At 41.7% G+C, this 72,089-nt stretch overlaps 2 protein-coding genes and 1 long non-coding RNA gene across 4 annotated transcripts; 1 reads left to right on the top strand and 2 right to left on the bottom strand.

Annotated features, from left to right (window-relative positions):
- Nucleotides 1-16,477: 16,477 nt before the first annotated feature.
- On the bottom strand, nucleotides 16,478-16,933 carry LOC147434391 (uncharacterized). Its single transcript, XM_086489623.1, has one exon. It carries the CDS (start codon nucleotides 16,931-16,933, stop codon nucleotides 16,478-16,480), a length of 456 nt encoding a protein of 151 aa, XP_086345749.1.
- Nucleotides 16,934-32,272: 15,339 nt separating this feature from the next.
- LOC147434390 (uncharacterized) lies at nucleotides 32,273-33,642 on the top strand. 2 transcript variants are annotated; one of them, XR_015185244.1, is made up of 4 exons: nucleotides 32,273-32,409; nucleotides 32,805-32,875; nucleotides 32,976-33,187; nucleotides 33,332-33,642. It is a non-coding gene; the product is annotated as an uncharacterized LOC147434390 (long non-coding RNA). The 2 variants fall into 2 exon arrangements; XR_015185243.1 differs by lacking the exon at nucleotides 33,332-33,642 and having other exon boundaries at nucleotides 32,976-33,321.
- Nucleotides 33,643-44,248: 10,606 nt separating this feature from the next.
- Nucleotides 44,249-45,199, bottom strand: LOC147434389 (uncharacterized). The gene is made up of 3 exons (XM_086489931.1): nucleotides 45,053-45,199; nucleotides 44,899-44,954; nucleotides 44,249-44,553 (listed from the first exon to the last, which is right to left on the bottom strand). Exons 1-3 carry the CDS (start codon nucleotides 45,144-45,146, stop codon nucleotides 44,497-44,499), a joined length of 207 nt encoding a protein of 68 aa, XP_086346057.1. The 5' UTR covers nucleotides 45,147-45,199; the 3' UTR covers nucleotides 44,249-44,496.
- Nucleotides 45,200-72,089: the final 26,890 nt, after the last annotated feature.

Genomic DNA, 72,089 nt, shown 5'->3' with positions numbered 1-72,089 from the left:
GTCCTGTGTTGGCACATAAGCCAAGCTGATCTCTCCTGCTCCCTGACATAGTGGTAATGCACCTCAATGTGCTTTGTGCGAGCATGAAAAACTAGGTTCCTCGCAACTGCCAATGCACTCTGACTGTCAGTGTAGATAGTGTTGGCAGTGTCCTGTCCAACACCCAAATCAGCCATAAGGCATCTAAGCCATACACACTCAACCGTAGCTGTGAAGACTGCCCTGTACTCAGCCTCACAACTCGAAGTGGCCACAGTAGGTTGCTTCTTGCTCAACCATGATATACATGAACTTCCAAGCATGAAACAAAAACCTGATGTGGACACTCGCGTGTCAAAACAACCAGCCCGGTAGCGGAAAATCCTCTTGACAGCCTACCAATGCTTAGACCCTGGGCTATGCATAAATCTGCTGACCTGTGAGACTGCAAACTGAATATCCGGCCTTGTGTTGCGTACATAAATGAGGCAGCCAACAGCAGTTTGGTAAAGAGTGACATCAGCAGGATCGCCAACATCATGTAGACTCAACTTCAAACCTGTTTCCATGGGAGTGGCAATAGGTTTGCAATCCTCAAGTCCAAACTTACATAGCAATGTCTCTATGTAACTTTTCTGACACAAAGCAATACCACCATCACACTGCTTAAACTATATACCCAAGTAATGATGCAACAGCCCCAAATCTTTCATCTTGAAAGTAGCATTCAAATCAGCCTTAAATTAAGCAATATGTCTCTCATTTGGTCCAGCGATCAACAAATCATCAACATAAAGAACCACGATGAGAAATACATCACCCTCACGCTTTACATACAATGTGCTTTCTGTTGGACTGTTACAAAAGCCTTGTTTGACCAAATGAGTGTCAACTTTCTCATACCAAGCACGAGGAGATTGCTTCAACCCATACAAAGCCTTGTTACATTTGCACACTTTGTCCTCTTGTCCTTTTATGACAAAACCGCGAGGCTGCGTTACATAAACTTCCTCAAATATGTCACCATTCTAGAAAGCAGTAACAATGTCTGATTGATGTACATCCCAACCAAAATGAGCTGCCAATGCACATAGAAAACACACAGTAGTCATACGACAAGTGGGAGCAAAAGTCTCTTCATAATCTATGCCTTTTTGCTGTGCATAACCCTTTGCAACAAGTCGAGCCTTATGGCGATCGATCTCACCATCCGGCTTGCGTTTCAACTTGTAAACCCACTTCGTACCAATGGCCTTTTTGCCAAGAGGCAAATCACATAAAGTCCATGTGTTATTTTCTATAAGTGCATCATATTCTGATTGCATGGCAGCCATCCAATTTTCTGAATTCTGTGCTTCATCAAAAGTCAGAGGCTCCTCAACATCATGTAAGCTAGACATAGCCAAAGCATAACAATCTGATGCATAGGATGCATGGCGAGAGCCTGAACGAGTATGACTAGACAAAGGTGCATCCAATTTACTGTCACGCAAAGTGTACACCAGCCATTTTGGCATAACTCTAGCCTGCTCATTTTCAGCCTTTTCCTCATCAAGTACATCATGTACATCTGCATCAGTTATAGGCTGATCTAAAACATTTTCAGAAACCCCCATAGGCTGTACATTTGCCTCATTGGAACTTACATTCGTATTTCCACCACTGAAAAGAGGCAACAAAGTGTCATAAGTGTCCTATGAGCTTACATTATTGTCTCTAGTACATAGCAAGGGCTGAACAGAATCTTCCACAAACACTACATCCCGAGAAACCAGAATACATTTTGTTTGCGGATGATACAATCTGTAACCTTTGCTTTCAGCACTATAACCAACAAAAATACATTTTACAGCCTTATCATCCAATTTTCTGCGCTGCACTTGTGGCACCAAAGCATATGCCAAACAGCCAAAAACACGCATGTGATTAATAGAAGGTTTTCTATCATGGCATGCTTCATATGGAGTAATAGACTGCAAAGCTTTTGTAGGACACCTGTTAAGTACATAAGTGGCACACATGATGGCCTCAAGCCAAAAAGAATGCGGTAAAGCTTGACTTTTGACCATACATCGTGCCATTTCCGTCTATGACCTGTTTTTCCTCTCAGCAACACCATTTTGTTGAGGCGTATAAGGCACTGTACATTGGTGTTTTATCCCACGACTAGCCAGAAATGCATTAAATTCATGAGACATATACTCCCCCCCTCGATCGGAACGGAGGGTGCCCATAGTACATTTCGAGACATTTTCAGCCATAGCCAGAAATTGTTTGAAGCACATAAAAACTTCGGACTTCGCTTTAAGCGGAAATACCCATGCATGCCTGGAGTAATCATCAATGAAAGTCATGAAGTACAGGTAATTGCCCAAGGACGGAGTTTGCATGGGCCCACAAACATCACTATGCACAAGTTGCAACCTGCATGTGGCCCGAACTGAACCATCCTTTGGAAACTTAGAACGCTGCATCCTACCCAAAATACAGCCTTCACAAACATGTTTGACAGGTGCTTCAAGAGGCGGCAAAGAAGCAACCATATCAGATTTCTGCAAACGCAGCAAACTGGCAAAATTCAGATGACCAAAACGTGCATGCCAAAGTTTTTCATCTGAAATAGCCCTTGAATCTGCAACAGCATTTGCAAAATTTTGTCCACACTTGTCATACAAAGTGAGCTTATACAGCCCACGGCACAAAAGGCCAGATGCAACAATTTCATCACCAAAGCTGAGATCATGAACTGTACATCTGTTATCCACAAATTTGCAGGTGCGGATACAGACAAGAGATTCTTCTTGATCCCAGGTACATAAAGTGCATCAACAAGTGTGAAAGAACTGCCATTAGCAGCAGTAAGCACAATCTTTCCAACTCCCTGAATTGGATAAGAGGCGTTGTTGGCACAAGTGACTGAATTCCCATGAGGGACAGACTCGAGAGAGGTAAACAATTCACGATGTGAGGTAATGTGCTTTGTAGCACCACTATCGAAATACCACACATGTGAATCTGCAGCAACTGACAAGCATGCATCATGGATAGTAGGATTGTAAGTGTACTCTGCGCTAAAAGCCCATTCTGCATCAACATCAGCAACACAGTCTCCTTTCACAGAAGACTCAACAATGGCTGCATTTGTAGTGGAACCAGCATTTGCAGTGGAACCACCCTCTTTCTTCTTAGCCTCTTTGGCCTTCAACTTAGGACATGACTTGATCAAGTGCTCATTGGCTTTACAATAATGGCAACGCATCTTCTTTTTGCCCTTATCACCAGAATTACCAGACGAAGTACTGCCAGTAGAAACATTAGGAACATAATTTTTGCCACTCGCAGCAGAACCATAAGAAGTGGCTGCATTACTGTTACCACCCTTTCTTTGAGAAGCAATAAAAGCCTGTTTAACTGCACGTGTTTTTTCTAGAAAGTGACTCTTGCAACAGCAATGTGCATAATGCATCAAACTTGACAACTTTAGGATTTCCTTGGGTCATCAGTCTCCAAGTACTAGCAAAAGTCTGGTAGGAATCTGGTAAGGCATCAAGAACAGTCTACACAAGGGAACTGTCTGAAATGACTTCACCTGCAGAAATAAGCTGCTCATTGATATCCTTGACACTAGCAAGGAAAGTGTCCATATCATCTTCCTCATGCATAATATTCGACTCCAGCTCTTTACGCAGCAAAGCAATTTTAGCCTCATTGCGGCTTGCATAAAGACCTGCTAGAATATCCCAAGCCTGTTTTGCAGATTTTGTTGAACGGATGTGAGGAACAATGGTGCGCTTCACAGACAACGCAATCAATGCATGAGCCTGCGCATCCTTAACATCCCAACGAGCTTGTTCTACCGTAGGCAAAACAACTCTAACAGCTGCAATCCTTGCAGGAAGACCTGCAACATCCTCAACATCGCCTACATCCTCAGAACCAGGGCGTACATCAATGCCCTGCACAATGTTCCAGACACCCTTTGACACAAGAACATGTTGCATCATATAAGCCCACATAGGGTAGTTGTCCCCATCCAACTTGTCCTCAGCAGCAAACATCTTGAACACATCTATGTTGTTGTTGTCAGCCATGGTAAATGTTGCACCTGATGTGAAAACTGCCCGAAAATAGGAGAAACGGAGCGGGAACAACCTGTGCTATATAGCACAAACCGTAGAAGACTGTAAGGCACCTGTTATGCAGAAAACGGCACTGACAGAAATTCTGCACAAAATGACGAAATAGCCTGTGCAGTACTGCCTGTAGTGGAAACGGAGGCCGAAATGAGCCCTAATCAGAATTCTGAGCAGAACAAGCTCTTCGAGCTTTCCAAAATTTTTGTCGCCTTGCGAACGCTTTCCAAAGCTCACTAAAATCGGAGAAAGTGAGCAGGCGTGTGCTGGAGCAGCTGGTGACTAAGCCCGGGAGGACGTGACCTGCTCTGATATCAATTGTTGGAATTAGGGTTGCAGAGAAACACACACAGCTTGGAGAAGACAAAGGAAGCTCAAGGCACACAATAGAGAGTGTTTTTCTTAGTGTGCAATGGAAAGATAGATAGCCCTAGAGTGATGGGCATATATACAATGCACGGGGGAAAAAACCTCCTAAAAAGGGAAAAAATGCCCCGGCGGTCCTAGTGTGTTCACACACATCACTACCACGTGTATATGGTAACACAAGCATAGTCTTACGGACGACCTTATTGATGGAATAAAGAATAGTCATCCTCTAATGTTCTCATGGCTCATAAACATACTCAATGGTTTCATTGAACAAACATTAGTGGCGACTCCAAGCATGGTTGTGGCATTTCTTGTTAATACAAAACAAACATGAAAAAGGAGTGTGGCAAAGTTTCTTTACAAGAATATCATGACCAGGTTTGGATGTCCAATTGAGCTAGTTTCTGATGAGGGAGGTCATTTCATTAACAAAGTGATTAGTAAACTGACTGAACTGCATATGATTTTGCACAAGAAATCAACTGTGTATTACCCTCAGGCAAATGGACAGGCAGAGAGTACCAATAAGATTTTGGTCAGGATAATTAGGAAGTTGGTAAATGAAAACAGGACAGACTGGGATGAGAAATTAGACTCTGCACTTTGGGCTTTTAGGACTGCATTCAAAGTCACAACAAGAATGACACCTTTTAAGTTGGTTTATGGACTGGAAGCAGTGGTACCCATGGAGTTTTTGGTGCCCAGTCTCAGGGTGGCAGTGCATTAGAAGTTGTCCCCTGAGGAGTCAATAAATTACAGAAAAGAAGAACTGCTCAAGCTGGAGGAGGATAGGATTCAAAGCATGTACACTGCAGAAATAATTCAACAGAGAAGACAAGCATGGATAAACAGGAACATTAAGTTTAAAATTTTCTCTCCAGGTGATTGGGTAATGGTTTATAACAGTAAACTGGGGCACAGACCTGGTAAATTGAAGCTCAGGTATGTGGGGCCATTTAAAATTCTCAAGGCAGTTGGTCCAAACACTTTTATTTTAACTGATGAAGCAGGCAAAGTCATAGTCAAACCAATAAATGGTTTCCGACTTAAACCTTTCTTTGGACAAAACCTGGAGGACAAAAAAGAGAATAAAAACTCATGAAGTGAATTTGATCGTGGTTCCTCGCACATGTGGAAAAGAGAGTGGAGCCATCATTTTTCAAACATTTGAGTTGATACGCGACCAGCGTTTGCAGCCTTTGCGTTTCTTTCTTGCGCGCGTAGCCATGTCTACTCCACGCAGAGCATCCATAGCCTCCAAGTATGATTTTCATGGTGAGGAGGAGGAGGTTTACCTATCACAGCGACCGGTACGTAAAACACGTTTGCAGAAAATGGTAGTGGAGATGTCCAGTGAGGATGACGATGACGTAGAAGAGTATAACCCTGTTCAGACCTCATCCATCTCCAAGGAAGAAGCTTCATCAGACTACACCTTTGTAGACTTGAGGTATGAAATTGTTCTCAATGAACAGAATATTTCTTGGTTGAGAAATATTGGTCTCTTGAACTTTGCAAGGCTTCCTTGGATGTCCTAGAGGCAAAACAATATGGCCAAGGTGTACTTGTCTCAGTTACAGGCTAATGATGGGAAAATCTTTGCTGAAAACTATCTGACTGAAGAGTTGGTGGCAGAGGTATTTGAAATACCTACATAGGAGGATACTGACTTTGTCAAAGCTATAGATAAAGAGATGACTAAGGCTTTTGGACAATCACAGGGCAATAGGCACTACTATCAATTGTCTGGGATGAAGAATCAAGTCAGATTGCAGCAGGTCAGATGGTTGATTGAGAGGGTGTTTCTTTTAGTTAAATCAGAATATATGAGCAGGGAGAACTATGGCATACTAATGGCTGCAGAAAATGGAAGACAAGTGGGATGGGCAAACATTCTGTTTGATAGAATGAAGTTTGAGTTGTATACCAAGCAGAAAAGGAAAGACAAAACAACAAAGGTAGGCCCATATCTTGCAGCAGTTTTCCAGCATGTTACCAACAAAAGTATACTTCAGGGGAAGATTTTGCCAGAGCAGGGACAGTTACCTGTAGATTCAGGGTTGACTCAGAGAAAGGAGAAAAGACAAAAGCTGAATGAAGATCAAAGTTTTTTACACTTTACCAAAGATGTTCAAGGTTTGATGGGTGCAGGATATACCAGTAAGGAATCTTTGGAGACAGTTAAGGTCAATTTGGATAGGGAATTTGGTGATTTATTCACTGAAACTGCTTTGGAGACAGGTACTAAAATTGTAACCCCTATGTCAGTAAAAACAGTCTTTAAATTGAAGAAAGTCAAGGCTAAGGGAGTGGCAGGGGTGTCTGCCATACAAGTTCCTGATTGTGCTATTCAAGAACCAAAAGTTAGCAAAGTTAGTTTTGCTAATGTATCTTTGGATGAAGTCCAGAATGCAATTGGAGTAATGAAGGAGTATGTGGAGCAGCAGATAATGGATAGCACATTGATCAAGAGGGAAAACAATAGATTGCATTCAGAATTAGAGCAGTTAAAGAATGAAGTGGAGGAGAGTAAGAAAAGTACTACTCACGAAGAATTACTGCTGGAGCAGGTACATCAGTTAACTGAAGCTCAGAAAGTATTACAAAAGGAGTTGAAAGTCTACAAGCAGATTGTGGAATCAAGGGAGAAGACTTCAGTTAGATTGGCTGAATGGAAAGAAGAATGGTTCTCAGTCCTGCAAGATCAAATGACAGAGATGAATACATTGAATGCTACCTTGGAAAGTAGCAACAGGGTTTTAATGAACAGAGTCACAGCCTGTAAAAGAGTGGAGGAAAGAATTAGGGAGATGTCTGATGAAGAGCTGGATGTAGATGGTTGGTATTTGGCATCAGTGGATGTCAACCAAATGCAGGTTGAAATGAGAGATTACATGAAGGGAATCTGGGAGCATATTAAAGTAAAAATGTGTGATGTTGTCAGCAAGCCCTATCAAGTGTTTGCAGAAGAGGAAATGAAGCAGGAGAATGTGTTAATGGAGAAGCAAAATTCTGAGCTTAAACAACAATGTACTGAACTGACACAGCAGTTGGAGACTTTGAAGGAAAAGTTGCAGCATAAAGGAGCAAATCAACCTGGCCAGGTGATTATTACTAAAGATTCTGACATGTGTGCAGGGATTAAGGATGCAGCTACCATTCAGGAGCTTGTTCCTGAAGATTCAGGGGGAGCAGTAATTGCAAGGAAAGATCAAGTTGTTGAAGTGAAGGATCTGGAGATTGCAGGAGAAGAGCATAGCTTAAAAGCTTCAGTTCAGAACATTGTGGCTGAGATTCTTTCTCAGGAGACAGAGAGTATTAAGGAAGCAGTTACAGTTCAAGTGGAGGAAAATTGTGAAGGGCCTGACAAAGAAGCTGTGACTGCAGCAACAGTTTTACAGGGAATTGAAACTAAAGACAACCTGGAGGATGAAATTGCTGATCAAGGGATGGGTTCTCACAAGGTTTGAGAAACCTTGCCCACCAGGTGTGCCAGGTGTTAGTGCTTGATTTATCAGGGCTTTCAGGGCAGTCAGGCTATTACTTTTTGAACTGTAATTAAAACCTTTATCTTTGAACCTTAGGGATAAGTGAACATGGGTATTTTATATTTTTGGGGAAGTTAGTGTGTGTCTCGTGAATTCTCAGGACGAGAAGCAGTTATGGGCATTCCTGTTGAAGCGGTTCTCTCTCTCCTGATCTCGTACTGCTGTTTTTACTCTGTAATTTGGTGATGATGATGAAGATAACCTGATGGCAGTCTCTTTTCCTCTTCCTTATGGTGTTCTTTGCTTATTTACTTTGCAGTATGGTGTTTGAAGTATGCAGTTTCCTGCTTCCTGTTTGATATGTACTGTATGTTAACTGCATGGGTTGTTTGTTATGGCAATGTGTGCCTAACAAAGACTTCCAAAATGCTAAGGTTCCAAAATTCAAAGGTTGTGTCCAAAGGTCAACCATAGGGGAATTGGATGCTTTGTGTGTGTCCAAAAAAGTCTTTGCACATCCCTACATAGGAGGGGGCGAGCAGGCTAGCATGTAGGGGATGAGAGAGAAAGCCACACACACACACACACACACACACACAAGCTCCCTTTACACAAAGGGAATGCGGGACACATGTCAGCTCCCTAGGCTAGATGCCCACAAGGTGTACCCAATTCCTATTGGATGGCCTTGGAGGTGGACCAAGGAGAATTAGGCTAGAGTAAATCTAGTTTAATTAATTTAAAAACACTTAATAAAAGAACCAATGAGAATTAAGTCCTTTAGAAGACTATTGGACAGTCTCCCAAGTGGTCCAATGAACATTCAGTAGCCCAATGGCTTGCATGATTCCTATTGGCCAGGAGGCAAAGGGGTCCAATGAGAGTTTAGTTGAATTATTAAATTACCTTAAGCTCTCACAAAAGGGGAAAGGGGGACACATGTCAGAAGGCTATCACTTATGCTGCTTAATAGTCATTGGCTAGCTCTAGGGAGGTCCAATGGGAGGACAACAAGAGCAAATAGCAAGGGGGCTCGCCCAAGAGAGAGAGGGGGCTGATTTTTGCAAGGCATTATCACACACACACTCACACATTCTCATGTGTGAAGTAAAGAAGAATCTCTCTCCTTCTCAAGCTTTAATGGAAAGCTTACCACCTACTCCAAGCTTGTGAGAAGGGAGGCCTACACCAACAACTCTTGGCTTTGTGATGCAAATCCAACCAAGAGCCAAGCTTCAATGCATGCTCATCTCCTCTACCATGCTAATTACTAAGCTAAGCTATGCTAATATAAGTGATTATGTGAGGAGATGTACATCTTTCTTGTAAGATACTCCTTCTTCCTCTCAATCTACTCTCATACCTTGCTAGTTCTCACCATTTTCGAAGGTGTGTGAGGTCTTGGGTCTAAGACCGGGGATAATTGATGTTGTGTTTGCTAAGTGTTTTGCTTAGTGCATGAAGCTTTCATCTTCATTGCACTAGCTAGTCTTGAAGGAACACAAAGAATTGTATTGTACAATGTCTCTCTTCATGGGAGAAACCATAATACAAAGCCTTTTGGAGGGGGGACCGGCTCCATGCAAATCCGGTCCTCAAATGTTGTCAATAGCTTAATTTCTCTCTCTTTTGAGAGTATTGTTCATGCTATCTAACTAGGTGTTATGATTTTTGTTGCTCTCTCCACCCAAGCACTCTTGTAATTCTCATTAGGAATCTATTCTAATGAAATGCCCACTATGTTCATGCTAATTTCCACTACACACACGTTTTTAGGCCATTAAATGTTACAAAGGGTGCCTATGAAGGTGCTTTACATGTGTGTGTCTAAAAACCAAAAAAAAATGAGTGTATGTGGGCTTAAAAGCCCCCCTTGTAAACCTGAGTGTCGATGCAGACTATGGAAGTTGATGTCAATTTCCGCCGCCGACGGACGAAAATGTGGTAGTTTAGTACCCGTCTAAAGGTCAAATCCAAAACTATGTTGAACACGCGACAGATGTCGGGTCTCACTCCTCTATGATAGATGTACCTCACCCGTGCATGTCAAGAGCGATATCCTCCGCGGGAAACCACTCGCCCGTGGGGATGTGGGTGTTGGGGTCGGATGTCAAGAATCTGTCGCGTAATGTGAGATATCAGGAAAAAAAAGCCTGGGGGTAGTCACGGATGTCGGTGTCGAACGCCGATCCAAAATGCCGAGATAGCAAGTGCTCTCTCTCTCTCTCTCTCTCTCTCTCTCTCTCTCTCTCTCTATGCCTACGTCATTGAAGGCAGTGCGAGACTTGTGCGTAATGTGTCACCGATATCGCTAGTCAAATAAAGCAGATCGGGATGGCCGAATGTCACCAATGGAGGAAGTCATGACGAGTTGCATGTCTTGTGTGTGTGTGTGTACTTGCTCTGCTTGAATCAGTCTAGACTAGCGCTACCGGATTCCGTAAGGTGTGTGCTCAGAAGCCTTTGATTTCACTACGAGCTCGATTTGCTCGATTGTTCCTATAGAGATCCCACACACACAAACTCCGATTGGTCTTTCTCTCGACCTGTGTGTGTTTTGACTATTGATTAACTTGCTTGCTCCTCAGTTTCAAGCTCTCCAAGGCTCAATTGTTTGATTCTCTCCAAGGTTTGCTCACTTCTCTTGCAATCGACCTGCTTCGTCTGCTTGCTCACTTCCTTGATTCCTTGCTTCCAAGGACGACTGCACGCACAGTGATGAGGAGCGGGATTGGCAAGCTCTTATACCAATTGAAGGGGCTAATTCCCCGTGCGAGTGAGTGCAAGGAAGGGGGAAGAAGAAGAAGAAGAAGAGAAGAGGTTTGGGGAAACACAGAGCTGTAGTCTCTAGCTTGTGTCTCTTTATTTTGTTTGTATAAGAGATAAGTAAAGTTAATTGAGTTAGATTGTGTAGGGAGGATACACGCGGGTCACGACTGTGGCAGCCTTTACCCAACAATTTTTTCTTGAGTTTTCCATGATTTGATGGTATTTTTGCCTCTACTACGTTTTTGGGACATACATGAACTATGTGATAATGTGGTTGTTTAGCTTGCAAGGTAAAAGAAGCCCATATAAGACGAGTGTTTGTCATGTAAACAAGCCCGTTTTAGAATGCCTCCTGAAATGTTTGCACATAATACAATGACAAGATCCTGAGGCAAGCATAGAATCCACATAGAATCTCTTGAGGAGGCTGATCGTTTAGGGCCTTCCAAAAAACACATCCATGGTGCATCTGTTTGTTCTAATCTATGGAAGGTTTATAGGTAGGTAAGAATCATCTTTGGAATCTTCACTAGCATTACACTAGATAGATCTTAATATTTTAAGGCACTCATTAGGGTTTTCACCATATCCTCTTCAGTGACAATTGCATTTGTTGGTGGTGACAATGGCAGGTAGTTAAGCCACTATGGGCTCTTTTTCATCAATAGAGTGTGTTTTCCAATCTTGTACTCTCAATATTGGGTAATAAGTAGGATCCGTCATGATTTTTGTAGGTGCATTCACAAGAAATATGAGATACCCTCACCAACCATCCATCTCTCCACCTCAAAGGGTTCACCTTACAAAATCCTCTATATAACGTGGGATCAAAGCCGAATTAAAACCCCCTTTTACACATTTTTTGGATTGAAATGAAACTATCCCTCTTTATTCATAAAGTTGTATACTTTAAAAAAAAATTTGATTAAAAGTTTTCCTCCTTTATATAAATGTAAACATGTACCTGATATGAATTATAATGTACCCTCCTGTCGAGCGCATGTAATACACCTACATACCTACAAGGTGCACCCTCCGTGATCTCCATGTGACACACCTACATACCTACAAGGTGTACCCTCTGTGATCCCCACTTTGGCTATTCGTCAATTATTGTATCTTGAGTGGCTTATAGCTCAAACTTGATTAAAAGAAAAGGTAGTTCCCACTAATATCATTCTTAATTTATCTTCTCTAGTGTTAGATATAGAGTAGCTATGTGATGTTGATAGAGTGTAAAATTCTCTTTTCCCATTTGATGGATCCTTTTCATATTTCACCAGTTTCAAAGAGGATGACACTTTGGAGCTCTTTCATAGCTTTTGCAGTCAGATTTTCAATAGGTACCAATGTACTTGTGTCGCCTTATGACAATGGAACCTCAAAGAGATATAGACTCATAGCTATGGCTAGTGCAATTGGCTCATCCGAGGAATCAAAGAACTGGAGAGTTTCTTGGTCCTTCATGTGCCCTTTAGTACACATGCCTTCTTCTTGTGTTGTCTCTCTAGAGCTAGATTTGCCTTTCAGCTTCTTTATCTCTTCCTTAGGGAAATCATTCTCCTTCTACATGCTCTCTTCCCTCTGCAAATGTTGCAGTGATAAATCACATCTTTGTCTTTGTTTCTCTTTGCCAAGGTGATGTTTGTATCATCTTTACCTAACGCATTCGTTAAAGAGGAATCTTCCCTCAATTGCTTCAAAAGATTATCTTGATCAAGCAATCCTCCTTCTGTTTGTTGCAATTGTGTGTTTGATAAGTTTGAATGAACCTACATCTACTAGGTTGGTTGACTGGTGCTCATGAATGAGTGTAGTGGTAACTTCTTTGTTGACATTTTCTTCCTAATCAATATATATCTTTATAAGGGGTTCAATTAATCCTCCCAATTCCTACATCTCCACTTCTTTGACATTTTCTACATGATTAATATATATCTCTATAAGGGCTTTAATTAATCATCCCACTTCCTACATTTCCACTTCTTGCCATTATATCACCTCTTGTCATCTTTGAACCTCTATTTTGGAATGGTCGACTTGTCCCTGCATCTCTTTGATGGCCATTGCCTTGATTTCTAGCTTCTTTCTATACATTTCATTATATTTATCTACAACCTTCAATTATGTTGTTAGATAGCTCAATCTAGAACTCAATCTTGTTATCTCTTTTTGGCGGCTAGACGTATCACCTTTTCGTTGATCCACCAAGTCATGCATTTTCTTGGTATACTATTCAACTTATTGCATATCTTCATTGGGTTCTTTCAAACTTGTGTTGGGTTGTGCCTCTTTTGGTTGGTCTATTTGTTCATCCCCATCTCTTGTTTGGGCTACAATAGCTTCTTTTGGCGTTTCTACTTTTGATGTCCATGTTGGCTTTTAGCAAAATCTTGCACTTTCTCTTCCGCCTTCTTTGACACAGTGAATGTTTTTTGTAAGTGCTCCAATGATGGTGAGTGGGGTTGTTCCTCAGCACTCTGAGATCCTTCATCTTTCACTTCTTTGTCAACGATAGATTTAAGGCTTCTCTTAACCTCCTTCTCCCTATATATCCTCCTAATCTCCTCTTGTGGATCTGCTTGTTGCACAATACATATGTTCTTTGTACATAGTGTCCTTGGTTTTGGCTTCCACTTCTCATCAAAACATCCCTTTAGTTTTCTCTCTAGTTTGAAGGCTTGATGTTATCTTTTTAGCCGAGCTTCTCTTTGCAAAGCTTCTTCTGGTCGGGAAGTTGCTTTCTTTTCTCTACCTTGCCTAGAACAATCTACTCCCACCATCTCCTTCTCTTCTTCTTGAGTGTGAGTATCTTCAACTTGATTTGTTGGAACTTCAATTTGTTGTTCATTTTTTCTTGGTTGAGAGGTTGGAACAATTTGTTAAGTATGAAGCCTCATTTACCCCTTGTATTTTTTTGTATTAAAAACGCACATTTGTAAGGCCCCCATTATGAGGAGAGCCATCGTGTGTGAAGAAAAGTCACTCGCCAAAAATAAAAATCGCTTGCCGAGTTCAACAGAAGGGTATTTAAAGTTCTTGAAACTTACAGAAATATATATACAGAAGGGCATTATTTTTTCAAATTCGAAAAAAACTTACAAATTTTAAAGAAAAGGGTACATTATATTCCTAAAAAAATTTACAGATAAGGGGTTTTACAAACATGTCTTGAACGCACGTGATATGGTAGTTTTACACATAGTGAACCCCCCGAGATTAAGGGTATAATCCCTTTGTAACCTACTTCTTGTTTGAAGTACTAAAGCCTTTAAGTGGCTGCTTTCCCATGGATGTAGCCCACATTGGGTGAACCACGTATATCATGTGTACTCTCTCTCTCTCTCTCTCTCTCTCTCTCTCTCTCTCTCTCTCTCTCTCTCTCTCTCTCTCTCTCTACTCTATAATCTCTTGTGTGTGAAAATTATCTCTCCATTAAGTGATCTACTCAATTATCTACTTAGCTACGTCATATTTTCTAACACAATTTGGATTGGTGGTGGAGATTGAGGCCTAGGAGAAGTGTGAATTGGAATATCTTGATGGTGTTTCTAGTCTGTTGATCCCACAAATCCTATAGAAAATACCTCCTTTGCATATAACACCATATTAGAGATTTTGAGACTTTGGAGCCAATTTGGGAATCACCAATGTCTTAAAGATTTTTCCAGGACAAATCTCAACCTTTTTTTAAGGAAAAATCCTTCCACAAGGTAGTACTTGAAAAGCTCTTTCAAGCCATGCTCTCAAAACTTTGGCTAAGATTTGGCCATGTGGTCAAATCTTAAGATCACATGCGAGAACTTTTCTCCTCTTGTACCACTTCAATCTCGCTCCACAATGGTACATGGCCAAAACCCCTCATATCCTTGTAGTCCTTGAACCCTTTACTCCTCTTTGACAAGGGTTTCTCTTTAAGATTTTCATAGTTCCTTTTCTGGTCCACACAAACACTAAGGAATTGGACTGCATGCTTCTCATCCCTACTCCTTATCCTAGCGTAAGCTGATCCATCGTCCATCACCTTTGTTTCCATACAAGTAGCAGTGATGTATGGTTGCTCAAGGTTAAGAGGGCATGTAGACATCTCCTAGACTAAGAAATTTTGGTCATCTTTCACACAAATTTTGCAAAGACTCAACCTACAAGGTACTAATCAAAACCATACGATAGAAAACACCATAACTCATCAAATTACTATAGGATCATAGAGGACTGTTAATTTGGCCAAGTATTTGCATGAGTGTTTGACTAAGCTACCAGCCAAGAAGTGTGATAAGTGAACTACATGAAGGCCATGAGGCCCTGACCAAGTTAGCCTACCATGCACTTGGCATGGCTGACAATCTACTACTTGCAGTAGACCAAAACATTTGGCTACAACCCAAAGAGGAAGTTCCAAGGAAGGCACCAAGGCCAACAACAAAGCTAGGAAATAAGTTAAATACTAAATACTTATCTATAAAAAAAAGAAGATTATTATCAACACACTAACAAGGAAGACTCTATTGAAGAGGATGAAGAGATGGAGGCTCTTTTAGCAAAAATGAAAGAACAAGCAAAGCATAGTGTACATAGATCTTTTGGACCAGCGAAGAGGAAATCTGAGAGATTATAGACAAAATCACATAAGAAATGTAGGCTTGAGTGAAAAAGATAAGCTAAAGCCAAGGCATCACAAGAGTTAAGACTACAAAGGCCGACCAAAGCACAAAGAAGAATTGATGAGCAACCAAGGCTGCAAGAAGAAGAAGAGGTGCTACAGCTAGTTGCTGAACAAAAGAGAGTTCTGAAGAAGAAAGAGACAAAGAAAAAGTTGAAAGGAACATGCCAAAAGAGGAGGAGAAACACCAACAAGATATTCAAATTCACGCAGGTCCTAGGCGTTAGTCTCCAACACCATCCCAAACTGTTTCAACCTCTCAACCAAGACAAAGTGAACAACATATTGAAGTTCCAACAAATCAAGCTAAAGATGCTCAGAACCAACAAGAAGAGCTAGATTGCAAGCCAAAGAAGAAGATCAAAGGAAAAGGCATTGTGAGGGCTTGAAGCGGGGTGAAAGACAATATGTAAATAGTGCAAAGAAAGGTTTGAGGACCAATGGTTTACTAGAAGATGATGAATGCATTGCAGGTGTGTGTGATGAGTGTTCATTTGTGGATATTATTCAAGACTTGAATTATTTAGTAAATTTCAATTTGCATATGGGATATTGGGTTGTGAAGGTATGCTCTATAGAAATGTACAAAGTCATTGAGGATTTTGATAATTCTCAAGATGTTGAAGTATGAGTGGAGACTAAGTATATATCTCTGGCAAAGAAAGTGAAACTAGTTCCCACATGGGATGTATTGCCTTGGGAAGATGAATGGATAGGGAAGACCTTCTTGATTTATGCGTACATGTTGTGGGAGAGAATCACACCACCTATAAAGTGCATGCAACAGTACCTAGATCAACATAATGTCAATCGAGGATAGAGATGACACGATAGGTGCATGGAGGCAATCTCTTTAGCTTGTCAGGCTGAGACCATCCCACACATACAACACTCTAGAAGGCTAACTAAACCACAATCAAGAATCTCTCTGCTCTCAACTACACCACCCATCCCACATACACACAAAAGGAAGGAAACTCACCAAATCATACCAGAATTATACAAAACATAAGGAACACCATCCCCTCACTGGGATACCCCTGTCCCAAAGCCTTTACACTCAAAACATTCACTCAAGCTATTGCTTCAACCCATTTTGTACAATAATCAGTTGCAACCAGAATATACCTGTTCTGTGTAAATCTTGCAGGTGGTTTGATAGGACCAACAAAATCCAAGCCCCACTTCTGAAATGGTTCTAAACGTAGCACAGGTTGTAATGGCATCCTATCTACATTCAATGGTCTACCCTCTCTTTGACATAACAAACAGTTTTTACTGAATTCCTGAGCATCCTTGATCACAGTAGGCCACCAAAGTACTGCTTGAAATATCTTTTTTGTTGTAACATCTCCTAAAAAGTGGCCTCCTGCATTGCCTGCATGAGCCTCTGCAAGAACTGCTCTTTGTTCATATTCAGGAACACATCTCCTGATCACTTGGTCAATTCCTCTCTTATACAACACCCCTGCAATCACTGTAAATGGTTTACTTCTTAGGGCCAACCTCTTTCTATGATCCTTGTTCATTGTTTCAGGTAAAACTCCTTAAGTTAAAAATTGCAACATGTCCTCATACCAGTCCCCTGACTGGCCAGTCACCTGAATAAGAAAAAGTTCTGCATCAGGTAATTGATCAGGTACACCTTCAGGATCATATTCCCCTGACTCTAATCTACTCAAATAATCAGCCAAGACATGAAGTCTTCCAGGAGTATGTATAACCACATAGTCAAACTCCTGCAACAACAATATCCACCTGGCTAACCTTCCTGACAAATGTGGTTTATTGACCAGGTAAATCAATGCTTGGTGATCAACATGAAAAATTACCCTGTTTGCCAACAAGTAATGCCTAAACTTTTGTAAAGCATATACCATTCCCAAGCACTCCCTTTCTGTCACTGTGTAGTTTTTCTCTGCAGGTGTTAATACCCTACTGGCATAATAAATGGGTCTGAACCATCCTCTTCTTTGCTCCTGCATCAATGCTGCTCCAACTGCTACATGGGATGCATCTACAAAGATATGGAATGGTAATTTCCAATCAGGAACAATCAGTACAGGTGCTACTGTTAGCATATTCTTCAGAATCTGAAATGCTTTGATTTGCTCTTCCTTCCATTCAAATACACTGTCTTTCTTTGTAAGTTTTGTCAATGGTATACACACATGAGCCAAATACCTCAAAAATCTGTTATACCATTTTACCTGTCCCAAAAACCTACCCAACTGTTTAACTGTTTTGGGCTCTGGTGCTTTCCTGATGGCTTCCACTTTGTTAGGATCAATAGAAACTCCTTCTTCAGAAATGATATGCCCTAAGAGGACTCCCCTCTTAACTGCAAAAGCACATTTTGCTGGATTTAGTGACAACCTGAGCTCCCTGGATTTCTGAAAACACAGTCTCAGGTGTCCAATATGCTCCTGTTTCTTTCCAAAGACACTGAAATCATCCAAGAAAACTCTCATGAAGGTTGTCAAAAACTATGAAAATATATGTTGCACTGCTTTTTAAAATGTTGGAGGAGCATTTTTCAAACCAAATGTCATCACATTACTTGCATACACCCCCCATTCAGTCACAAAAGCAGTTTTATTCCTGTCTTCAAATGCCATTGCAATTTGGTTATACCCACTAAATCCATCCAAGAAGCTATAAATCTCATGTCCAACTACTGCATCAAGTAGAGTGTCACAAAAAGGCAAAGGAAAAGGATTAGTTTTGGTAGCTACATTAAGCTTCCTGTAGTCAACACACACCCTGATCTTCCCATTCTTCTTTGGAACTACAACAATTGGTGATAACCAAGTAACTTCTTCTACAGGATAGATAAAACCAACAGCCAAAAGCTTATCTATCTCTTCTTTTACCTACTTAGCATAATTGGGATTCATCTTGTACCTTTGTTGTACCACAGGAACTGCATCAGACTTCAGGTTAATTTTATGCTGACAAAAACTAGCATCAACTCCCTTCATATCTGTGTACTTCCATGAAAAAATGTCTTTAAATTCCAACAATAACTCCTTAAGTTTCAGTTTAAATTCCTCATCAATATCTGTTGAGACTTTCACTGTTTGGGGTTCCTCCTGAGTGTTCAGGTTCAGTTCCTGCAGTTCATCCTGAGTTACCCTAGCAGTATTTGCCATCTGATGCTCAAATGCCCTTTCTGCTTGCTTCACTGCTTCAATAGCTTCCTCTTCTTCCTTCTTTTGAATTTGCAGGTTCTTTAGTAAATCATTACCCATTTTGTTGCTTGGTTGTCGACTTCCCTGAGTAATCAGTGATTCATGAAATTCTGATTGTTTTCCATCATCCACTGAATGTAGGACATATCTATCTGCAATCTTCTGCACATCCACTTCAAATATTGGTACTATTGATGAATTAGTCTTCAGAAACTCCTCTTCTGCATCTTCTCCAATTTCTTCCACCATGTTAAGTCCTTCTGCATGCAATGCCCTAAATCCTGGTGGTAGAACTTTCTTTGCATCCATTTGCATTTTCACTTTCTTCTTCCCTCTTTTGATTACAATAGCATCTGCTCCCCATAACTGCTTTACTCTTGCTGCCCTCAACCAAGGTCTACCCAACATCATTGGGTATGAACATGTTGTTTCTTCCAACCTGAGAACTACAAAGTTGGCAACAAACTGCAATCCTCCCACTGAAATTAACAAATTCCTGAGAATTCCCAAAGGCTGAACTCTCCTTTGATCTGCCATCTTTACCTGAAAAGGTGTTGGATCCCAGTCCAAGAGAGTTAATTTTTTGCATGTAGATTCTGGAAGAATATTGACTCCTGAACCACCATCCAAGAAAACTCCTGGGACAAAAACTTTCCCAATAGATACCCCAACAACTGGCACTTTATAATCCACATCCATTGGCAAAACTTCACATGCCTCTCCAATATTATTTTCTTCAGGATCAGTACTCATTACCTGATTACCATTTACTTCATTCATTAACTTTTTTAGCAATTGTTGAGAAAAAGCAGGTACCAACCTCAACATCTGCTTTACAGTAAATGTAATTGGAGCTGCCAACAAAGCTTCATAAAATTCATCACTGCTGCCCAGCTCTTTCAGTAAGCTTTTCCTTGTCCCAACAAATCTTTACCTTGCTTGCCCAAAGCATTTGCAGGAAATTCCCACTCATCTGTGAATACATTCCCATCCTGAGATTGCTGTAGTTTCTTCAGTGTCTCATTTCTCACTTCTTTCTGCTCTTTCCAGTTAACAGTACCTTTATCTGCTTTTTCCTGAACAACCTCTTTCATTGGTTTTGATTTTGATCTTGTCACTATCATGACATCAGTGCACTTACTGGTTTCAGGAACATCTTCAATTTGGATACATGTTGCACAGTCACAATTGCATTGCTTGCACATTCCCTGAGTATACTGACATTCCTGAACTTTGTCAACAGATTCCTGCTTATCCTGACAGCATGGTACTTTGTCCTGAACCCATTCTTCATCTATCCATTCTTCCAAAACCACAAGATTAGCCTCCCCTGGAGGTCTCTGCTGCTGTTGAACTGGAGTTTGTTGGTTTTGCCCCTGAGGCCTGTTGTTATTGTTGTTAGTATTATTGTATCTGATGATGGGAATACCTCTATCATTTCTGTGTTTGCACCATAGCTCACAATCAGGACCTTGTCTGTGTCCTGTTTCCCCACAATAATTACAAGGTGACTGCTGCATGTTATTTTGACCCCTATTCTGAAATCCCCAATTGTTTTGATTTTGAAATCTTCTTAGAGGTGCAGGTCCCTGATATCTCCTGTGATTACCTTGTGGAGCTACCACATTTGATGCTGCCTCCCTCATCTTCTGAACAATGTACTTAGGTCTTCTTCCCCTAAAATCTGGATTATAGTAACAATTCTCATATTCATGACCAAATCTTTGACAAACCTGACAATAAGGTTTCTCTGACATTGCAAACTGATTCATCCCCATTGATTGTAGTTTTTCCTGAACAATCTTGTTAATTGCTTCTGCAGTAACCATATCCTTTCCCTGCTTCTTATCAGTCTTTTCCTTATCTTTGTCCTTCTTCTGCTTTTTCTTTCCCTTCCTCTTCTTCTTTTTCTTCTTCTTTTCTGCCCATTCTTCATCTCCAGAATCAGTTTCCTCTTCAGTATCCTGATCTGAATCTTCAGTATCTGATCCTGAATCTTTTGCTTCAGAATCTGAATCCTCAGTCTTTTTCTTCTTCTTATTTTTCAATTCTGCTTTGCCTCCATATCTCCTTTCAGCTCTAGCTGCTGCTTCCACCAATTCAGTAAAATCCTGTGCCGTGGCTAGTGGGGGTCTCCCTGCAACTGCACTCCTGAACTGCTTTTTCAGTCCTTTACAAAAATAATCTCCCAACTGCTCCATTGAAGGTTGTTGGGCTGCTTCCAACCTGTTATTCAAATTCCTGAACTTTTGTGAATACTCTTCCACTAGCAGATCTTCCTATTTCAATCTTCTCAATTTCTTCAAGATATCTTCAGGTGTCTTGTCCTCCCTGAACCTTAAAAGAAATCTAAGCTTCAAGTCATTATAATCAGCAAAAGCTCCCATGCCATACTGGATGAACCAATCCATGGCCTTGCCTTGCAATGTTGCTGCAAAATGTTCTTTCTTCACTATATCTGGATGAAGTGCCTCATACCCACTGGCAGACCATCTTGTTTGAAACTGACCAACATGGCTATCAGCATCTTGGGTTTTCTTCCCGCTGAACTTAGCCGCTCCCACTTTGGGATTTGGTGCAGCCATTGGTGGTGCTGGAAGTGGTGCAGGTACTCTTACCAGAAGTGGATTAAAAGGTAAATCACCTGTTCTTGCAGGTACAAACTGCAATTGCCTTCTTGTCTTTAAGAGTGTTTGAGTTAGTAATGCATTAACCAACTGTCCCAATAGTGGGTTTACTAGGGGTGGAGTTGTTTGTTGGCCTTCTTGGTTTGCAGGTGGGGTTTCCTGCACCCTGTCTTCAGGTTCATGCAGTTCAGTCCCCTCCCCAACAATTTCTGCCCCTGCAGCAAGTTCTCCTACTGGTTCTTGTTGATCATCACCATCTAACTCATCTCCTTGTCTCCCTCTTGCAGATAATTCCCTTCTAAGTCTAAACCTTGTTCCATATTAATGTTGTGGAACATTGGACCCCTGTCCTGATTCACTCATGCATTGCTGCTTCTTCCTTGTCTAGAATACTGTACTAGCATTCTTTTATTATGCACATTGTAGTTTGAAGGTAAATTACAGGCTCCAAAGGGTAACAGTTTTGTAACTACCTTTTCGAGAATGAGAATTCTGACTTCGCGAGGCAGTTGTGGGTAGAATGCTTTCAAGAATTCTGTTGCATACTCCTCAGACTCTTCCCCCGGTGTTTTCCAGTTCGCAAAATCCCGCAAACGGTCACTATCAGGGAACAGGTCGCCGCTGTGATTCATTCCTTAGCACCCATATGGTTTTAGGCAAAATTCGAACCAATAGCAGGATCGCCAAATGTTAGGCACACATTGCCATAACAAACAACCCATGCAGTTAACATACAGTACATATCAAACAGGAAGCAGGAAACTGCATACTTCAAACACCATACTGCAAAGTAAATAAGCAAAGAACACCATAAGGAAGAGGAAAAGAGACTGCCATCAGGTTATCTTGATCATCATCACCTAATTACAGAGTAAAAACAGCAATACGAGATCAGGAGAGAGAGAACTGCTTCGACAAGAATGCCCATAACTGCTTCTCGTCCTGAGAATTCACGAGACACACACTAACTTTCCCAAAAATATAAAATACCCATGTTCACTTATCCCTAAGGTTCAAAGATAAAGGTTTTAATTACAGTTCAAAAAGTAATAGCCCGACTGCCCTGAAAGCCCTGATAAATCAGGCACTAACAGTCTTAATGGACTGAACCTTAGGGTCTTTTTAGCCCATTGTTGCACATGGCTCTTTTGTAGCCCCCCCTTTGGATCCCTATTTTCCCTCCTTTGGATCCCTACTGTGGCCGGTCTGCTAGCTTAACCAATATTCTAGCTTTTTTCTCCCCTGGCACTTTCCCATAGTAAATGATCAGTTTAACATGAGAAAATCATTTAGGAGAATTAGATATTGATTATTATGACATTACCTCTCTCTTGAAATCATAGTCGTCCTCGACTATGGTGTAGAGAAGATAAAGCATATTCATGAGTCCTTTTCTTAGCGGGTAGAGGATCCCTATGTTACCCTACAACATCATTCCACAATGGATGACTAGTCCATTTGGCGTTTGAGAGCCTGAGGCTGTCGCAAGCATGTCTACACATTAGTGCTATCAATCTTCCATAGTAGAGTGACAAGCTCTACTTGGTGTTTGGGAGACGACGTCGTCTCCATAAAATGGATCTAAGCATGCATACTACTTCATTTTTGTGCACAATAAAGAAAAGAGAGTCTTATAAGACAAAAAACTTTGTTCATTTTTAACATGTTGTACATTTGCTTACTCTTGGGAAGCATTGTAAGCATTGACAAGGTTTAGGTTATCCTTTAATTGTATGCCTTGCATCCATCTAGCATCTTCAAAAGGATAATTCTTAAACTTAATAAGATATTGTCGGATAGTCTTACCACCTCTTAGTACCTTGTCTTCATGTTGAAGAATGGACTCGGGCTGCAACACCTCCTCTTGGTCCTCGATCTCCAGCGGGTCTTTAGTAGTTGGTTCTTGAGGTGGCTCTCCTTTGTAAGGCTTTAATAGGCTCACATGGAAAGCATTGTGTAGGAGCCAATGATTGGGCAACTTGAGTTGATAGGCCGTCTCATTGATTGTCCTAAGAATCTGGAAGGGACCATAGTACCTTTTTGCTTGTTTAGCATAGTACTTTTGGTGTCCCGTAGGATTCTTGCCCGTCGCGTGCCTTAATCGAGCCTTGGGAAACTTTAATAAGACCCAATCATTTTCTTTAAAGGTTTGGGCTCTTCTGTGCTTGTCAGCAGCAGCCTTTTGCCTTTGCCGTGAGATAGAGATAGCATCCTTAATCTTGTGAAAAGATTCTTGTAGGTCTCGGCTATACTCATCTGCAGCGAAGATCTTCCCATGTACCTTAAGTAGCAAGGGACTTTTTGATCTCCCCTCAATTACCTCGAAATGTGCTTTTCCTGTGGAAGTATGTACAGTGTTATTGTAAGCATACTCTACTAAGGGTAAGTACTTCTCCCATTGGGATCTTTGATCTACCTCCGTTACATAGGCTTTTCGTAGATCAAGAATGGTTAGGTTAGCTATTTCACTTTGGCCATCCGTTTGTGGATGATAGGCCGAAGAGAAGTTTAGCCTTGTCCCTAAATTCTCAAAGAGACCCTTCCAGAAATTACTGGTCATTCTAGGATCTCTATCCGACACTATGGACATTGGCAAGCCATGGTACTTGAAAATTTGTGAAATGAAGAGGGTTGCCATTTGATGGGCTTTGATAGTCTTTTTGACAGGTATAAAATGAGTTTGTTTACTGAACCTGTCTACTATCGTCCATATTCCCGTATTCCCATGGATTAGACTTAGGGAATCCAAGGATAAAATCCATGGATATGCTCTCCCATGGTGAATTAGGGATTGGCAAAGGTTGAAGCAATCCAAGTTGCTTCCCTCTATCAAATTTTGTCTTTTGGCATACCACACATTTAGAAACATACTCTTGTATGTTCACTTTCATGGTAGGCCAATATAAATATGTTTCAATTCCCTTTAAGGTAGACTGAATCCCTCTATGCCCCGCATAAGGTGGAGCATGAGATTCTTACATTACTTTCTCACGTAGTGAGTTAGTAACACATAGTCTATTGCCGTGGAGAAGATAACCATCTTGTAAAGTAAATGGTTCTTCTTTCTTCCCTAATGCAAGGGCTGAAATCACATCTCTAAAATCGGGATCAATAGCGTACTCATCTATCATTGAAGATAGATCATTGTGAGTGGCTATGGAAACCGCATTCACTCTCGGTCTTCTTGAGAGTGCATCAGCTACTTGATTATGCTTTCCAGCAATGTGAGCAATATGAAAATGAAATTGCGAAAGAAAATTTGCCCACCTCATTTGTTTGTCGGAGAGCTTGGTCTGCGTCATGAAGTACTTAAGACTTTGGTGATCCGTTCGCAGAATGAAAGGAGTCCCCAATAAATAGTGCTTCCATGAGTCTAAGGCATGTAGAACTGAAAGGAGTTCCTTTTCATATATTCCTAAAGCTTGCTCAACAGGGTCGAGCCTTCGACTCTCATTGCCTATGGCGTGCCCTTCTTGGAGCAAAATAGCTCCAAGGCAATCACCACAAGCATCACATTGGACCTCAAATGGTTTTGAGAGATCCGGTAGTGTAAGCATAGGTGAGAGATAAGCTTTTCTTTAAGCTTTTCGAAAGCATTGTTCTCCTTAGTAGACACCTAACGCTTTTCTTTGTTAGGTCATGTAATGGTCCCGCAATTTGTGAGAACTTTTCTATGAAGCGTCTATAGTATGCACACATACCTATAAAGCTTCTTAGTTCATGAAGATTCCTTGGTTTAGGCCATCCTTTTATTACCTCCAACTTTAATGGATCCATTTGGATGCCATCTTGAGAGATAATGTGACCTAAATACCGAATCTCTTGCAAGAAAAATTCACTTTTCTTTCGATTAACATAAAGTTTATTCTCTCTTAAAACTTGAAATATTACCTGGAGGTGTTGCTTGTGTTCGTCTAATGAATTAGAGTAGATGATAATATCATCAAAGAACACTCCAGTGAAGGTTCGATGAGGCATGAACAACTTCTCCATCAAGCGGTTGAATGTGGCTGGTGCATTGGTCAAGCCAAAAGGCATGACAATGTATTCGTAAAGACCAAATGTGGTGCGAAATGCGGTCTTTACAATGTCTTGATCAACTATCCTTATTTGATGATAGCCACTTTTTAGGTCAATCCTACTGAAGTAGGTTGATCCTTGTAGCTTATCAAATAGGTCTTCTACCCATGGAACGGGAAACCTATTCTTGATAGTGATCCTATTTAGTGCTCTATAGTCGACACACATACAATATGTGCCGTCTTTCTTTTGCACTAATAGCACAGGTGAGCAAAATGGAGATGAGCTAGGTCTAACCATGCCCTTCTCAACTAACTCATGCACTTGCCGTATAATCTCCTCTTGTTGAGCTTGAGAAACTCTATAAGGAGGTTTGTTAGGCGGTGGACTTCCTGGAAGAAGTTCAATTGCATGGTCATCATTACCTCATTTAGGAGGTAGCTCACAAGGGATGTCGTCAACAAAAACATCTTGAAACCCCTTGAGAAAATTGGATAGCTCTAATTCCTTTTGGTTGCTTTTATTTTCTTTTGCTAAAGCATTAGGTTCATTTTGAGAATCTTTAACAAAAATCATGTACACGGAAATAGAGCTCTTTATTGACTTGTTGAAAGCTGGTGTATGTACAATGGGGATAGTGTTACCCATTTCCTTAGCATCTATATACATGTCTTTTTCCCTAAACTTAAAGGAGATTCTCCTTTCAGGGAATTTAACATTGGCAGCCAGGCGGTCAAACCATGGTGCCCCTAGGATTACATCCTCATGCTTGAGAGGAGAGATAAATAAGTCCTCTTTGTCCACATAGCCTTGGACATGAAGCCTCAATTTCCCGATTAAGGGAGTGACTGAAGCTTCTTGCCCCTTGAAGGCACTATCTGCAGGTAGGACATCTCCCATCTCGTAAGCTTGTATGCCTAGCTTGGTGTCTAACTCTATAGATATAAAATTGTGAGTAGAACCAGGGTCAAAGAGAATAAAAGCATCATGTTCTCTTACCTTTCCCCAAGCATGGCATAGAGGAGATCCTTTGTGGTGAGTTTGGTGAGTCTCCTCCTCTTGGATTTCAACCAAGGAAGCTCTAGGAGGATCTTGGCGGTTGTTCTTTTGGGGACAAGCACGGTACACATGCCCTTGTTCGCCGCACTTGAAACACCGGTTATACTTGCGATAACGCTCAAGCTCTTCAGGAGAGAGTTTGTTTTTACCTTTGTAAACTCCCTTCTCTTTAGCTTTGTTGGAGTTGCCCCTTAGGAGACTTTTGGACATTGTCCTTTCCCTTAGACTCGTTCGAACCCTTGTTTTCCGTGGGCTTATTATTTCTTTTAGCCCCCGCTTGGAAATTGATTCGAGAGACCACCATAGTATGGTGTATTACCGCCGATATGGTACGTGGCCTTTGGGAGTTGATATACTCCACCATTTCTTCGGTTAAGCCCGCACAAAATTGTTGCTTTTCCTCTCCAAAATCAAATTTTTGAAGACAGTGGCTTTGCGTTGTAGATCCCAAAACTTGACTACATATTTGTGGATGGATTCATAGGGAGAGAGCTTTAAGCTTTGCCATTCGGTGAGTACTTTGTCTTTGGCATCGTTGGCCAAAAACTGCTTCATAATGGAAGCTCTTAAAGCTTTCCATGTTCGTGGAGCTTCACCGTTGGCTCGTAGGCTAGACCACCATTGCCTGGCGGACTTTTGAAAGTGCATAGCTACATGGCATAGCTTAGAGGACTCCGTGAAGCCCTCATCTCTAAACGCCGCATCAAACTATTGGATAAAGGCCAATACTTTGTCCATAGCACCAAAGGTGCCATCATAGGTAAGGAAAGAGGTGCTCTTCCCTCCCTCTTTGAACTTCTTTAGCTTGGATGACCTCTTCCATGTGGCATAGGATTTCCTATGGCCTCTTCTTTTTTATGGTTCAAAGGTTGCACCATCACTTTCTTCAGAAGGTGAAGAATTTGAAGAAGGTGGAGAAGAGGGTGACCTCTTTCTCGCCTTTTTCTTGTCTTGATCTTCATCGTCTTCACCATCACTTTCATAAGAGAAGAGGATAAAGAAGATGGAGAAGATGGTGTCCTCTTTCTCGCCTTTTTCTTCTCTTGCTTTTTATCATCCCTCTTTGAATTATGGTGTGGAGAAGAGTGTGATGGTCTTCTCTGCTTTGGTGGTGATGGAGAGCGTTTAGCCCGCCGTCTTCATGGAGCCATCTCCACCGAGGTGGCGGGAGACTCACTTCTTTCTCGTTCCTTCGGTGGAGGCTCTTGAGTTCTCCTTTGGGAAGGAGATGCATCATCAAGAAGTAAATTCTTGAGCCATTCGTATGGATTCTCTTCTTCTTCCCGAATCGGAGAGAGACCTCTTTTGGGAGTCTCACAGGCTTCCTAGGTGTTCTCTCGTCATGGTGATGAGCTTGGAGAATCCCGTGAGCACGGAGCTACCGTTGCATTTCACTTTGGAGAGATGGATTGCCCATGGCTTGTTTGGCTTGTTGAAGTCTAGAAACAAGATAGTTAACAAGCATCGGAGCATCATTAGTAGCTTGCTCATTAGCAAAATCAAAGTTATCAACATTAATTTCACTCTCTTTACTATTGTCAGCCATTCTAACAACTTTTAGGTGTAAACTTTTTAGGTGTACTTTGGCACTTCAAGCCCTAGTTGCTACTCCTCTTTACCCCTTTAGAAAAAGAACTCAAGCTATTGTACCCGTGGCTCGAATACCATTAATTGCAAGGAATAGAAGAGAGGGTCTTTCAACACCAAAACAGCACCGGCTCCTGTCAAGCTTCTAATAGCTCAATAGTGGTTAAGCCGTAGGCAAGCCCCGTAGGAATCCACTATTAAGACCATAGCTCTCGATGGTGACGCCCTGTTAATTGCACGAAGGCAGGCGCACTGCAAGGCTGAAAAATCCCTATTCTACTTACTCACAGGCAATTAATAATACCAACCATTTATAGCTAGCTTGAGGACCTCCCTTCTTGAGCAAGAAAAGAGAAACCTTGTGCTCTGATACCAATGTAACATTTAATGGCCTAAAAACTTGTGTGTAGCGGAAATTAGCATGAACATAGTGGGCATTTCATTAGAATAGATTCCTAATGAGAATTACAAGAGTGCTTGGGTGGAGAGAGCAACAAAAATCATAACACCTAGTTAGATAGCATGAACAATACTCTCAAAAGAGAGAGAAATTAAGCTATTGAAAACAGTTGAGGACCGGATTTGCATGGAGCCGGTCCCCCCTCCAAAAGGCTTTGTATTATGGTTTCTCCCATGAAGAGAGACATTGTACAATACAATTCTTTGTGTTCCTTCAAGACTAGCTAGTGCAATGAAGATGAAAGCTTCATGCACTAAGCAAAACACTTAGCAAACACAACATCAATTATCCCCGGTCTTAGATCCAAGACCTCACACACCTTCGAAGATGGTGAGAGCTAGCAGGGTATCAGAGTCGATTGAGAGGAAGAAGGAGTATCTTACAAGAAAGATGTACATCTCCTCACATAATCACTCATATTAGCATAGCTTAGCTTAGTAATTAGCATGGTAGAGGAGATGAGCATGCATTGAAGCTTGGCTCTTGGTTGGATTTGCATCACAAAGCCAAGAGTTGTTGGTGTAGGCCTCCCTTCTCACAAGCTTGGAGTAGGTGGTAAGCTTTCCATTAAAGCTTGAGAAGGAGAGAGAGTCTTCTTTACTTCACACATGAGATTGTGTGAGCGTGTGTGTGATAATTCCTTGCAAAAATCAGCCCCCTCTCTCTCTTGGGCGAGCCCCCTTGCTATTTTCTCTTGCTGTCCTACCATTGGACCTCCCTAGAGCTAGCCAATGACTATTAAGCATCATAAGTGATAACCTTCTGACATGTGTCCCCCTTTCCCCTTTTGTGAGAGCTTAAGGTAATTTAATAATTCAACTAAACTCTCATTGGACCCCTTTGCCTCCTGGCCAATAGGAATCAGGCAAGCCATTGACTGTTGAATGCTCATTGGACCACTTGGGAGACTGTCCAATAGTCTTCTAGAGGACTTAATTCTCATTGGTTCTTTTATTAAGTGTTTTTAAATTAATTAAACTAGATTTACTCTAGCCTAATTCTCATTGGTCCACCTCCAAGGCCATCCAATAGGAATTGGGTACACCTTGTGGGCATCTGGCCTAGGGAGCTGACATGTGTCCCTCATTCCCTTTGTGTAAAGGGAGCTTGTGTGTGTGTGTGTGTGTGTGGCTTTCTCTCTCATCCCCTACATGCTAGGCTCGCCCCCTCCTATGTAGGGATGTGCAAAGACTTTTTTGGACACACACAAAGCATCCAATTCCCATATGGTTGACCTTTGGACACAACCTTTGAATTTTGGAACCTTAGCATTTTGGAAGTTTTAATGGGCTGAACCTTAGGGTCTTTTTAGCCCATTGTTGCACATGGCTCTTTTGCAGATGGCCCCCCCTTTGGATCCCTATTTTCCCTCCTTTGGATCCCTACTGTGGCCGGTCTGCTAGCTTAACCAATATTCTATCTTTTTTCTCCCCTGGCACTTCCCCATATTAAATGATCGGTTAAAATGAGAAAATCATTTAGGAGAATTAGATATTGATTATTATGACATTACCTCTCTCTTGAAATCATAGTCGTCCTCGACTATGGTGTAGAGAAGATAAAGCATATTCATGAGTCCTTTTCTTAGCGGGTAGAGGATCCCTATGTTACCCTACGACATCATTCCACAATGGATGACTAGTCCATTTGGCGCTTGATTATTACACCCTTGGCAGTCACTTTGGCACCAGTTTGTTTGCGGATGGTCATGCGTTGATGGATGCATACTTTCTTGAGCACACACGGTGCTATTGAGCTCTTTTGAGAGCCAATATCCTCGTAAGGATATGTTTACTGCATGCAGCAGTTTTCTGGTGTCTGTTTGTGCGCGATTTCTCATGTACGTTGAGTTTCAGTCACTACAGCTCATCGACATCATCAGGAGGAGCTTTTGTCGTATCATCACCAAGGGGAGGATATTCAACATCATCATCAAGTGTAAAGAAGTGTTATGATTGTGGAAGAATGGGACCTGTAGCAAAGGATTGCTACACCAGCAAGTCTTGCAAAAAAAGTGGTAAGAAGGGGCATCCTCCTCTCGATGCTACTCAAGTGGAGGCAATAGCAGTGGAAAAATCAGCATCAACAATAGAAATTAAATAGGCAAGAAATTTTCAAGAGGATCAGCTAATGTAGCGGTGGACGAAGAAGAAGACAAAGACCAAGGCGAAGCAACTTGGTCTACTGTGACGACATACTTTGAAGATTGAAGCCTCTCAACTTCAAGGGGAGGACTTTTTCTTTTTGTCATCCTTAGTGGAGATATGTATTGACATCCTGTGTGGATACTGTGTCATCCTTAGTGGATAAAGAATCTTCATTGTATTGTCCTAATCCAAACCTCAAGGGGAGGATTGTAAGATGTGAGCTTTGTCCTTGAGTCGCTAGAGTATGAGTCAATGGAGAAAATGTGGAATTATCTAACCTACACATACTTACTTGTGTGCATTATGTTTGTCTTCCATCCACCCTAGCTGCACGATCCCATTCTCATCACTAGTCGGGTCGACCATGCCCCTTGTATTAACATCAATGTATGAGGTTCTCACTAAATTTTTGCAATATTCGTGGAGCTATGAAAACCCATTGTATTGCATGTTCTGCAGAAAACCCAACAAATTTTGTACTCAATTTAGTGTGATTCAACAAATCCTTCAAAATAACATGAAAATTAGGAGAGCTATCATTGGAGTTTTTCCTCCTTGTCTATAAAAAATGGCTTTTGCAAATAGTAGTATTTTGGGTGCATGTTTTGTGATACTTGCATGTTTGTGCAAACAACCTTCAAAAGTTGCATCCTCAAGATTCACTTGTCAGCATTGGTTTCGAATTACGGATTTTTCAGAGGACTATGATATATGCTTGTAAAGTTCGTTTTTCTTAAAATTGCAACAATTTTGGTTTGATGCAATATTTAGTGTTGTGTATAAGCATTCGCTAGCTCTTTGTAAGCCTTGCCAACTTTCATGTGCTCTAGGCTCATTGTTCTGTGAGTTATCACTTGGTACTTTGCTAAAGTCTTGCACATGTATGTTTTCTTTGAGTGGTGGTGCTAGTTACAAAAAATTTGCACTTGCTTTCTTTATATCTAGCTTATATGCTCTCAACATACTCCGATGCTTCTACTTTCAATTGGCAATTTGGCAGGCCTAGTGATTTCATCACTTGTATATGTTACATATATAAGAATGAATATTCGCAGGGTTGTATTTTAAAACCCTTTCCTTGAAAAAGGGCAGCTTGTTGTGCAGTTTGCCTATCCTTGGGAAGAACTACACATTGCACAATTCTTGCCTTAACACTATCTCACAATGGCATGGGCATGAGGGGATCAATGGTGGACGACAAAAATGGGGGGCGCGTCAATCATGGACCGTCAGATCTGATGGTGCGAGGGCAATTCAAATTTACAATCTTCCCTAAATTTACAAATCCCCCCCGCATTTACTATACGACATACTCAAATTCCCTATATTTCAAGGAATGCAAGCGGGCATAGTGGTTACAACACAGGGCTCGTAGTGGGGAGGTGGTGGGTTCGAGACATGGGGTGCAACCCGTTCCAAATTTGCAAGCCTACCCGATTTACTTTTCTCCCGGAAATTTCCAAATGTCCCGAACTTACAAATGTGTATCGACGGACGGCCCAAATCAACGCAACCATTGATCCCCTGATCCCCTCGTGCCTGTGGAGGCAAATCTTGCCATGCTTGATGGGAAGGCTTGCAATTTTCAAGGTCACTCTGCGATGGCCGTTCTTGGAAATTGGAGAAAAGTTGGTCAAAAAGCAATGGTGTGGTGAGCTGTGAAGGCGATCAAAGGTCAAGGGACAGACTGCCAGGGATTAGGATATTTGTGAAATTATACGACTCTACGAGGTTCTCAAAAGTGGCCTACAGTGGGCTGGGTATTTCTAGGTAGGCAGGGGCAGTTAGCTTGGTGAGCTTATAGGGACAGAGCTCAGACGAGGCTACTGCAATTAGGATGGGGTGGTTCTTAAGCGGGTTGCTGGTGATGGCCCTGCTCTTTTCTTCCACCACTGCGGCCTTGGCTGTTGAGAGGTATTAAGTTACGCACTCTGTTCCTGCATTTACCGCTCTGTAGTGACTGCACCCCTGCGCATTGGCACTTAATTGACCGTACTCCTCCTGCATTTAATGCACTCACAAGAAGATTTAGAAATTTTCTCATGCAGGAGTCTTTCTCAGTGTTTTTCATACAATGCATAACATCATGAGCTTCTGCTCGAGAGGCACCGCATACCTAGCTGCGTACGATTGGGGGCAAGGGACCCACCGGGCCTGCGATCCCCTACCCCAAATCATACCTAGCTAGGTATGCGGCGCCTGGCGCCTCCCTCACAGAAGCTCATGATGTTGAGGTAAGTCACAATGTGGGAATTATTGTGAGTATTATTTGTCCAAAACTTCTTGTGACTATACTGTCTGTCCTACAGTTAAAGATGGCCCCCAGGAACTGGAGAGAGAACCATCACCTTCGCATCCTCAGCAACCCACTGATGATCCGGTATTCTCCTACTTCCCTATAGGCTATCACCCTTACTCTCATGACTCCTCTTCTTCATTTTCTGACTTCTGCGCACGTTGACGCTTGGCTTCATCCGCAGTCATCCAAGAAATCCAACGGCCAACAGGGATCTTTCAGACAGAACTGCTGCTAATTTCCAAAGCAACTTCATCTCCATGTTCATGGCACTGTTGGCACATGCATCTCTTTTTATCACAGCAAGAAGACCCTCTCCATCTACCTTAGGTGGACTAATCAACTATAATTCATGGTAGCCAAGACTTGGATGTCTACATCTAAAAAAAAATAGAGGTAAATTGACTATATCAGAAGGTTGTAACGATATATCTCCCTTCTCACCTTTCCTTTGAAATTTTAGGGAAAACTCCAAATTTAGAGGTGGGAGTATACTAAACCTAGTCTTTTTTTAAAAGATTTGCCAACTTTGTTCCACAGGTGTTGCTGTTCCACCTTTATAAAGTCCACGAGGCATGATTGGCACAAATAACTAGTTTGTTGGATTTGTTAGCATATATTTCCAATAAAGCGTTGAGGCCAAGGTTTTTGAGATCCTTCTCTTCTCTATGAAATCATGGCCAATGATTTGAAAGTGGATGTGGTATGCAAGAATGGTTTTTGGTATTTCGTTTTATCTCACGAAGAAACAATGTGAAATTTTCTTATTTGAAGATGAACTAGTTTGCCTCGATTGATCCATAGTGCAAATGATCAAGAAGAGCATTGTTGTACCTTTCATCTCATATCGTCTCTCTTATTTTGGAAGCTTCGGAGCATCTCTCCTCGAAGCTTTTGCCAAAAGCTGCACGACCTCGCAATGAAATTTGGCATTAACGGATATGTGAAGGTTGCACAATAATTTTTAAAGATGGAAGGAAATGCATTTTGTGCAATGGAATGTTTATGCCCATCAAAAAAATTAAAAGACCATACATACGTATGATGTATGTATGGTGTGCAGTTGGCACCGTAAGCCACATTTATCCCCTCCAATATTATTATGCTTCTCCTCTAGTGTTGGATGGACTTTCTTATTTAAAAATTTTTGCAATTGCACGAGGAAGAACTCATTATCGTTGATTTATGTCGGCTTGTGTTCTCTCTCAGCGTCCCTTCGTTGGACATCACAAAAGCTCTTCAATCGTTATCACGTTCATCTATGGATAAATCTGATGTGGATCAACTGCTAAATGTCCCTTTCGCTGTTCCACCACCTAGCCACTAGTATGTGTGTTGATATACCCCATCAAAGCACCACCAAGCACCTACAAACTTGACTCAAGACCATCTTTTCAATCGTAGCATGTATTTCTTAGCATTTTTCAAATGCCCTAGGATCACCACATGCCTTCAAGACATAGATGTATGAAAGAGCCTCTGGAGACACTCGCATGTTGAAGTATACTTCTTAAACGACCCCATACTTCCTCGTCGAGTCGGCGTTTGGCATACTTTGAATATCGCTTTCCATGCCGAAAAGGATTATGTCAGTATGTAATTGTAAGCCTCCATTGATGACTCCCTCAGAGCCACAAGCCTTGAACCCACATATGAATGTAATATAATTGGGTATCACACCTTTCAATATCATTTGATCATAGAAAACCATTCCTTTATCTCCAACTGATTGGTTCGATAAGCAAGCCAACTACGTTCATACATGAGGGCAACTACCAAGCCAAGGTCTCCTCCCAATTGTGCATTGTGTGTGCAGCCCCTGTTGTCCTCAAGGTCAGGTAGGCATCTTTTGGTATAAAAGCAATGGCATCACCATCCTAGAAATCGTAAGCTGCACGCACCCCAAATTCGCCACATTGTTCACACCCTCCACGATGTCAAGACCGTCATGAATTTGAATACCCCAAGTTGCCATCCATCTTAGGAAGCTCTGCAGCCTTCTCCTACATTTGTCACACACCTCCTTTTAGCTTAAACTTGTTGCAAAATCACGCACAATAAACCTAACATCCTTCCTTCTCTTCATCATTCGGACTCTCTCTTCATCTATATGCAGTATTCATGCACTCTAGAATTACGCTCCAAAAATAGCTTCGTGCTCGAAAATTAACTCCATTTGCCTTTAGTGGCGTTGCGTATAGCTATTACACAATCAAGGTAAATAGTTACAAAAAGGGTTATAAAGGGGTCCATGCAACAGAGTCAAAAGGTCTCAAAGAGGGTATAAACAATAGATCCTTCGTGAAGGAAAAATCTAGATGTACATCACCCACAAACCATAGGTCTTAGAGAAAGGGAGGTAGACAAAGACAAGATTCATGGTAGGGGAAAATAACATGAGTGTTTAGACGTTGTATCATTCAGAGCCTCTTTTGAGAATACATAGCCGCTAGTTTCCTCTAGTAAAGTTTCCATATGTATTGAGCATCAATGCGTTTATTCAAAGATTTGAACGTAAAGAAGTCTCCTTAATGAGGGATTGAAGGCTACATCACCTCCAATAGTAGCTAAAGCTCACAACAGCGAGGCTTGAGGTAGCGTAATCTTTCAAGGAGGCATATACTGAGGCAATGGAGACAACCAACAAAAAAGTGGAAGATATGACAACCAAATTTGAAGCAGGGTTAGAAGCCTTAAGGGCAACAATGCAGCAGAAAGAGCAACACCTGAAAGAGGTTACCACGGCCTTACAGAATACCAGCTCTTTTGCTCAAAGAGTGCAAGTCCAGCTTGATGTAGCAAATGCTCAGTTAGCAGAATCAGATTCTCAATGCCAAGAGCAAACTCAACTACTCAACAAATTGCATACAAGTCCCACTGTGGCCACATTGCAAGATATTGATGATGCCTACAAAGCACTTGAGCAAAAGACCAAAGAACTGGAAATGGAAATCAAGCTTGAGCAGATGCAATGCCGAGAGCTATCCATCGGATTTAAGCAAAGAGAAGAAGGCTATCAAAAGGAGATAGCACATCTCAAAGTTGAGCTTCAAAAATCTCAAGAGGCCATCAAAGCTCAGGCATCCACCTCTGGCGAGGACCAACCAGAGACTAACATGGGAGATGCAGATACCTTACAATTCATGAATTTTGAAGAAACACTAACCACAAAAGCAAGTCTCCCCGAGATTGTGGTTACACAAGAAGAATTCGGTCCCTCTGTATCTACAACAAGCTTGATTGTAGAAGAAGAACCCTTGCTTAAAAAGCAAGGAGAAGACAAAACCGAGCAAGTATGGAAGGAGGCCATACAATGGGAGGAGAGGTTCCTCATTCAATCAATTTCAATCTTCTAACAATGGAAAATACCAATGAAGAGTGGCATTAACAAGCTCTCCCCTAGCCGCTAATCAAGTTTGAAGTGCTGCATATTAAAGAAAGGCTACTCAAAGAGCTCGCTTCCAATCAAACAATGGTACATCCTAAGTGGCGTGACATTTAGCTAAACCGGCACCCAATGTACCAATAGAAATCAAGCAAGATTCGGTGCAGTGCCCAGTCCCAAGGGTCTGCAGCTGGCAACAAAAATCCATCATCAAACAGAAGCGAATAACTTGAGTCACTTACCCACAAATCCCACCACCACCAAATGGCAAGCCAACCGAAGATTATATGGTGGAGAATATCTCATCAATGATACAAAACTTTTTCTGGATACCAGATTTGGCTTGCGTTATGTTGGTCAAAATTTTTAAGATGCTTCTCACTTGTTTATAGACACTCCATCAAGCTCAACAAACAGATGCCACCTGAATGTTATTCCTTGAGGGCAATCATGACCTATGCTATGACTTGTAAGAGCAACCATTAAAGAATATTGTAAACTTGGCAAGGATGATTCTCCTAAATCAAATGTTGAGAAGGCTGAGATGGCTAAGATTCCATATCCCTCAGCTATGGACATTCTCATGTATGTGATGGTGGTTACGAACGCAGACATTGCATTTGCAATGGGAGTGGTGAGTCATTACAAAGAAATTTTCTTGAATAGTCCAAGCTTGTGAAAAACATCCCATTGGTAGTAATTCAACCATGTGAGCCTTCCATGGCAATGAAGCTTTGAATGTGGCTTGGTAAGTCTTCAGGAGCACCGGCACCAAATCTAACATACATGCAGAACCATGGAGTTGAGTGAAATCCACCATTGAGCTTGCACAGTAGGCCACAAGTCAAATATGGTACTTGCATGTATAAGATCATTGTTGTGTATGTGGGCTAAAAATTTCAAATCAAGGGTTGAAAATATTCTTGTGCATCAATGTTGACTGATGCCAAGGCCATGAGATCAAAGAGCTAAATGTCATCCCTTGTCAATGTTGTTTGTGTGAGATGGAAACTTTAGTTGAGAGAAAATCCTTGGAGTTGTCGATAGTGAGTTCAAAACTTAATCCAAAAGATTATGAAGGAGGTGTACCTTTTGGGAGTCTTGAAGAGACAAGATTGATGGTGCCGATGCTTAAAGAGGGTGCCACTTCTTCAAGGTTGACATTCAAAGATGTCAAGGATTCTTTTAAGATGAGGACCATTGAGGGATTGGGAAAGCCACTATTCACACCTACGCACATACATCCCCCAAGTTACAAGAGAATGAAGGAAAGGGTGTCATGTCACAAGAGGTCGAGAGAAGGGAAGAAGTGTCTCGATACTAGTAGCCACAAGTGATCGCCCATATGCCTTGCCGATTGGATGACGGCTACGATGTTTAAGTATGGACACCCAACCAACACTTAAAATTAGGGAGGAAGGTAATTAAAGACGATCTCTTCAAAAAAAGAGAAGTTTAACCATGGTCATAGTAAGATTTGATGCTAATTTTTAATCAAGAGACACCCAAACTAAGAGAGTTACTTACTTTAAAAAATTCTTAAATAAGCCAAGAACTTATTCAAGACTAATTAGCTTATTAGGTAAAGAAATTCCTAATCCGGATCTAATACCATGTTGGAAACTGTGTGTGTGTGTGTGTGTGTGTGTGAGAGAGAGAGAGAGAGAGAGGTAGACAAATTAACATCATTATATATCCGAATGTACAACAGAGTGCTTATATAGCCCAACATGCTAATACAAGTGACCTCATTGATTTGACCATAGTACGATCCTAGGGCGGTCACTTTTTAGAATGTGTATGCTATCATGTGAGTTAACCGGAGAAGATTATTAAAAGATCAAAATGTATCAAAATGTATACATACTGTAAGACCCGCGGGTAGACAGACATGCGAATAACCTCCCAACCATCCTATATATAGTCCCCTGGCCCTCTTCTATATATAGACCCCTTTACTGCATGTGTGTCCGGCACATTGCCCGGGCCGTGCCCGTTTAGTTCTACCCTTGGCATGACATTACTTCCCCCTTGGAGAAGCGTTTTCGTCCTCGAAAACACAAGTGGTAGTATCTTCATAAGAACACTAATTTTTTCCACCGTGGCATCCCTCATGGATCCAACGGTTCGTTGAATCGTTCGTTGAATCGGAACCCGGTTCATTGGGAGGTTCAATGAAATCAAGAGTAACATCTTGATTTTCCACATTGTTGTCCCTCTGCAACCGTCTTGGTTAACCGACCCATAATCAAAAGAGCGTGAAGGCTCCATTTAGAACTCACTGGAGAATACTAAACGAGTTATCACAACTAAGAGGTGTCTAAATGCATACCCAGGTTTCAGATTTTCTGAAGGTACTGGAATGTGCAATATAACCTCGGCTCATCTTTCCATGAAAGTACTATGCTGACATACTCATCAGCAGCAACCAAGTCCTTGACTTGCGGTGGTTTCTTGCCAATAATCAACCTCATCCAAACTGATGATTAAGGTTGATAACTTGAGAATAATAGGCAAAGACTAAAACTAGCCATAACATGCCTTTCATCATATGAAACGAACTCCAAACCAGAAAAGTAAACGATCTAGTTGTTTCACTTCTTGCTAACGTATGCACTTAGCATATCCTTTAGCATGCTTTACTAACGTATGCACGTTGCATATCCGTTAGTACTAAATAGAATGCTTGTAAGTTGCTCATCCTACGTGGGATGAATAGCAACAGTAAGAGTGAGGTGCTTTCCCCCAACCACTTACAGACAGTCGCCCACGACTGACGACAAACTATGACTCAATCATTGAGTATCTAGGCATATACTCGATATGGAATGGAGACAACCAACTAGGTTGAAAGTAGATTGGAGTTTCAAGCAGCCAATCACAAACACCTATACTCAGCCATCACCTTGTATGGCAGGGTGTCAACTCATACTGAATCTGCAAGAGAGATTGCACTGGCAGTGCAAAAGGGTGCAGAAAGAATAAAGTCCACGAATTTGCATGCCGCTCCGAATAAATTTGTGTTAAACACTAGGGCCCATAACACCTAGTGTGCATGCATTTAACACAAACATATCCGAATCGCAATTCCATGACGAGACTTTGGACCATAACAGAATGTGACAGCCCGGTCACACCTAGGTACCAACCATGAGACATTCTCATGAACATAGCATACTTTGCAATAAAAGTTGGACCATAATAGAATGTGACAACCCAGTCACACCTAGGTACCAACCATGAGACATTCTCATGTACATAGCATACTTAGCTATATGTAGAAACAACCCTCCGTTAAGGTGGTTTCACATCACTTGTAATCATAATAAGTTTGTACTTAGTGCCCGACAATTTCTGGCCACTGAAATTGCTCCTGATATTGTGTGCTCAAAATGGTCGAATCCATGGATGTGACCAACATCTAGGGACTTTGTCGTGACACATTTTTAGATAGTTGGCACCAGTGTCAGTCCCAGAGACTCATATTCTCCACATGTGGAATATGTCTCAAACAAGGATATCAAGAAAAGAGACATCCATCAAGTACGAGCTGGTACTTGTGTGTGGAGGTAACTGCTATCACTCCGCGACAAGAGTGAGAGGGACCCTCATTATCATACTCCACACTAGCTAAACTGAACTCCTTGAGTTCCTAGACCATGTTGTATCCCATGTGACAACATGTGCCAAATCGAACCCTACAACTAGGGTCGTAACAACATAAGGTATAGTGGACGCTACGGTCCAAAATACTCTGTTCCAACATGCCCTTGGCATGGCTTTGAAACATTCAAGCGTATTTATACGACTTGTACTAAAAACCGTGGGTGTTGCCTGCGCAATCCAACCCCTTTGGGTAACATCTACGTAGTCAAACCCCTTGGTAAGACCCTCTGTAGAAACTGCTCAACTAGCAGGCAACGGTAATCAACATAGTTAACCGTGTACATAATGATTGGAATCAACTCAAAAAGTTGAATTCGTCCGCCATCGTGTGGTAGATTGCGGAAGTCTTTCCTTGAAAGTTTAACTGGGAGAGATCAAACTGTGATCCTCAATGCCTAGGGGGTGATTTAGCTGTGAGTTGTAGAGATCAGCTGCTGTGAGTTGAAGATTTATCAAAAACTCAACTTGAGTGTCGTACTGAAAACATGCAGTGCAAAAATGACACTGTAAACATCCTGAATGACAAGACCCTTGCTTGTCCATTAACGTTGATTTATACTTCCCTAGATAGATCTGTTCACTCTTGAAAACAATCACCCAAAGAATGGCAATAGTTGGGTCCTACCCTTGGCATGACAATGGCTCTTAGCCGGTGTGGCTCATAGCCCTTGTGCAAATTAGTGTTCAATGGACGAACCGATGAAGACTAATTTGAGTAGCATCTTAGCCACGTGCTAGCTGAGAGTTAGAACACCTTGGCTCAGGCTGACTCACGAGCAAAACACGTATCAAAAGGTTCTTAGAAGATTTTCATTATTCCCTTAACGAGAGAGAACGAGAGAGAAGAAGAGCATGCTGGGCTGCGTAACTTTCCTTGAACGACTATGACGTGTATAGTTGATTGCCATGCTCGTGTGCATCTTATGCCTAACGTGCAGCGTATCCTATAAGCATGCAACAAGTTTCTGCTATGACTCTCTCATTGAGAGAGGTAACAAAAAAACACAATCACATCTTGATCTACCTGCTTTGTAGGGTCGTGATTGTATGAAAATGACATAGCATTGGCACTTTGCCTGTGAAATAAGTCCTAGATTTAGGTTCCTTTTAGTGATGTGGGGTGTTGATAGCAACCAACCGTCAATTTCAACAATCCATCACTTAGTCTGTCCTTGACAGATTTGCGAGTGTGATAGCGGAAGCATAATGCATAAAGTGGTGGAATCCATGCCACCTGCTTAGCATGCCTTGCATGAAAAAACGAAAGCCCTTGGCTACTATAACGGTCTCAAGCATGAGAACCGAAACCATAAGTGCCTTGCACAGAATAAACTGGTAGGGATTCTGTGAGCTGACATTCCGTATTTTGCCAGTTCCCCAATCTTGTGTGCCAAAGCCCTTGATTCCAAATCAATGGCAGTATCTCGACACAAGGGAGAAGTCCGTGCTTCACGTAAAATTGTCAAAGCACTTTGCTTTGCACAATGACAGTAATTGCCAAGTAAAGTGTAAACAACGAAAAAAAAACCAAGAAAAACTTAAACTTGGCTAACCTGGTAGTTGCTGCTGCAACCGGTTGTTATGAGATTCGAAAGGGAAAGCTCGCGTAAAGGTGCCTCATAGCCAAATCGGCCGTACGAGAAAGAGTTGTCACATATGGATATACGCCCTTTTGTATCATATACATCCGTCGTATACGGAATGAAATATCTGCAAACCGTTTGCCAAAGCCTTCCCAAGTTTGTATGCTCATAGCATATGCCAAACGTGGTGAGTCACTATGGAAGATGCAAAAATAGAAGCCTTGCTTCACCTAAATCTGGTACTGCTAATAGCCAACGGATGTGGCTGCAAATAGCATGACAAAAAGAATCGACCTTGTCGAGCAATTTCAAGTGAAATTAACCAGTATTGTGTGACAAGCATCCTATGTTGGCTTGTAGAAACAGTGACAAGGAGTCGGCCATGCCGAGCAACTTGCTGCCCTCAACAAATCCAGTAATATGCCATGCCCGTCACCGTGAGATGCTGAAAAACTGGCCCTTGGCCCTGCCTTTGAAGCAAAAAGTAACCTGTGATGAGCGTGCTCCATCAAGGTACTCAGGAGAAGCCATGCTTCATATAACTATGTCTGGCCTCTTTGCCAATAAATGCTATTAGCAACCGATGACATAGCAAAAAGAGTCGACCTTGTGAAGCATGCATAAAAAATTGACCGTGTCGAATTATAAACGTAATGGAAAAAAAGCAAAACACGTGCCCGTGATGCATCTCGTACCTGCTTGGCATTATGAATGATAGCCGTGATTATTCATTCCATTGAATACAAGAGTTACAAAGCACATCTGCAATAAGTACTCCACTTTATGCTGTCAAGGGCCTTGCCCAATTCGCAATCAATTTGGAATCTTGTGAGCAACTTCAATGCTCCAGGGGTGTTACACAAACCGTGCGTCGGCCCTGCCGAGTTCTGTGCACCTTGAACAAGAGCGTTGCCGTAGAATCATTCAAGCCTTGCTTGATAAATTCTACCTATCTCTGGAATCATGGAGAAAATCCATGAAGGCATCATAGCCGTTGAAGGATCCTGCTCGTAGTCGGCCTTGCATGCCGTTGCATGCCCGTGCATGCTCGCAGCTTTGGCGACCACGCATGTTCTTGATTCTAGAGGGTCTGCAAATCTGAAATATTTTGTCATCCAGTTTCGTGCCTTGGAAGGTCCAATCAAAGCCAAGGCAAGCGGTGGAAGGCCACGGTTGAAGAAAAAGCTTGCACCAGGCCTTGCTGTGGTGGGAGGGGCCCCTAGGGTGGCCCCTTGGGCACCCTAAGGCGCCCAATCGAAGACGAATGTGAAAGAAACATTAAAAAAAAAACGAAACCTGTTCAGCTTTCATGGCGACGTACGCCCAGTCGAAACCTGAGATGGAACACTAACTGGCCATCGAGGGCCAAGGCTATAGAGTCGAAAAGTGCTCCTCTCCCTGTTGCGATCCCAAAGACGCCGAGAACACTCAATTCGGCTCAGGTCCGGTCCTCGCTCTCCTTGTGTGCAAGCAGCCGCTCCCACGGCCCTGCATGTCGAGCTGTCCAAGGGGCGTTGCCCGCCTTGTGGGATCCATAACCGGAGCTTTCCGAAGGGCTTTGCATGCAAAACTGAAGCATCATGCAAAGCTTCCACGAGCAGCATGCAGCCCCTTCGACCTGCAGCCCCTCCATCTCCCATGCTATGCCAATTCCATGGCGAAAGAAACTTCGAAAATTGATTCGCCTACGCTTCTCCATGCTTCGAGAAAGATAGAGAGAGAGAGAGAGAGAGAGAGAGAGAGAGAGAGAGAGAGAGAGGACTCGAGAGAAAGCCCTGCTTCTTCCCCTCCTCCATGGTTGCTCCCTCCCCTGAGCTCTGATACCAATGTAAGACCCGCGGGTAGACAGACATGCGAATTACCTCCCAACCATCCTATATATAGGCCCCTGGCCCTCTTCTATATATAGACCCCTTTACTGCATGTGTGTCCGGCACATTGCCCGGGCCGTGCCCGTCTAGTCCTACCCTTGGCATGACACATACAGAGGGGGGTGGGGGTTTTTTCAATAGGCACGTAGTGTAAATATAGTATGTATATTGAGGTATTATTAATAACCTCTTGAACGCACGTGATATAGGAAGCTTTTGATAAGTGACCGCCCCGGGAGTACGATGGAGTGCCCTCATAGCATAAGGCATAAGCAGAGAGCTAGCATAGAGATAGATCCTACGAACAATAGTGAGGAGTTTTGATTCTTGCTTATTTTTCCCATATGGAGCAGTCTTTGAGCGCCAATCTCAAGTAAGTATTTAAAAAATAGACAAGCTTAATTACGTCCTGGATTATTGTTTGTTTTTTCTTTTGCTGAAAAGACCTTTTTATGTCCATAAGCTTTAAGGGTCATTAATCTTTGATAATGCAACATTTTTGTAAGTGCTTGCTAATTCACTCAATGGTTTTGAGGGATTAAATATAGAGAAGCTACTTGAATGTACCTTTTCCAATTGCATTTCTTGCACCGTCACTTCTGCAACAAGGCTAGCAGAACTTGAAAGAAACCTAGTTTTAGCATGATCCTAATTGCAAGCTTTAGAATTTATCCCATAAAAGTAAAGGAAAGATGAGAAACATGATATTTTTGGACGAACTTATTATGAGAATATTCAAATATCACCAATTTACCTCTGAAGTATTCCCCACCACAAGAAGTTTTGGACAAATCCTCACAATAATTCCCACAATGTGACTTCCTCAACATCATGAGCTTCTGCTCGAGAGGCACTGCATACCTAGCTAGGTATGCGGTGCCTCTCGAACAAAAGCTCATGATGTTGTGCATTGTATTAAAAACATTGTAAGAGACTCCGTTTTCCTACATGAGAAAATCTTCTTGCGCATGTAGCCATTGCAACCTTAAGATATAAAGGTATTATCTATTGGTGATGAACGTTGGACATAGTCAAAGGCCATATTGTATGGATTGTCTGATTGTAGGCCCATGGTGCATGGTGTAGTTCAAGTTGGCAAATGACAAGCAGTGGCCCAGCTAAGCTCGAGCATGGGCAGTGTGCAGTACCAAACCTAAAGAAGAGCCTCTCTCAGTGAAGAAGTGAAACCTCCAATGGCAATTAGATGCAGCAGTTTTTGCCGACGCTTCCTTTGCGGCCAGCCGCCTTCTTGCGTGACTGCAAAAAGCCCAAGAAAATGAGAAGAGCTGTGTCACAAGAAGTTTTGGACAAATTCTCACAATATTTCTCATATTTTGACTCACCTCAACATCCGAGCTTCTGTGAGGGAGGCGCATACCTAGCTAGGTACGATTAAGGGTAGGGGACCGTCGGTCCGGTAGGGGGGGGCGGTGGTCCCCTGCCCCCAATCGTACCTAGCTAGGCTACGGTGCCTCCCTCACAGAAGCTCATGATGTTATGCATTGTATGAAAAACACTGAGAAAGACCCCCTTTTTCTGCATGAGAAAATTAATCTTCTTGTATGCGTAAGTGAGGTGATGTATAGAGTAGAAGAGATGTACATCAGAGAGCGAAGCTGGTGAAGCAGTCTCCACTTGCTGGGCACTCATCATGCTACCTGCAGCTCAGCACGTCGATGCATTAAGTCAGCCATTAATTAAATGCAGGGGGAGAGTCAGGAGTCAGTCAATAAATGCCACAAAAAATCTGGCTCACCGCTAGGGGCAGGGGCGGCACCCGCTGCAATGGTGGGCGAAAAGAGCAGGGCCATTACTACCAACCCGATTACTACTACCAACTTCAACCCCATCCTTGAATCCTTGCCTGCCCACACACGCTGTGTATGATCAGCTCTCTCCTTAGTATTCACAGGCTTGCGCATTGCCAAAGGACTCCATACAATGCTGATATATAGACCAGACCCTCATCTGTAAGTCAACCGTAACCTCTTTTACTCACGGGCTCTTGACTTTTAGTCGCCTTCACAGCTCACCACCTTTAGCTTTTTGACCAGCGTTTCTCCAAACTCCAAGAGTGACTCTTGCAGACTAGTCGCACAGGACCCAATTCGAGTTGTGGCGGTTTTTCATATGGGCAAGTTGGCAGAGAACTTGGCAAGCTGGCACGTTTTACAGTTAAATTATGCAAAGTTTTTTCAAGGTGAGGTTGAAATCTGGCTGGGTTGTGGAACTTTCAGCCAAGAGACTAGTCATGCTTGGTTAAGTGTGTCTTTGTGCGTCCTACACTAATTGCTGCAATATTGCTTATCCATTTTGTATGCCATCAAGCATGTGCTGCTATGGAGTCTTGGAGCCCATAGGCCCACCCTCACAAAAGTGTTACTCTGTTGTAAGTAGAGTGCGGGAAAGCTAATGAGTACTACATTGTATGTCCTAAAGCAAAAAGAGACAACTTGTTCATGCTCCAATCTCTCTCTCTAGAGAGAGAGAGAGAGAGAGAGAGAGAGAGAGAGAGAGCGCGAGAGAGAAGATAGAATTGGGAGATCTTGACCCTGGTTTGCTCATTGTTGCTCTAATGCTCTCTTTAGTAATAAGGCCTTCAAGCTTCCAAAACCCGAGTAATAGCTTGAATGAATGCACTGTGATGCACTATAGGAAGCATCCACTGAGGAGAAACAATCTAAATATGGTAGGGCGAGCACGCAAGGAATTCACTTGTAAATATGTAAGCAGAGCATGTGGGCTCAATAGAAGCTCGAGGGGGGGGGGGGGAAGCGGGTCACTATTCAATACCCCCTATATAACGTACATTCGTGGGATAATTAAAAAACCTCTTTTTTAACATGTTTAACTATATAAAATGACCCCTTATTTTAGGAATGTTTTTCAAAATGAAATATAAAAACTTCTTGTTTTAATGTATCTCTGTTAAATTGCCTAAATTTTTTTATATTTTAAAAACCCCCTTGTTGAAGTCACGTGTTACATTAACATGATTACATAGCGCCCCCCCCCCCCCCCCCCCCCGAGAACAGGGAGGGTTATTTAACCCCAATTTTTGCACATGTTAAACGTATAGAAGTGTACTAATAAAAAAAAGTGGCACAATCTCTATTGATTGAGAGGTTCGCTTGGGGCGATCAAATTGGGGGAGAGTATCTAAAGGTTGGGAGTTCCCAAAATGCAAACATTTCAAAATCAAAACCCTATTGTCAGTGCAATTGGCTTCATTTATGATTAAAAGTGAGTCGGATGTGTTTACATCGATTGATCTCGCAAGGTGGCCACCTATGGCAAGCAAAGTGTTGTCCAGTGTAGGGGGTGTCTCCTCTAGCTAGACACCCTCTCAACCCCACATAATTGTCTAGGATACTCCCATCTCAACCATATCCCTTATATCTTTCCCTATCGCTGCTTTGCTCCCTCAATTGAAGCCACATATCATGGAGTGCACCTATTCTCTTGATTAACTTAACAGTTATTCAATCCTATGGTGGCCACCATATATTGAGTAAATCCTAGCGACTCACTACCCCCGAGAGAACTTGATAAGGTGAAGGCGTTATTTCATAGTCTCCCACTGTCCATCTAGGAGGCTCCTCCTTGCACTTTCCAGAACAGGCGGCCACGACACTATAAGAGAAAAATTACAAAACTGCTAGCATTGTCGTGGGCTAACAAAGGAAACTAAAAAGAGAAAATATTGTGTGTGTGACAATGAACAGCGGCAACTGACGCGGTAGTGGTTTAACAGCAATATATCCGATAATAGACATGGGAATATACCCACGACTATTGCTGCCACTATTACCGCGCCTAAATATCAGCTGTCAAGCACTTTCATTTTTTACCTACATAAAACATATGAAACATTAGTTGTTTTTTGAAAGAGTATACAAAAAAAAAAAAACTGAATATACTTTATCTTGACAATTTAATGTACAGAAGATCAACTTAAAAAGTTACAAATAAAATAAAAATAGTTGTATATACATTGTGCCACATAATTTGAGACTTTATGAGAGTTTAAACAAATAATTTTCTATCTAATCCTCCTCCTCCTCATCGTCATCCACAAGCACGTATGTTTGATTGCCCTAACTTTACATTAACCCAAACCAAATTAAACAAATATCAACAGCTCAAAACAATTGATACAATATTATTTGTTTAAACTTATCGCTTGTAGTGATCCAACCAGTGAGTCGAATTACTCGTGAGAGATGTGGTTGTTCTCCAACAATCATCGCCAAGTTTCATATTCTGTATACCGCTCCCAAACCTTGACCATCTCTCTGGTTCGTCTACTAAGAGTGATATTCTCTTGAGTTAGCAATAACAACAACAAATCATTAACTAAAATCCCTCCGTCTCGCTCGACGCTCGCTGCCCTAAGACGAGCGTCGATGCGCGTTGCTAGAAGAAGTGCCTCGAAAGTGCTCAGGCAAAGCAAGAATGGAATGGAGTGGCAGGGGACCTTGCAATGCTATGGGAGTGGGACTCTGCGATGGAAGGGGAGTAGGATGGTAAGAAGGGGCCATAGATTGAGGTGCCGTCGATACGAGCCTCTGGATGTAAGGAGTCCCTCCTTGACCCCCCCATGGTGTGGACTACGGAGAAAGACCATAGCCTCCAAGTTGCACGGAGTGTAGCAGCCAAACAATCCCTTCACCGAACGGAGGTACTGGTCTCGTAAAGAGAGCGCCCGTTGTAGGTATGGATCTGCCATCGGTGGAGGAACCTGAGTAGAGTAGGTGTAGGATGGCCATGCCTGCAAATAACAAAGAGAAATGTCACAAAAAACTAACCACAAATAATCTTAATTTCTTTGCTTGGTCTCGCTGCCTCAAGACTCGGGTCCACTAGAAGCGATGTCTGCCCCGGTCAGGAGCCCACACGGATGTAAACCAACCAAAAGAAGAACTAGATGGTTGCTCCCACTAGATGGTCTCTCGTCTGACATCTACATTACAGAGAGAAATATGAGATTTAGCTTTCTCCCTCTACTCACTCATCTATATATATATATATACACAAGTATATATGCACACAAGCACGTAGATACATATACATACTAATAGACCTAAGCTTTCTCCCTCTACTCACTCATCTATATATATGTACACAAGTATATATGCACACAAGCACGTAGATACATATACATACTAATAGCTAGTAGTACTAAAGGTCAAGTGGCACCTCTTTAGATATCATCACAGTCTCAATTGTAGTAAAACCAAAGGTATGTTGCGGTAATCCATATTGCATGAGTGGATCAATGATCACAATGCCACGATTAAAAAAAGACTATACCCAAGAGGAATGGTGAGACCTTCAGGTGCTATGCTTGCGTACTTAGTGTCTACATACATGCATAAAAAAATATATACGTACAAACCCCCCTATAATTTAAGTATATACAAGCATATAAATGTAGCTGTCGTTTTGAGTGGAGATAAAGAGCTTGGCTGTAAATATAGCCATCGTTTTGTGTTGTACGTAGTGCGAGAGTGCTCTCGCTTCTGTAGAGTGCTTTGAAGAAGAGTTTCTTTATTGTGCAGGCTTGCGCAGCATCTCTTCACAGCAGCTCCTTGTTCGAGGGATCAATATGCACATTGCATGCCTGCCTCCATTCTGAGGTACGGTACCGTTGAAAGCTTTCCAACCTAATGCCGCGTTCATAGGGAGAAAGAGAGGGAGAAAGTAAAAGGGAGATAGAAAGAGAGAGAGAGAGAGAGAGAGAGAGAGAGAGAGAGAGAAAGATAGAGAAGGTAAGAAGAAGAGAATATAAAGTCATTTCTAAATTTCATTGTTTTCACGTAAAGAATGTCTTTTTCAAAGCACTATTCAGAAGCGGAAGCATACCCGCATTGCGCACACCACAAACCGCTTGCTTTGCCTACAACCATTGCTCTTTATCTCCTTGTAAGCTCACATGCACATACCTCTCTCTCTATCTATCTTTACCTCTATCTCTCTCTCACTTTCTCTCTACCTCTCTCTTTCTATTCCTCTCTGTCTTTCTCTCTCCCTCTCTTCCTCTCTCTCTTTCTCTCTATGCCTCTCTCTCTCTCTCTCTCTCTCTCTCTCTCTCTCTCTCTCTCTCTCTCTCTCTCTCTATATATATATATATATATATATATATTTATATATATATTTATATATATATATATATATATATATCTATCTATATATATATATATATATATATATATATATATATGTATGTATGTATGTATGTATATATATCCCTCTAGTCCTCTTTCTATCTTTCTCTCTCCCTCTATCCCTCTCTCCCTCTCTCTCTCTCTTCCTATCTCTCTCTTTTCCTCTTTCTCTCTCTACCTCTCTTTCTCTCTCCCTCTCTTTCTTTCTATCCCTCTTTCACTATATCTCTCTCTGTCTCCCTCTCTCTTTCTCTCTTTCTCTCTATCTCTCTATTTCTCTCTATCCCTATTTCTTTATCTCCCTCTATCTCTCTCTCTCTCTCTTTCTCTCCCCCTCTATCCCTCTTTCTCTCTTTTTCTATCCCTCTCTCTCTCTCTTTTTCTATCCCTCTCTCTCTCTCTCTCCTTCCTTCTCCTTATCTTTGAATCTTTCCCTCTTTATTTATATCTGTCTCTCTATCTCTCTCCCTCCTTTTATCCCTCTCTCTCTCTCTCTCTCTCTCTCTCTCTCTCTCTACCCTATTTCTCTTTCTCTAACCTACACTGTTTTCTCACTACTCTAACATTCAATGACTCTATCTCTCTCTACATTAGGATTTATTTAACAAGGTTGCGCAAGGTGCAGGTGCAGGTGCAAGTAGGGAAGGTTGCGCAAGGTGCAGGTGCAATGGCGGAGAATAGAAGGGCAAAGTATGCCGCAAATACGTGGCATATTGTGCCCTTGTTTCTTTTTTAGGCGCTTGTGATTGATATTAGTGTGGGTATTACCACACCTATTACCACGTGCATTATCACACCTATTATCGTGCAATGTCATTTCAAACGGATACAAACGTATCCGAGGTAACTGAGGAAGAAGGGGAGGGGGTACAAACCCACCACCATTAGCATAATTTCATACATAGCCTTTCTCTTTTTCATAATTCTTTTCTTTTTTTGAATTGATAGTATTGAATATTTTATACTAACATGTAGTTAAATAATTAGCATATGTTTATTTTTAGCACTTTTAAATGTTTTTTTAGATGATTTTTTTTAATTCCTTTTGTAACATTTGCGATTAACAATTAAGACATTTAGTATAAGTATTGATTGGACTTTATTTAAAAATTGTAGCACTCATTCCTCTTTATTCTCTCTCTATTTTTAGTCATTTCTTTCTTTTTATTGAAATATATAATTGACACTATTTTCTCTAATTAATTGTTTATTTTTTAGGACACATATGGCTAAGTATAATTTTTTTGAATTATAATCTCTCTTTCACGAGTGTGCAGGACCACTGGGATGATCGTGGCCCTCTGAACGGCCCTGAACGTGATCAATGGCTCAAGGACAAATTCCCTTGTCCTTGTGCCAAGTGCAAAAGGTAATATCTTGATTGAGACGCATTGCTTTGGGGCACGTGGAGAACGAAGGGCTTTGACGTCCTCAAGAAAACGCTCGAAGAGATGAGAGCACCGCTCACCCCTCGCTTGAGGAGGTGCCCTATTGGTCTGTGTTCGGTGGGGGTGCGCCGGTGAGGAAGGCCGAATGATAGAGACAAGAGCTATTGGACGAATTAGGCATGGTGCATGGTGATCCTCTCACTAGCTCTACTTCGGTAGCTCCTCCTCTGGCGTCTCAGGAGCACTTTGAGGTAGAGGATGACCACATGTTTGACACGTGTGATGAGTTACTGGCTCATGAACGCGACGTGTGCAATGAGGATTGTCAGCCATGCACTCGACGCGCAATGACAATAGAAGACACAATTTTGACGAGTGTCCGAATACCTCTTTATGATGGTGCACAGTACTCGGTGCTCTGGGCATCGTTGGAAGTCCTCAACGTGCGAGCAAAATTCGGTTGGAGCAATCCCAAAGTGTCAATGCACTCCTTGGGTAAGTTCGTTATATGGCTTTTTATACATCTCTCTCGCTTCATGGTGCCTCCTTGCAATTTTATTTAGTATGCTTTATTGTTGTAGTTTGATGGGAAAAATATTGCCAAAAGATCACCACATGCCTCCGAATCGCCGACAAGCTAGATCATATGTCATTGCACTTGGCATGGAGTATCAGCACATCCATGCGTGCGTCAACAATTTCATACTATATCGCAATGAGCACGCACATGCTACCTCGTGTCCCGTGTGCGGGGAAGCATGCTACAAGACCGGAGAGAGCGAGATGCACCTACCCCGCAACATATTGAGACATTTTCCATTAATCCCTTGCATTCGACACATGTTTAAAAGTAGGTCTTGTAATGAAAATGACCTAAGAACTTTGAGAATAGCGGAATTAAGAGAATTAGGGTATACATTTTCATTAGACTACTTTGAGAACATAGAGGGTGAACTTAATTAATTGTAGCAACTTAACTATACATTTAATTAACTTGGCATGGACAATATAATTGCAAGAGAGAGAGTTACAAAACGTGACAACAATTGAGGACTGGATTTATGCGGCATTGGTCCCCCCTCCAATAGGATTTTGTATTATAGATTCTCCCATCAAGAGAGACTTGGTACAATATAACCTTTGTGTTCCTTGTGACCTAATTGATGCAATGAAGATGGAAAGTTCATGCATCACGAGCATAACATAATCTTGTAAAAGCATTAACCATCCCCAGCCTCAGCCACTATTGGCCACCATGACCTTCAAGTGAGAGGTTGTTGGGATGTAGACCAGGTGGGCGTGGGAAACCACCCTTACTCATTTTTTTTCCTACTCAATATAGGGAGAGAAAGTGAGAGACAATTGACCACTCTCTCACTTTCCTCTCCACTAACCCAACTGGCTCTGCTTCGTCCCCTTCCCCAATTCTCTTCTCCTTCCCTCTCTTGCACACTCCGCATTAGCACCCATTAGAGAGGAGAAATGAAAAAGTCTTCTTTGTTGATGTAGCTTTGGACATGAAGCCTCAACTTCCCAATCAAGGGAGTAATGGGGTCTTGCTGTCCCTTGAAAGCTCCATCAACAATTATAATATCTCCCATCTCAAAAGCTCAAGTGCCCAACTTAGTGGCCAACTCTGTTGATATGAAGTTGTAAGTAGATCCAGGGTCAAGCAAGATGAAGGCATCATGCTCACTTACCTTTCCCCAAGCATAGAAGAGAGGTGATCCTTTGAAATGAGCATCCTCTTTTGGAGCTTCGATCATGGAAGCTCTAGGAGTCTCATTGTGGGCATTTCTCTTGGGGCAAGAACGATAGCCATGTCCTTGCTCCCCACACTTGAAGCATTTGTGGTCCTTACAAAAAGCTTTTAGATCTTCAGGAGAGAGTTTTTTTAAACCTTTGTAAGCGCCCTTCTCCTTGGACCGATTGTTGTTGTTGTTGTTGGAGTTGCCTTGCAAAGAATTTTGGGCATTGTTTTTCCCCTTTGCATCACTTTTGTCTTCGCTTTCCATGGGCTTGGTATTCCTTCTAGCCCCTTATTGGAAATTGATGTGCAAAGCAACCATAGTGTGGTGGATTACTTTGGTGAGAGAACGAGGCCGTTGAGAATTGACGTACTCAGCCATTTCTTCAGGTAATCCCGCTCGGTGAATTCTATCTTCGAGCAAGTTCTATCTTTTGAAAGATAGTAGCCTTGAGATGTAAATCCCAAAACTTGTCCACATATTTGTGGATAGACTCATTGGAGAGCAGCATCAAACTCTACCATTCGGTAAACACTTTGTCCTTTCCATCGCTTGCAAGGTATCTCTGAGCAAATTTTATCTTTTGAAAGATAGTAGCCTTGAGATATAAATCCCAAAACTTGTCACATATTTGTGGATAGACTCATTGGAGAGCAGCATCAAACTCTGCCATTCGGTAAACACTTTGTCCTTTCCATCGCTTGCAAGGAATTGCTTCATGATGGAAACTCGTAGAGTTTTCCATGTCTTTGGGGCTTTGCCATTGCCACGAAGGCTAGCCCACCATTGACAAGTAGAATTCTGGAAGTGCATAGCTACATGATGTAGCTTGGAAGACTCCATGAAGCCCTCGTCTCCAAAGGCCGCATCACACTACTGGATGAAGGCAAATACTTTGTTGGTGGCACCAAAGGTGCCATCATAGGTAAGAAAAGAGATACTCTTTCCTCCTCCTTTGAATTTCTTGAGCTTTTAAGACCTTCTCCATGCAGGGTAAGATTTGAGATGTACAATATCCTCTCCTCTTGTGTTCTCTAGGAAAATAGATGTTGAGGAGGAAGGTGAAGAAGAAGGAGAAGAGGGTGACCTGTTTCTTGCCTTTTTTTTCCTTTGTTTCCTCTCTTCCCTTTCGGAGTGATGAGGAGAAGGACTATCGGTTAACTGTTTCCTCTTAGGAGGAGTTGGAAAACGTCTAGATCGTTGTCTTTGTGGAGCCACATCTTCAGAGGAAATTAGGGATTTTCTTCTTTCTTGTTCTTTGGATTCCTCATCTCTTATGGGAGAGAGTCTTCTTTGGGAGTCTCATCAAGAGGCCTCCTAAGCTCTCTCTCCTCTTGGAGAGGAAGGGAAATCCCATAAGCATGAAGTTGTTGAGTAACTTCAGCTTGCAAATTAGGGTTGCCATAGCTTGTTGCAACCTAGTAACAAGGTAATTAACAAACATGGGGGCATGATCACCTTCATGTGCAAAATCAAAGTTATCAATGTTCATTATACTCTCTTGGTTATTGTCAACCGTGCTAATTAAACTTCTGTATAGATTACTTTGTGCTTTTGTACCTTCAAAAACCTTAGTCGCTACTCTTCTTTACCTTTGAAAATTAGCTCTCAAGCAGCCACACCCATGGTTTAGAGTCTGTTGATTGCAAATACTAGTGAAGAGAGTCTAACATGGCTCTCGGTTGATTATGGTTCCTATTGAGCTTTCTTGTAGCTCAATAATAGTTAAGCCAAAGGCAAGCCCCGAGAGATTCCATTATTAAGACTATAGTTCCCAACGGTGTACCTCAAACTAAGTCCTTCTCAACCAAGATAATAGATCCATGTCCCACTTACCCTATTGCAATGAACAGGGTCCGACCTTTCATGGAAAACTTAAGGACGTCTCTTCTTAAGCAAGAAAAGAGAAACCAATGGCTCTGATACCAATGTAATGGAAATGGCCTAAGAACTTTGAGAATAGCGGAAATAAGATCATCAGAGTGAACATTTTCATGAGACTACTTTGAGAACATAGAGGGTGAACTTAGTTAACAGTAGAAACTTAACCATACATTTAATTAACTTGGAATGAACAATATTGTTGCAAGAGAGAGAGTTAAAGAACTTGACAACAATTGAGGACCAGATTTATGTGGAGCCAGTTGCCTCCAATAGGATTTTGTATTATAGATTCTACCATCAAGAGAGACTTGGTACAATACAATTTTTGTGTTCCTTGTGACCTAGTTGATGCAATGAAGATGGAAAGCTTTATGCATCACGAGCATATCAGAATCTTGTAAAATCATTAACCATCCCAGCCTCAATCCCAAGCCCTCAAACACCTTCAAAGGTGGAGAGAGCTAGCGGGGAATGATGGTAGGGAAGAATAAGAAGAAACATTCATAGGAGAAAGATATATATCCTCACTTATCATCACTCTTCTTGCTTAGCATAGCATAATATCATAGTAATGAAGATTGGAGAAGATGGCAAGCTTAAGCATTGAAGCATGGCTCTTGGTTGGATTTGCATTCCATATCCAAGAGTGTTGGTGTAGGCTCTCAATCTCTCAACAAGCTTGGAGAAGGAGATGGAGCTCTTGCACTTTGCACAAGTGAGAATGAGCTTGTGAGTGTGTGTGTGTGTGTGAGAGAGAGAGAGAGTATACCCCCCAAGAACACCCCTAGCTTCTCTTGGTCGACCCCTCCTTGTAGCTCAAGCTGAAATTTGATTGGACCCCTACAAGCCTATCCAATCACATGCTCTAGTCACATCAAGCAACCATGCTAGCACTTGATAAATGCATAAAGAATTAATTTAATTAACTAAATTATCATTGGACCCCTTGAGAGGCCAACCAATAGGCTTTAGGCACACCACAAGGGAAACATGGAGAGGAACTTGACAAGCGTCCTTGTTGCTTCTTTAGACCAAGCTTGCCTTGTGTGAGGGTGTCTGTGTTCTCTCTCATGCTCCTACAATGAGGGCTCGCCCCCCATTGAGTAGGTATCATGTTGACTTTGGAAACACCTTGAACCCTTCAGCACCTTAGTCATGGAGCACCTTAGCACCTTAGCCATGAAGCACCTGAAGCACCTTAGTTAGCAAGCACCTCAAGCACCTTAGGCAGCAAGCACCTAAAGCTTGGGCCGGGTTCAAACCTCAAGCACAACCCTAGCTTGCCTAAGTTCAAAGGACTTCCGTTTATTCTCCCACATTAAATGATCAGTTTAATATGAGAAAATCATTTGGGTTGGTTAGATATTAGATTTTATGACAGGTCTACATGGCGCTTCTCACGTGGTATGCCAACCACCGCTCAAATGATGGAGTGATGTGTGTCCCTACCGATTCACCTACATGGAGGCACATCAAAACTCAATGGCCAGATTTTGGGTTGGAGCCTCGACACATGAGTCTTGGGTTAGCAAGTGATGGTGTCAACCCCTTTGGCACTAAGTCTCCTTCATGGAGCACCTAGCCTGTGGTGATTGTCAACTATAATATTCCACCGTGGGAGACAACCAAGAAGGGAAATATACTTCTTTCCTTGCTTGTGCCAATGAAGTACAAAGTGGAGAATATTGATGTCTACCTCGAGCCCCTCATCAAGGAGTTGGAGAAGCTATAGAGAGGCATCCCTGTTATAGATATCTCACTCGCAAAGGGGGGGAGAGAAGCCATTGTGAGGGAAATCCTTATGGACTATGCACAACTATCCTGGGCTTGGAGAGATTTTTGGTATCTCCCTTTCCCTTCTCTCTCTATTTCTCTCCCTCTAGTTTGAAGCTTCTCTCTAATGATATGATATGTATGCAGGGTTTTCCATATCAGACCACAATGCATGTCCTACTTCCAAGCCATCATTGGTGACAGAGAGGCCGGATGCCTTGTGTAATATAATCTATCCAAACAACCATTTTTTCTTACCCCAAGGTCATAGCAAGCACAAGTTTCAACAAATGGGAAGACGCCTCTAAAGCTCACGATGGCAAATTGGGCAACTATTTGGAAACAACACTACAACAACATTTCGGCTCCGAGTACTCCTTTAAAAGGTATGTCAAGGTATTCCATATTTATAAGGCTTCCATATTGGAAGGACTTAAAAATACAATACCTCTTGGATCCTATGCACATATTCAAGAATGTAGCCCACACCCTGTGGAACCACATTATTGACAAGAAGGACTCATTGGGGACAAGGCAAGATTTGAGGGTCTTGAAATGTCTTCCCGCCTTTTCTACTCCATGTCATGCCCCCAATGGGAAGATTGTGCTTCCTAAAGCACCATGAATGCTAGCCAAAGAATAATCGGACCAAGTTAAGGGTACCATTGCGTTTATTCACACACCAACAGGATACATGAGGTTGCTAAAGGGAGCTTTCACAAAAGCAAAGAAAGGTGGAAACGTTCAATTGTATGGGTTGAAGTCCCATGATTGGCACAAAATGCTTGAGGTAATGTCCCTTTCTATATTCTCTCTATTGTTCATTTTTTAGGATACATATGATTTTTGTGTATGATTTTCTCTCACTTTCCCTTCCTCTAATTTGCATTGTAGTTCATTCTGTTGGTGAGTATGTGTATATGCCAGGACAAGAAAGTGAGGGATGCTATTTTTTAACTTGGAGGGCTAGTAAGGTACACCACAAGACTCCACTCAATCACACTTTTTATGTACACAATAACCTCAACTAGCACTTAGTGTATTCTTGTGTGTTTTCTTGCAAATTTGTGAGCTCCAAGGAAATTGAAATAGATGCTATCCATGATGCTCAAACACTTGCAACAGAAACTATGTGTGCCATTGAGGATGCATTTCCTCAATCAATTCTTCTTAGTCAAATCCACCTCTTGGTTCACGTGGTTGAAGAGGTCGCTATATGCGGAGTAGTGCACACACGATGGATGTTATTTTTAGAGAGGTTTCTAAAGACTATCAAAGATTTTGTGCGGTTGTGGTCTCAACCAATGGCATGTATGGCCGAAGGGTGGATTGTGCAAGAGGCATTTGTTTACATATGAAATTATTTGGCACAAGTTGATCCCTCAATGCCTCGCAATGTGGTCAGACAAGGAGGATGCAAGGATGACTTCACACTTGCCAAAAGTGGAAAGGGAATATTATTTTAACATGGCTATGAATCTATCCTGAGTGGTCAATAACTTTTTTATTCTCAATGCAAAGGTTAGGACCAAGTGGGTGGACTTGTGGTGGACAATGGCAAAGGCAAGGCGTTTGAAAGAGAGAAAAGCATGGAAACAAGTACATGGAGGAAGGAGGCCACCCCCAGTGCGTAGACACCTTGCATGTTTCCCATATCTCATTAGTGCGGAGTAGATTCATGAGAGAATGACCAAAGCAAAAGCGCACGGAGAAGACATCACCGACAAAGAATGGGAGTATGCACGAGGCTGCATACCAAAGGTAGAGTACTCATATACCTAAACCATGTTGCATAATGTTTTCTTGATTTTATCTTTGTAATTGATAAAAGATATTTTCCTATTTGTAGTGCCTTTCCTTTAACTCTATGTGGTCAAAGGGTCATCACTTTTGTACGCACCACATTGACAAGCGTAGAACCACCATGGACTGTGGTATCATGGGCAACTTTGACATAGATGGTGATAAAGCCAGGTATTGTGGAATTAATGAAAGGATACTAAAGGCTAATTTTAGAACCTTTCATACCTTCATCGCCTAGTGCAAGTGGTTTGCAAATGTGTCTAGACGAGGCATGAGAATGGCCTCTACATGGCGCTCTAGTGTGCATCACACAGGGAGGTATGACAATTTAGTTTTCTACACATTTATGATAAGGTGAGTGACTACCATTTTTATTCTTATTTTCTTGTAACATTAATTATACCAATGTTACTCACTTTGAGCTTCTCTTCTATATGTCATCTATATCCCAACAATCCACCAACCAAACTTTGGTTTGTAATTCCCGTAACACCTTTGGGGATAACCATTTTTTCCACTAATGAAGTGGATACCATCTTTGACCCTCTTCCACCTCCTACTTTGGATGAGGGGGAGATTGAGAAGAGGGAGATTGATGATTGAAGTCCGGTGGCCGCAAGTCTTCGCGAGGATGATTGTCATGATGATGATGATGAGATGGAGAATGACAAATTCAAAGATGATGAAGTCAATGCATCAACAAACAACAATTCTATTTCTCTCTTTATTTATTTAGGAGCCATGGGCTTAGAATTGGATGATGCTTCTTGTAGGGATCTTTTGGAAGATGATTCATAAACATTTTATATACTTTAGTTATGAATTTTTTTGGTCGTGTCATCCATTCATCTCTCTCTCCCCCCTCTTCCTCTCTCTAATTTTGGGAAGCATGCTAAATCATGTTAATCAAGTGATAGTGATCAATTTAATTGATAACAAAAGTGTAGACCATGTGCACATTGTTGCAAAATAAAGCTTGAGGAAACTAACATAGGTGCTACCATCTCGTAAAATGTGGACACACTTCACTCTATCATGCCCATGCCTTGACAAAAGATGTCATCCATGTTTAGCTTTGCATCTCTAACAAAGCTTACTTTACGTGGATCCACATGCATTACTTTAAGACAGAGCAGGCCCTTTGCTGTTTCATGTTTATCCACATAGCTAACTATTTGTTCCATGTTTTCATGTCTTTTTTTTTCATATAATGTTCTTTAATTTCTATCAAGGGGAAGGGAAACATCAAAACAAAGGGAAACAGTAAAATTTTAATGTTTAAGCCAAAATTTGAATATTTAGACACTAAACCGGGTTTCGAGAATAAACGTGGTAATTTTCACGACAATAACAAAGGCAACTATCATGATATTAAGCGCAATAATAAATGCTATAATATTTGAAATGACCCCCCCCCCCCCCCCCCCCCCCCCCCCCCCGCCCCCCCCCCAGCCCTCCTCTCATTTCCCTCTGCAATTGATTTTGGTCTCTCTCTCTCTCTCTCTCTCTCTCTCTCTCTCTCTCTCTCTCTCTCTCTCTCTCTCTCTCCCCCTCCAGAACACGATAAAAGGGCCGCGATAAACAATCAGAGAGTTTCATAGTGTGAGATGCTACCAACAATAAGAAATATCTCTTGTAGGTAAGCCTCTATGCTTACTATTGGCTGCACTTGAATGATACAATAGTGAAAAGGGCTATGGATTGATGGGATTTTATAAGGCTTTCGGTTGGACCTAGACCTCTTGAGTTTCTCATTTTTTGGTTTTGAGCCTAGTGGCTCCCCAAGCGGATGAAATAAAAGGGTACAAGCATTATTACATGGTTTTAGGAATTAATATGGGATTGCTATTTAATGCTAGTATTATATCAACATCTTCTTAATGTTTGTTTTCATTTTGATTTTTCTCTTGAACTACCAACTCAAGCTAGTTGGATTTTCGCTTGAATTTTTTGCTTCCCAATACTCATGTCTCTCTCAAGGAAAAACAAGTTGTAGATGTCATCAATTACTATGTTCTCATCCTTTGGAATTGCATATGCATGTGAGGTTGTGTGCTTTCTTCTCTCTTGATGTGTGTTTTCTTGACTACAAGAGGAGTTGGAAAAATGCACGTGAAGCTTGAGCAAACCAAAGTATGATGAGGTATCTCTCTAGAAAGGGGGCAGTTGGCAAGATGTACCTAGAGGAAGATCGGGTCCTACCCTTGAAGAAGAATTATGGACGTATGATATTGTTAAAATTTTAGTTTATATGGCAAGGAGAATGATATACTGCTATATTGATAACAGTGTGAAATCAATTGGGTATTGGTATAATAGTAGTAAGGTATCAAAATAATACAATTAAAGATGTGAACAGGCAAAAACACTAAGATATTGGTATATTAGCGTTTGGGTATCATGATAATCTTGATAATAGTGTGAGGCTAGTGTAATACATGTCCTAGTACATGTGTTATTGATATGATAGCTATGTGGTAGTATTGCAAGTGATAGTAGTGTGATTCTTTTATGATATTTGGGTGACATTGTATGTTACTTTGTCCAATCATGATACCATTATCATATCATTATATTAATGTATCTAATTACGGGTATGATATCATTTCATACTATTATGGTATTGATGTCCTTCTAGTGTATACCATTACCATTTGGTATGACTTCATGTAATGCGGAACCTTTGGCGCCCATATGTTCTCCATTATTTGCCCCCATCTTTCCTCTGACCATTGTTTCTTCCATATCTTGTTAAGGGGGCTAGACCAATTCTTCTTTAGCATCATTGTATGGTAAATGCCTTTAGCATAGGGTTTCCATAAGAGGCTGCTTCTAAGCCATTTCCAGGCATTCCCATCAAACTCCGAGACAAGATATCGTGTTCTTTCTTATCATGTTGATCATCTGCATACCACATCGATTAATTATTGTCATCCCTGTTGTATCACATACTTCCAATATGTTTCCATTTATACCATTATTATAGCGGTATGGTACAAGCCCCATATTAGTTTAGTACTTGGGAGGTGTACTTAATTGAAACTAGTTATAACGCTGTCAGGAGTTTTTTGGAGCAAGGGATTGCGCATATGTACATATACATCCATGGTGCATCAAATAAAGAATTGCCCATTTTTCAGAGCCAGGTGGTTACGTGGGACCCACATGTGTACAGGTAGGACAGCATGTACATAGTGCATCGATTTTCACTATTACCAGTACCAGTGTGTTTTTTCTACAATAATGAGGAGTTGGTAGCGCGTAAAACTTCTCGAGGAAGCTATCCGCGGGCCGACGACATGAGGTAAGCAGGTGCGTCAGATGGCATCTAGTGGCGTCAGGAGGTCGAACGGGGTCAATACTTGCACGTGGAGAAGTACGGACACAACGTGGGTGTTTTCTTGTGATAGTTATGCAGAAAGTTCATCATTAGGAGCACTTTTTGGGGCCACTTCACGTGGTTGCGAGATGCATTATTGAAAAAAAATGAGTGCCAGGTGTGCGGATGATGCAAAAAGGTGACAACTATGCACTGCGAGGTCAGTTTTTGGCCTGTTCGAGGTCCGTTTGAGGTCATCTAAAAGGCCAAGGGTGCCCAACTAATAAAGCTAAGTGTGGGAACTGAAGAAATAGAGAGAAGACCAGAAAAAACATGGAGAAGAGAAAAGGAACAGCCGCAGGTGTGTTTTTGGGGTTTTTGGAGCCTGTTTTTGGCCGTAAACTGCTCATTCGAGGTCGGATTTGAGCACTTTGACATTGTAGCCTGAGGTTTTGGGCCGTTCTGGACGCGATGGCGCTGTCCATTTTGCCAAATTCCTCACTCTTTTTCTTTTGTTTTGGCTGTGTAAGTTTCTCCTATGAGCGAAGCTTCTGCTCTAATTTGTGATTGTATCTGGTATCTTTTACCCATATTGTGTGAGCTATTTGCCCCATTGGTGTTGGCCCAAGCTCAATTGTATCTAAACATCATAAATTCTCCTCTTTTGAGCTGATTTTTTTTGGGGGGGGGGGGGGGGGGGTGTGTGTGTGTGTCTGTGTGGAGTGGGCAAGTGGATAGTCTCTCTCCTCTCACTCCAGAGGTGTGTTCCCTGTCTCGGCCAGGTGTGTTGTGTAAGCCGAGTGGTGCCCCATAGTGTGTGTATGTGTATCATTCCAAGAGTGTGTGTCGGGTCGTTATAGAGGCGCTGTGTGTGTTTTCATCCCGCTCACATTCTTTTGGCGTCCCCACGAAGGATCTTCTTCGAGTACCTTCTGCTTCGAGCTTCAAGCTTCGAGATTCGGGATTACAGGTTGCAGGTTGCAGATTACAGGTTACAGGTTACAGGGACAGGTACAGGTACAGGTGATTCACACAGGTACAGGTAGCTGGAGTACAATGATATACTAGCATTGGTGTCACTTGCAGTTGTTGTGGGTATGCATCAGTTGGCGCCTGTTTGAGCGCATTGTCTGTTGGATTGTACGTTACTTGTGGAAACTGCCAATTGTACGCCTTTGTGGAGCCATACTTGGTTTTATTTGGCAGTCCCAGCCATTTCTGAGACTTGGTCTGGAAGATAGTCATTTCCGAGACTTGACTATACGAGATTTGCATAAGCCTTCGTGTGAGGGTCGATAGCGTGAGGTTTTATTGAGCCGGGGGATTCTCAAATGTGGAGATCCTTTCGGTGATACAGGTAGCTGGAGCACCCTTTTTGTGACCTCGCCATAGGCTATGTACTACTGAGTCCTATTTGATGCTCGGGTTCTATTGTTGACAGTTTATGCATACATATACAGGCTATATTTTGGGTTCTTACTGCTCTACTTCTGGGGAAACTCTGTCAAAATTTTTTCAAATTGTGATGGCTGGTTTTTTGGTCTTTTGAGCCATTTATGATGTTATGCTGCTGAAATTTTGGCAAAATCAGAGGATAAGACAGGTGTGCTTTCTTGGGAGCTTCATGGTTGGCTTTAATGGATGATCAAAATGGACCTCAATTCACTCCTTTTCATTTAACTCAAAGAATCCAGATAAATGTTCATGTGTCCATAAAGATTTTTTTCCAGCAGCGCATAGTCTTTATGTTCGGGCCAAGAAGATTAAGAGAGATCTTGGAATGCCCTTTGCCTGCTGTAATTCCGATGATCAACTATGAAAACTCATTTGATGTGCATGTGTTTGTCCTTATCTTAAGTCAAGCTCCATTGAAGTTTCTAGAGGTTGAGTCAGTGAAAAGTTTTGGGTTCTTGCACGTGTGTTCGAAGGGGTTCTCAAATCATAGTAACTTGGGTAGCCATGGCTTTCTCTTATCCGGAGTTTCATGGAAGAAGTGATGACGATGTGGAAGACTTTTTAGAAAATATGGAGGTTGCCTGCATTAGCAACCAAATTCATGACCCGGCGCAGATGTTACGCCTTCTCCAAATTTGTTTGAAGAGTGATGCACGAGTTTGGTCCAAAGCATTTGAAGAGGAGTTGCGTGTAGGTGATCTTCCTGTAAGATTGAGTTGGGACAATCTAAGGAATGGATTGGAAGTGGAGTTTGTGAAGACAGAAGATCCTGACAAAGTGTGGCAAGAAGTACAGGCTTTAGTGCAAAAGGAACGTGAGCCAGTAGATGCGTACATACGAAAGTTTTCATTGGCACGGGAGCGAATGTGCAAGGCCTTAGCACCACAAGTACCACCGCCTGACATGATGAAGAAGGACAGGTTTTTGGCTGGTCTTTGGGAGAATATACATTGGAGAGTGGAGCTAAAGAAGCCTAGGACATATGAAGATGCACTAGAGGTGGCCAGGAACAAAGAGTGGAAGTTAAGGAAAATGAGACAGTTAGGGGTGGAGTCTTTGCCCATGAGGTCTGAATTTCAGCCTATTGACTCTTTACAAGATCGCATGCCCGGGTTCATCATGAACCAGTGGTTTCTGTTACTCCTCAAGTTATGCCAACAGTGGTCACTACAGCAGTGCAAGATGATGGGCTAAGGCAAGACATGAGGCAAGTGGTAGATTTGATGAAGAATCTCAGCCTAAACATGCTAGGTCAAGTGGGAAATAATCGAGGTCGAGGGAGGTTTGCAAATCAGCCAGGAGGTGAAGAACGGCCTAGGAATGGTGTTGGACAAAGCAATGGTAGGTTTTGGAGGCAGACGCCCACATGTTACAATTGTGGAGAGTTGGGTCACATCAGCCCGCAATGTGATAAGCCACCAAGGATGGGGGGAGACATGTATCCATTGCCAAGACAGGTGTTAACTAGGTCAAATGATTATGGCATCGAAATTAAGGGAGATGAAGGAACCAGTGGATTAACCCAAGAGGAAAAGGGAAAGACAAAAGTGCTAAGTGTAGTCACCTTGGAGAAGGCATCAAAGCTAGACGATACATTAGTGATGCCTATTGGGAAGAGGACCACAGAGGATAAGGAAGGAAGAAGTGCCCCAGGTCCTAGTAAGAAGAAAGGAAAGAGCCATGAAGGCGAGGATGTCAAGGCCAAGAGCAAAAGGAGATCTCGTCGAAAGTTTCATGTTTCAGATTTTCCACTAGGGGATGGGCAATTAAGCTATGACTTGAAGGAGGATCTGACGAGCAGGAAGGTAGATGTTACTTTTGGGCAGCTTATAGAGATGGTGCCTAAGCTAAAGCGACAGTGGAAGAGGATGGTTAACCCAATGGAGAAAGAGCCAGAGAGAGGTTTAGTAAAGGTGTTGGCAATGGATGAGCTACCAGACATTTGTCCAATAGTAGATGTGTGGCATAAAAGGAAAAATTTGGGACAAGGTTATGTGGATGGCGGAGCCCAAATATGCGTCATAACACACTCATGCGTTGAGAAGATGGGTCTCACAGTGGCTGGGGTGTCAGGTTTTCGGATCAAATTGGCAAACCATCAAAAAGTAAAATGCTTGGGTGTTGTAAAGAGCTTAGAAGTGGAGGCATATGATGCAAAGGCAGTGGTTGATTTTCATGTGATGCCAGCAGGGTTGGGAGCATATCCTATTATACTGGGCAGAGCATGGTTACGTGCAGTGGGAGCTGTTCAAGATTGGCGACATGGTACGATTAGCCTCTATGGAAAGACAGGTACCAAGAAGATTTATAATATGGACACAAGGAAACGATTAGAGGAGATTTATGAAGATGAGGATGAGTCTAGTGATGAAGACTATTCCACGGTGACAGATGAGGACAGTGATAGCACTACCAGCAGTGATGAAGATGCTGATGTTGCATTTCTTTTGATGGACAAAGGAATCCAGGAGTCTGGTTTAGTTGCATTTGCGAATGAAGTTGAAGATGAGAGTGAAGGGCCTTATGAAGTGATTGAAGGGCTGATGCAAACAAAGGTTGAATTGTCAAAGAAGCAGGAATTGATGACATAAATGATCGGTGGAGATCTCTCAGCTATGGAGAAGGAGATATATTTGCACATGCTGGCTAGTTTTCCTGATTTGTTCATTACTTCATATGAAGAGATCAGAGGGTTCAAGGGTAAAGAGATGCATATAGAGCTGAAAGAAGGTGTTAAGCCAGTGCGGCAAAGGCTAAGAAGGATGGGTCAAGAGAAAATGGAAGCCTTGCGAGAAGAGGTGGACAAGTTATTGAAGGCAGGGTTTATAGTTCCAGTGGAGACCACAGTATGGGTGAGTCCAGTAGTGGTCAGTCCAAAGAAGGATGGAAAGTGGAGGATTTGTGTAGATTTTAAACCCTTAAATATAGCCACTAAGAAGAACCCATATCCTCTTCCATTCATTAATCAGATCTTGGATTCAGTGGCAGGTTATGAGAGGTACAGTGTGTGTGATGGTTTTTCAAGCTATTTTCAATTGAAGATTGCTCTTAAAGACCTCACAAAGACAACTTTTATTACGCCATGGGGCTGCTATTGCTACACAGTATTGCCGTTTGGGTTGTCAAATGGACCATCTTTCTATCAAGAGAGAGAAAATTGGGTATTGGAACCATTCATTGGTAGTTGTGTTAAAGCTTTCATGGATGACTTCTGTGTCTACAGCAGTAGGGTTGAACATCATGAGAAGCTACAGATGGTATTGGCTCGATATGATGAATGTGGAGGACAACTAAATCCAAAGAAATGTCATCTAGCATAGCCAAGGGTGAAGTTATTGGGCCATATGGTGTTAGAAAATGGCATTGAGGCTGATCCAGATAAGGTTAAGTATATTATTCTTCTTCCATCACCTACGAGTACGAAGCAATTGGTAACTTTTATACACAAAGTGAAGTACATGGCACGGTTTATTCCATTGTCTTCATAGCTTCTTTATCCATTACAACAAGTGGCAAAGCATGATCCATTGCAATGGGATGACAAGTGTGAAGAAGTGGCAAAGCATGATCCATTGCAATGGGATGACAAGTGTGAAGAAGTGTTTCAAGAGGTGAAAGAGGTGTTAGGGGGGTTTGTCAGCCATGCAGGCTCCTGATTGGGAGAAAGTGTTTTATGTAAATCCATCAGTAGGGAATGATGCCATTGGAGCCATGCTATTGCAAAAGGGGAAGGGCAGCCATTATATGAGGCCAGTGTATTGTGCAAGCCGAGTGAAGTTAGTAGCAGAGAGAAATTTCTCGGAAGTAGAGCTAGTGATGGCCAGTGTAATATTTGCTTGTCGACGATTTCGTCATTACTTGCTACCACGACCTTTTGTTTTCTTGACGAGTTATGCCTTTTTGCCACAGTTAATTAATGGTACTAACATGTCAAATGTGGTCAAGAAATGGGTAATTGAGCTGCAAGAATTTGAGTTCTCTTTTCTCGTGGAAGATAGTACAAGGGCTACCCTAGCTGATTTGTTGACCTACAAGGAGAATCCCCTTATTGTTAAGGGAGAGGTGGTGAGAAAGGTAGTTGAAGAAGTGCCACAGATCATCAATGCACATGTGTTGTTCTTTGATGGTTCATACAGAAAGATCCATGATGCAGCTTCAGGGGGTATAGCACTTTATGATCCAGAGGGGAAGCTAGTATGCAAGAGAGGGTTCAAATTAGATGCTCATAGTAACAATGAGGCTGAATATGCTACTCTGGAAGCTGGATTACACATTTGTTTGAAGCATGGGGTTCGAAGGTTGAGCATAAAAGGTGATTCCTTGTTAGTGGTGAAGCAAGTGCTGGGTGTGTGGAAGAGCAAGAACACCTCATTGAAGGAAATGTGCTTCAAAATTAAAGGCCTATTAAAAAAGTTCGAAGCATGGAGCATCAGACACATTGAACGTGCGCTTAAATGATAGAGCAAGAGAAGAGGAAGACAATGCACTTTTTAGAATCAAAATAGGATTACCTAATCATGAGATAAGTTGATTACAGGTAAGAGCTATTTGGTCGCTTGAGCGTACGTACACAAAGATCCACTTTCTCCAAAAGATAAGCCTCTTTTTCATACATAGGTTATTATTATCTTATATACCATGGCTTTCTAAATGGCCAGTGGCCACGCTCACATGGGCCTTTACAAATATATGAAAAAGTTACAACTCATAGAATCAACATGCTACTCTAGAACAAGGATTTATACATAGTATAGCTACACAATATCAAAAAATAATAGAGTATAAATATATTAGAAATGTGGTGTCCAGCTAGGTTGGTGCCCATATGCTAAAATGGCCAAACACAAAGCATTATGGTAATATTTAGAACATTAAGAATCATGTGTGAGTGTGGATTGGTAAGTGGGGATTGACTAAGGTTGTTGTTGATCATGGACGGGTGGACCCCATTAGCCAAGTAACTCTCCATCCCATCCAATTAATCATCTAGTAGACTTCCCCATCAAAAAGGAAGCCTACCAATGGATGTGCTCTCATATACATAGAGAGAAAAAAGCATTGTAAAAGGATTCCTTAGCCCCTATGTGGAGGTTATAGTGCCAAAAAAGTTTTAGGTCTTTTAGGTTTTTTTTTTTCAGTAGCAACATAGGACTAGGTCTTTTTTCAGGGCTATAGATTCAAAGCATTGTCAATGCTTACTTAGGAACTGAGTTTCCATTGGGCCTAGAGATGTGTCAAGGACCCCATCACGTCTTTTGAGTCAATGGGTTGGGGACCTCTCAACAATGACATCAAAATTACTATACTTTCAACATCTACTATTTGTATGTATATTCATATTTGATTCCACAAGATGTGGCTACAATTTGCTCTAGCATAGCCTTCTTAGCATAGCCATGTGCTAGCTATAATTTCAAACGGATTTTCCTCAAGTATGGGGTTTTTTTTTCACTTTCCTAGATTTCTTTTGTAGCTATGGCTACACCTTCTCCACTTCCAAGAATAGCCAATGTTTTGATGCTTTTGTATTCCATGGGGAAGGTGGTGTTTTGTTCTTCTCCCTTGCAGTAATATCCCACCTTGTTCATTGGCACCTCCTCTATGTTCTTTTGTCTTGTATGTTCTATTTCCTTTGGTTTATGGTTTTGAATGGAAAACTGATTCATTTCTTTTTCCACTTCGACCCACACGTATGGTTTGATCTTTAAAACATTAGCTAGAATTATTGTGCATTGGATATGAGTATATAATAGTTCTTGTAAATTCCTAGTATCAATCATCTTAGACATTGCTTTCCATTGCAAGGGTATGACTCTCACCTTTGATTTGACTTCATGCTCTCTATTGTATGAGGATACGGTTCTCAAGGTGCATGGTGTGCTATCATTTGATGCTACAGATCCAATGTGTCCATAAAGAAAATGAGTCTCTGTTGCACTTCCTTCCTTTGCATTTTTAATGGCTTCCCATAATTCACTCAACCATGGTTGTGGGACGGGAGTCTAACCTCACTCATATCTTATTGCAGACATAGCGAGAACCACGAACATAATTGTCAATCCATGGAACAAAGCTGGCTCGACTAGTGCATAGAGGGGGTACAAGAGGATATCAATCTCTTTGAAAACAATAGACAACTCGCATCTAACACAAGCTACACTCAAATGACCTAAGTCATCAAAAGATAAATCGCTAAAATCGGAAAATGAAACATGACCGTTATAGCATCAACGACATCCAAATATTATGAAACTTCTAGAACAAGTATAAAAGACTTAAGTACACATGTTTATGGTCTCAAATCTCACTTTTGATTAAGTGAAAAAATCGTGATTATCAATAGTAGTGAGTTTTTTACCTAGTCGTTTCTTACCCCGAATGCATCTAAATGCTTAGCAATGATGCCCCAATAGCCCACCTATGCTTACTTTGTGATTTCCTAGCTTGAATCCCTACTTATGATGAAATTAGGTTGTGGGTCGGCAACGCCAAAAGCTATGGTTTACCATTGTATGTTTACGTCAATACATAGAGCTCTTACCTGCGGTTGTATGCAACAGACGGCACTGCAATGTGACAACCAGGAAGGGAGTAGGAAGCGTGAAAAGGAGAGAAGTGAGAGCCGTTAGCTCACACTGTGTTTCAATTATCCAAAACTTGAAAATAACTTACAAAAATTGGCTTTTATACATTAGCCAAGGTTTCTTTGGTCAAAAACTAATAATCTGGGAGCTCTAACTAAGGATAAGTTGATACAATCTCGAAGCTTATAGCCTCGGCTCATTGATTCAATATCCACCTGGAAAGTAGGAGTTACAATATTCTTGATTTATCAAAATAATAAGTGTTTTTACAATAAAACTCCCAAAAAATGTTACATGGGTTAGCTTGCTGCTGACATTCCCTCCTTTCTCGACTGTGTCGTTCCTTGACACAGTTTCATGGACTGAAGTAGTCTTTGGGTTGACGACTGTGGCGAGGTGGTCTTTAAGTGCGTGTAGAGCTTTCTCATGTCTGACGCATCTTTCTTTGTCAGGGACTTGCAAAAATTGAATAGTGACTTTGCTTTTAAGTTCAATGGTAGAATAGCCAACAAACCTTGGTGTCAGATTTTTGATCACTGGCCCAAAAACATTTGTCCACCATGTGAAGATTCCAGTATAAAAAGCCTCTTCTAATGCCAACAAATTGCTTGATGGTAGGAACATGCATTTGTCGTAGAAGCCGTAGAGGACTTCTTCTGAAGGTTGTCTGCTCAAATCAGATAAAGTGTACAAATGTAAGAAATCTTTGTATGGGTTGAAGCAATCTCCTCGTGCTTGGTTTAAGAAAGTTGACACTCATTTGGTTAAACGAGTCTTTTGTAACTTTCCAACAGAAAGCACTTTGCATGTAAATCATAAGAATGATGTACTTCTCATCGTTGTTCTTTATGTTGATGATTTGTTGATCACTAGAACAAATGAGACACATATTGCTGAATTTAGGGTTGATTTGAATGCTACTTTCAAGACAAAAGATTTGGGGTTGTTGCATCATTACTTGGGCATACAATCCAAGGAGTGTGATGGTGGTATTGGCTTGTGTCAAACAAGTTACATAGAGACATTGTATGTAAGTTTGGACTTGAGGACTGCAAACCTATTGCTACTCCCATGAAAACACATTTGAAATTGAGTCTTCATGATGCTGGTGATCCTACCAATGTCACTCTTTATCAAAATTCTATTGGATTCCTTATTTATGTATGCAACACGAGGCTTGATATTTAGTTTGTAGTCTTACGTGTCAATAGATTTATGCATAGCCCAAGGTCTAAGCATTGGTAGGATATCAAGAGAATTTTTTGCTACTTGAGTGGCACTTTGGATCTTGGTTTGTTTTATCCCAAGGGGGGATCATTGCCACCAAATTTACATGCTTTTTTGGACCCAGATTGGACTGGTTGTTTTGACACGCGAGTTTCCACAAGTGGTTTTGTTTCATGCTCGGTAGTCCATGCATATCATGGTTGAGAAAGAAGAAACCTATTGTGGACACTTCCAATTGTGAGGCTGAGTATAGGGTAGTCTTCATAGCTACGGTTGAGTGTGTATGGCTTAGACGCCTTATGGATGATTTAGGTGTTGGATAGGACACTGCCAACATCATCTACACTGATAGTTAGAGCACATTGGCAGTTGTGAGGAACCGATTTTTTCATGCTTGCACAAAGCACATTGAGGTGCATTACCACTATGTCAAAGAGAGACTCTCAACAAGAGTGATCACGTTGGCTTATGTGCTGACACAGGACAACCGTGCATATCTTTTCACAAAGGCATTATCTCGTGAGAAGCTCAAAGCTTTTGCAAAGCTTTGGGCATACTCACCTTTGTGGACTGATAGGGCATGACACTTCCTTGTACGCTATGTGCCAGCTCTCATTCACTGCATCACTCCTAGGGGGGATTCGTTACCATACATATGTGTGGCAGTGATGTGTGTGAACACACTTAGGACTGTCGAGGCATTTTTTTCCTCAACAGGAGGTTTTTTTCCCCGGGCATTGTATATACGTCCATCATTCTAGGGCTACCAATTTTTCCATTGTGCACTAACCAATACTACTCTCGATTGTGTGCCTTGAGCTTCTTCATCTTCTCCAACCTATGTGTATTTCCCTGCAATCCTATTTCCAACACTATCTAGTACATAGGAGTAAAGTAAGTAGAAACCATCACTATCAAATTGGGCTTAAAAGCCCAAGGCAAAAAGGACTAAAAACCATATTTTGGGCAAAAATGATCATAACTTTGAAATTAAGAAAAACTGATGGTGGAGACGTAAAAGCTGATCCAAAACCAAGAAGAGGGTGCAAAAGGGCCTCAGAAAACTCATCAAAAGCAAACTAAAAAGTTTCAGCAGAATCTATGGAGAAACATGGATCGCGATCCATGTACCCCAGAGGCCATTTTTGCAAGAAAGTTGTCAGTGACACTCTATATCAGTATAACATTTCTCTGAGAAATTTTGGTTGCAAGAAATTTCAAAAATCATATCAAAATTGGTTCATAGTGCAAAAACCCTAGAAACAGGGGTTTGAGACACAAAATTGGGTATATCTGGAGATTTTGAGATCCAAATTACAAAAGACCAAGTGGACTAGCTAGAGAAAATTGGTGTTTAGCAACTATGAAAATAGAAAATTCATCTATGGTGGAACATGGATTGCAATCCATGTATCCCTAAGAAATACTGGGTATAACAAAGACCA

Source organism: Adiantum capillus-veneris, chromosome 19 (genome assembly GCF_014529385.1).
Source record: "Adiantum capillus-veneris isolate H3 chromosome 19, ASM1452938v2, whole genome shotgun sequence".
NCBI classification, from domain to species: Eukaryota; Viridiplantae; Streptophyta; class Polypodiopsida; order Polypodiales; family Pteridaceae; genus Adiantum; species Adiantum capillus-veneris.
The sequence above is the reverse complement of the archived record's forward strand: the minus strand, read 5'-3'. Positions and strand labels throughout refer to the sequence as shown.

Excerpts from the sequence above, each read along its gene's own strand:
- LOC147434389 (XM_086489931.1), bottom strand. The coding sequence starts at position 45,146 with ATGGGGTTGAAGTTGGTAGTAGTAATCGGGTTGGTAGTAATGGCCCTG. Across the intron at positions 44,955-45,052 it reads TGCCGCCCCTGCCCCTAGCG|GTAGCATGATGAGTGCCCAG; the intron begins GTGAGCCAGATT and ends GCTGAGCTGCAG. Across the intron at positions 44,554-44,898 it reads CACCAGCTTCGCTCTCTGAT|TCACGCAAGAAGGCGGCTGG; the intron begins GTACATCTCTTC and ends GGCTTTTTGCAG.
- LOC147434391 (XM_086489623.1), bottom strand. The coding sequence starts at position 16,933 with ATGAACAAGGATCATAGAAAGAGGTTGGCCCTAAGAAGTAAACCATTT.